At 39.1% G+C, this 72,089-nt stretch overlaps 5 protein-coding genes across 6 annotated transcripts; all 5 read left to right on the forward strand.

Moving 5' to 3' along the window:
- Window positions 1–22,140: 22,140 nt before the first annotated feature.
- LOC110691865 (protein NRT1/ PTR FAMILY 2.7-like) lies at window positions 22,141–26,281 on the forward strand. Of its 2 annotated transcripts, none has more exons than XM_021868834.1 (4): window positions 22,141–22,283; window positions 24,340–24,557; window positions 24,654–25,210; window positions 25,353–26,281. In XM_021868834.1, the coding sequence occupies exons 1-4, from the start codon at window positions 22,172–22,174 to the stop codon at window positions 26,197–26,199; spliced, it is 1,734 nt and encodes a 577-aa protein (XP_021724526.1). In that variant the 5' UTR covers window positions 22,141–22,171; the 3' UTR covers window positions 26,200–26,281. The 2 variants fall into 2 exon arrangements, with proteins under 2 accessions (XP_021724526.1, XP_021724527.1); XM_021868835.1 differs by lacking the exon at window positions 22,141–22,283 and adding an exon at window positions 23,329–23,512.
- A 23,692-nt stretch (window positions 26,282–49,973) lies between these two features.
- On the forward strand, window positions 49,974–51,512 carry LOC110692059 (acetyl-CoA-benzylalcohol acetyltransferase-like). The gene has a single exon (XM_021869048.1). It carries the CDS (start codon window positions 50,050–50,052, stop codon window positions 51,439–51,441), a length of 1,392 nt encoding a protein of 463 aa, XP_021724740.1. The 5' UTR covers window positions 49,974–50,049; the 3' UTR covers window positions 51,442–51,512.
- Window positions 51,513–52,974: 1,462 nt separating this feature from the next.
- Window positions 52,975–54,949, forward strand: LOC110692061 (probable acyl-activating enzyme 6). The gene has a single exon (XM_021869049.1). It carries the CDS (start codon window positions 53,014–53,016, stop codon window positions 54,682–54,684), a length of 1,671 nt encoding a protein of 556 aa, XP_021724741.1. The 5' UTR covers window positions 52,975–53,013; the 3' UTR covers window positions 54,685–54,949.
- Window positions 54,950–55,209: 260 nt separating this feature from the next.
- Window positions 55,210–60,008, forward strand: LOC110692062 (acetyl-CoA-benzylalcohol acetyltransferase-like). The gene is made up of 2 exons (XM_021869050.1): window positions 55,210–56,444; window positions 58,839–60,008. The coding sequence occupies exons 1-2, from the start codon at window positions 55,492–55,494 to the stop codon at window positions 59,314–59,316; spliced, it is 1,431 nt and encodes a 476-aa protein (XP_021724742.1). The 5' UTR covers window positions 55,210–55,491; the 3' UTR covers window positions 59,317–60,008.
- Window positions 60,009–60,720: 712 nt separating this feature from the next.
- LOC110692063 (7-deoxyloganetic acid glucosyltransferase-like) lies at window positions 60,721–63,995 on the forward strand. Its single transcript, XM_021869051.1, has 2 exons — window positions 60,721–61,642; window positions 62,855–63,995. The coding sequence occupies exons 1-2, from the start codon at window positions 61,126–61,128 to the stop codon at window positions 63,802–63,804; spliced, it is 1,467 nt and encodes a 488-aa protein (XP_021724743.1). The 5' UTR covers window positions 60,721–61,125; the 3' UTR covers window positions 63,805–63,995.
- The last annotated feature ends 8,094 nt before the right edge of the window (window positions 63,996–72,089 follow it).

Below are 72,089 nucleotides of genomic sequence, written 5' to 3' on the forward strand. Positions count from 1 at the left end.
AGAACTTTTTTGTATTTTGGCAGTTACTCTTGGTTGACAATTTTGCTGTAATAGTTTGATTAATCTTGCATTGACATCATCTTTGTCATGCATTCGTGTTTATGATACTCAATATATCCACGGCTGAGTAGCTAATTGCTTGGAGTTGAATAGCTTGAACTTTTGTCCAGTGGTAAGCATCCTCTACTAGGTGGACGATGCAATTTTGGGGCAAATATTAGACATTCACACTTGCACAAGGTTTGGACTCAACTTCATATTCGCTACAAATTACATGTCATATACGAATATATAATAAGTAATTTTATGGCCAAAAAGGATGAAAAGGGGGTTAAGCGTGCATCATTCAACTATGACTCGGCCAACATCTTTGATAGTCTAATACTCTGTTAGTATAAATTGAGCATTTGGATAGCCTGAAATGCTTTTTAAATTTTTTAGAATAAAGCTGAATATTGTATAGAATTATTAGTAGAAACGGTTTAAAACTTTAAATTCATCCACCATACCCATCAAAGCATAAACAGGTGAGACCTTACCAGTTGCAAACTCTGCAGTGAAGAGAAAAGGTGGGAGTGACTAAGACTAAGACTAAGACTAACTTATAAGACTAGTATGCAAACTCAACCTATTACCAGTTGGTTGTAGGATTGAAATTGTAGTGACTTTAAATCGGCCAAGTGTGTTTATACTCCCTTCATCTCTAAATGTTCTTCTCATTTTGATTGTACACATTTGCCAATGTAAAACTTTAACCATAAATATTGTTAGTTGCTCATTAGTGAAAATTTGGGGACAGAAGCAGTATTTTATTAGTAGTATTCTCTTCGAATCATTGATAAAGAGGTGACATGTGGTCCAATGGAAGTCATCAAATGTATTGAAGTTTGTGTGAGACTCCACAATTAATCAAAGCGTAAACACAATGAAGTCCAAGGGCTATAACCAGGGATGGCAGTGGATCAGAATTCAAATTTTCACGGATATGGATCTTCAAAATTTGAACCCGACGGATCCGAGTCGGATTCGGGTCCTGCTGGAAAAAACGGATTTGGATTCGGGTCTGATTAAACCCAAATCCAGATCCGTTTACCCGTTTTATAATTTTCTTATTAGAAAAAACTATAATTGTTTGTTTCTTTATTAATAATGTGATGATGTTATAAAAAAAATGTCAATGATTTTGGATGCTCACATGTATACATCATCGTTGTTTTTTTGCTTGTTTATTTGTAACATCGTACTTTTTTCATTGTTTATGTGTTTTTTTTCAAAAGAGAAGTGTTTAAGTTGGTTGCTTTATAATTTTGGATTAGTTGTATAACTTTAATTTAGATTGATCTTAACAAACTCCCGGCGGAAGTTTGAAATGCATTTTTTTACCCGAACATTACATTTATTACAAAAAAACTGATTATGTAGGGCTACACAGGAAATTGGAAAGCCGAGTGGTTCTGACAAGGATTCTATCTCCCAGCTTATAGCGGAGACATTCCCTGAGATCGGTGCAGATAAGCTTCCTGGTGACATCTTCACAAAGAGGGCTACTCTAACACCAATGAATAACGATGCAGATTGTATTAACTCATTCTTAATTGATAAATTCCCAAGTGCTTCTGTTACCTGCAAAAGCTTTGACATTATCCTTGATGATACATGCAATTAATAAGCTCTGTACTGGAGGAATGACTTCGAATGAGTCCTCATGAATTGGTACTTAAAGAAAATTACCCAGCTATACTACTGCGAAATTTGTTGCCTTTGTCTGGACTTTGCAATGGCACACGTCTTATATGTAAGAGGTTCTTTTCAAATGTCATTGAATGTGTTATTGTCGTTGGCCACTTCAAGGGTGAGCATGTCTTTGTACCTCGAATTGATTTGCGACCATCTGCTCGACTAGTTAACCTTTCCAGTTCCAAAGAAGGCAGTTTCCTATCAAGCTAAGCTTTGCAATGACGATTGACAAATCTCAAGGACAAACACTAGATTAGGTTTCAGTTCATCTTCCTCGCCCATGTTTCTCTCAAGGGCAGTTGTATGTTGCACGTTCGCGCGCAAAAAAGGCTAAGCAAAGTTTTAGTTTTCTACACTTTACCTCTAGTACAGTACCCTACCAACTATGTCAAAAACATAGTCTCATATGAAGTCCTGAAACTTGCAGGCATTGGTCAAGACCTCAGGTAGTGTTAAAGGTAATGTATCCCTTGCATCATTTTCGTTTCCTTTTCAGCTCCTCTACAATTATTAATGTTGGAAAGTGTGTTTTCTTTCAGCTATATCGGAGCCTTTTTCGTGCACATCAGATGGTATTTGGTTTTCTTTTTGCATCATGATCCGTAGGTTATGTTACAGGAAATAGGTACATGAATAATAGTTACAGCAGGTACATTACCTCAGTTTAATGTTTTTTGTTTAAGAGTTAGGCAAGGTAGCTTAGCTAAAACACTAGCACAAATATGTTCTTACGTTTCTGTTGTCATGTACCACGCAGGCAGCCCTCCAACTACACGCGCTCATAGAAGACTTCGGTTATACCTTTCTAAATATTTTGTAGCTTTGTAAACCTGTGGTAAACTGTACAATACTACTGCTTTTTTTGTTGACTCTTCTGGGGTGCAGTCGAATAAACTTATACACTATGAGCTTGTTCCTATGCAATACTTGCTTTTACTGGTTCCTTGTGTTTAACCAAGTCTTCAAAAAAATAAGGCTATTTACAGGCTATTTTACAGAAGCTGAGGGTAATCAATGCAACTAACAAGGAAATGAATGATCCCCTGAATAATGTCAAATGCCTATATCAAACTGTTCAAATCGGCGATTGAAGATTCAGCATTTCAGTTGCTAATTAGACCTTGATCTATTGCCCTTTCTGGTGTGAATCATGGATCTGCCTGAGGACAATTAAGTTCATAGGTGCAGGTAGATCTGTCAAATTTTGTGCACTCTCTTAGTTCTATATATATGTGAAAGATGAGGGAAATATTTTCCTTGCCTTCTCATTGAATATCACAGAAAATATGTACACAAGCTAAGCATTATCCTAGGCTACAAACTAGGACTACATACAAGCTAGCTATGCATTATCCTAGGCTACAAACTAGGATAACAACTATACAAAAATACGTATAACCAACTAGGAGGATAATTATGAGAAATTATCTCCTTTGACCAATATATACAACATATATTTAACAATATGCATCATTAAACGAAAGAACACTTGTATTATTGTGAAAAAAGGTCAGAGTTCATTGCACTCTACTTTTTAAATTTTGGTATATATATGTGAAAGGTCTGATCTTATAGTTTACTAAATACTAATGCTATGCTTTGTAGCTTGACATAATACCTACCAAAAATGAAGGCAGACTAAGTGTACTTAGATGAACTGAATGCCATGAAGAAACCGTATGCTGTCAAGGTTATAATTGTTTAAAAAGGGAAGGCCAAAAACATCCAAAACCAAAGGAGTGCGATATCAGACTTTACTTTTCAAATATGAAAAAATATGAAAACATGTCTATATACTCTAATCTGATCTTTTGGTGATAAATTTATGCAATGTGCTTAGATGAAATATTCTGTACATTAAATTTCTTAATAAAAAAGACTAAGCTAAACAAATTTAAAGAACTGTTAATATGCTTTCCAGTTTATCCTGAGTATGTTGGATTGTTCTACAGAAAAGAAAAAAAAAATGCAAAGGTTTGTTGTCGATGTGGAAAGGGAAAGTGGGAAACAAAAGAGGCCTGTTTGGTGTGTGATGCCAAGTTTTGTAGTAACTGTTGGCTATGGGCTCTATGCTTGAGGGGGCGTAAATGTGTTACTTCCATTGGCAAGCCATTGATTGGAAGCGGCCAAAGCTTGGAAAGAATTCAAAGGTACTTCCTCGGTTATTGAGTTTCTTGGAAGTTAAGCAGATAATGTTTGCATATTATTATCGATTCTACAAATTCGCACTTCATAGTTTTTAATATTGATCCTACTTTTTAACACACGTCAACAATTAATAATTTGCTCCTTCCAAAAATTTTGAATTTCTTTTCGTTTAGCTCTGTCATATATTCCCTTCACATTTAGCAATTCGTTGTGTATCTGCACGAGGCATTCCGCCAGATACAAAATCTACTGACCACCAAGCCATTCCTCGCAAAAGTTGGCCCATCAATTTCACTGTCTATGAACAATGTGTTACAGTGGCAATTGAAGACTGTTCAGTTAGAGCCTGATTCAGAAGGACTAGACTTTCAAGTTCCTCTGCATGACTCTCATCCTCAAACAGAAGTACTTGGTCTCCATGCTCAAAACGTATCCAGCTCAAGCACTAAAGGCAATGTAGAGGAAAAAAATGCTCCTGCCCAGATGCAATCCACCGCGCGTTGTCAACAAACACTCCAAGAACAAAGAAGTAGCTGCATTGTACTACGAGGATCCAGAATCACTTGAATTTGCAGGGCTGGAAACTAGACCTCGAAAGAAGCTGCGAACAGCCTTGTTCACTGAAGCCAGCCTTGGCACAGAAAAGGCTCTCACTATTCAAGGAAACAAGGATCAGACTGCTCTTGTTGTTGCACCTAATGCTCCTACTGCTATCACAACTACCTTTCACTGTAGAAGACACAGTCAAGGAAGACTCAAGTTCGGCTCCACTCGATAAGCCTTGAAGGGTTACATCTCGCTTCTAATGTGAATAGCTGCTGCTCTCTTTTTTTGATTCTACATACTACAGCGAGCAGAACTACAACCAGCAGTATATATGTACCGCCTTTTGTCAGCAACAAAGCTATGCTACTTCTACTAATGTAAATTTTAGCCACTGCTGTAACAATAATCTTTTGGGGGTTTAACAGGAACATAGATACCAGTTTATGTTATCAATTTTTTTGGGTACCATTATCGTGTTTGATTGAAAATTGTTGCATAAATCAAGATTTTTTTTTTTGTTTTGGCTTTATTAGTTTGAAAAAAATTCTGAAGATATACTTATGAGAATTTCAATTAGAAAGTGTTATTTATTGAATACCTTTTTTTGTTTGGTAGGCGAAATTCGAACTTTCCACGGAAATTTTGGTTTTATAAACCATCTCACCTCTCCTATCTACTCTCCTATGTAGTTTAGAGTAATTGCTTTTTCACACTCAGAACATGTTAATATCAATATTATCGCGACATTCATTGAGTTTCAACTACACAAAATTGGGGGGCACGATATACACTTGCTTGTGGTCAGAAAAACTCATAAGTGAATAAGTTTGGTATGCAACTCAACCAATAAACACCATTTAGAAAACTTTAGTAGGAAGTTTGTTGATCTTTGAATTATAACAACAGAAACACCATTTAACAAAATTTTTGAATTATAATAAGAAAAACAAAACTAAATAATTACATAGGCAAAGCTAACTGGACTGGTTTTGATCACTGACTCATCTAACATATGGCAAAATGCCATAACGAAGACATTCGTTACTCATCCTACCATGTATCGAACGATTTGATCCCCAGTTGTTTTGAATAACCCAATAAGGCTCACAAATTTGTGTTTGATGCATTAGCTGACATTCTCCCCTTCCCACAATTATAGAAGCGTGCATGCTTCGATGCCACACATCTCCCTCCTCTCGAGTATAATACATCCCCTGTCTACCTAAGATAGGTGCTAGCCTACGAAAACCATATATGGCACCATAAAATGGACCTCTAACACGCATAAGACTACTTAATAGGTTACTCTCACACCTACATTTCTAATATCATTCAGAAAATCTCCTTCAATGGTGGTGTAAGACCAAATTGTCATGTCCCTCGCCAAATAATAATAACGATCATTTGTTCGATGTTTTATAGCATACTCCAATTTAGTAGTGATCGGAGTACACTCTAATAGTCGAAATAAATCTTTACCCGTATCGTGATCATCACTAGATATTTGAGCGAGATGTTTGGCAGACAAAGAATGTCTCACAACCTCATTTGTGTAGTTTCCAAGATTTGAACTTTCAGTCATTTGAGTTTTACTATTACATCCGTAGTTGCAAGAAATCGGCAGTCCGTCCAAAAAAATATATACAAACAACAAAAAAATCGGGGAGGTGTAGAGAGGATTGTACAAAATGTGCTACCAGATATTACATAAATGATTTTAAGGGTACAAATGATATATATATATATATATATATATATATATATATATATATAGTATATTTTTTTAAGAAAATGAATCTTAAAATTAAAATTATTAATAATTAGTTTATTAAAAAATTACACTTACAATATATGTCATATTTAGTGATACAAATCACATGAATCTAATAAGTTTCAATGAAAAATTAAACCACCGCTTACCACTAACCCTCATCATCTCAGCCAGTTTGTTGGTGAGCCTCAACCTTCGAGGATTTAATTTTATGCATACGAATAAATAGATTAGTTTGTTTTTATTTTCTATTATCATAAAACTTTCTTCTTAAGCAAATGAAACCGAAACTTGTGTAACAAAGATATATAAATCACCAAATGCCCAACTTGGTTAATATATAAGAAAATTGTTGTGTGCCTAAAGCCTTCGTAAAAATGTCCGCAAGTTGTTCTGTTGTCTTCACATGAGATGGCCGAATGTTACTGTTTGGGGTAAAACTACCCTATCCACGTGGACCAATCACGTGTTGACACGTGTCAGTATCGGAGAGGTTCTGAGAGAACCAACCCTCTGGTGACACGTGGCACTCTAACCCATGAAAGGGGAACTGATCCCCTCATGCTATTAATAAAGGAAAATCCTCATTTATTGCATAATCATAAATACACAAAAAACCCGAGCAATATTAATTGCAGAATATTCTCTCAAAATCCGAGAAAAAAAAAACTTTACATTTCGTACTTTTATACATCCGGATTCGTTCTAACTTGATTGTCGGAGGCGAAACTCCACCCAACCGGAGTTTTCCGTGGTTTTGCAGGTACAGACGGTCAACGCACATTCTTGGAATGTAACTCTCTTGAGGGACTCCAAAAACCCTGAAACATTTGGCGCCGTCTGTGGGGAGAGTACTTCGGAGATGGCTTCATAGGAGTCTGTACCGCCTGCTGATGAGAGCCGGCCTTTGGCCGGAGTAGAGGTCTATACAGACCAAGAGAGTGGTGATGACTTCGGGTGTCGACACCTATGTGGCCCCAGACGGGTCACTCAGAACAAGATGCACCCAATCCAAGGAAATAAGGGAACAAAGCGAAAACAAAGCTGGTCCAAGCAACCCAACCATCAAGCCGGCTGGGCAACCCCAGGCGACGGAGGGTGCTGCTCTCGTTACTAGAGACGAACTCATGAATTTCATGACGAGTTTCAAAGAGGAAATCAAGGACCTGATACACAAGTCAACTGGCACCAACAAGGGTCAGTCGGCCAAGAACCCTTCTCCCTCCGGGAAGAAGCAGGTGAAGGATCGTGTGCCTACTCCTCACCCTAAGCCAAAGGGGACAAATGGGCCCATGATCGACCTTTCAAAGCTCCGTTTCCCTGAATCAGGGAAAAGGAAGGCCATCCGGCAAGTTCAGCCGGATGGATAAAAAAGGACTTACTTAGATGCCCAGATGTTAATCCAGCAGAAGAGAAGTCAACAATTGTCTGAGTCGGCCTCAACGTCGACTTACCCAGACTGTTTCCCGAATACTTTAATGAAGTATTCGGAAACAAACCAAGAGAGTCAGTCACGCGGCTTGCCCGCACGTACTGGCCCTCAGATCATCCAACCGGCTCCATATGTGCCCCAACATCCATACATGCCGTATGGATCACCCTACATGTAGCCGACCTTCTTTGGGGGTCAGGCGGCACAAAATGTCCAGCCAATGGACTGGCAGCTTCGACTGCTAAATCTTGGGGAACAGCCGTCAGCTTTCTCTAGGGAGATAACCGAGGCGGCTCAGCAGGCCAAGGTTAAGAACATGTTGGTTGGTACCAATGAAGGTACTACCAACTCGGAAGACCACCTAATGGCTTACACCAACCTCATGTACTTACAGGGGTTGGATGACGCCGCCTGGTGTCAATGCTTCCCGGCGACGTTGAAGGGCATAGCCCAACGATGGTTTGACAATCTGCCAGCCGGTTGCATCAATAATTTCAAGACGCTTGCATACTTGTTCGCGTCCAACTTCTCTATGAACATCCCCGCCAAAAAGACAAGTCTTGACTTAGGAGATATTCAGCAGGGAGATAGAGAAGGGCTAAAGTCCTATGTCAGGCGGTTCAATCTGATGAGAATTCAGATTCAAGGGTTGTCTGACGAAGTTGCCTACACAGACTTCTTCAAGGGTCTAAGACGGGTCGACCTTTAAGTTCAACCTTGTCAGAAAGAGGGTTGCTACCCTCCAAGAAGCTTTGATGGAAGCCGAAGCCTACATACAGGCGACAGAGCTCTGTTCCATCAAGCAGTCGTCGGACCCTAAAAAGTCCGACAAAAAAGAGAGCCAGTTAGCTCAACAGGCTAAAAAAGAAGAGAGCAAGAAAAGAAAAGAATTCTGGGTGGCCGACACTTCTGGTCAGTCATCCCAGAAGAAAAAGAAAGAGTTGAAGCCGTAGATCCCCAAGTACGAGTTCAACAAGGACTGCTCCTCTATCCTCATGGAGATTAAAGATTGGTTGGCCATTGAAAAACCGGCTGCAACGAAAAGTCCCATCAACAGCCGGGACAAGAGCAAGTACTGCCATTTCCATGAAGGAGGGCGGTGAGGGGTGGGTCGCATCACCAGCGCGGGGGGAGGGGAAACCAGCGTAGAGGGAAGGGGATTAGCGGTGCAAGGGCAGAGAGGGGTGGGGGCAGTCGGCCGGCGTCAAAGTTTGGGTGGCTGATCGGTTGGACGTAGGTTTGGTTGGGTGGTTTTTTTTTATTTTTTCTTTCTTTCTTTTAATTTTGTTTTAAATTTTTTTTAACCAATGAAATTGCAACACGTGTCATTTAAAAAAAAAACTATTCAATAGGTGACCAATATTTGGGATTGAAGAAAGAAAACACTCCCAAAGTTGGGATTATTATTTACAATTTTTCCTAAATTAAATTATCTTGATTGTTGCATAATTTAATAATAAAATTTTGAATGATTCAATATTGTTTATATAAAAAAAGTACAACATTACATGGTCAAATAAATATAAGTATAAAATATTGCTTACATATTTGCATTGCAAAGTTTTATATGCATCTTTTACGACGTTCTTTTTAGTGTATGTATTTCACTATGTGATCCAACATGTAATATACTTTGTTAAAAATAATATTTATTTTATAATTATATTTGATATGACCTTTCTTTAAGGTGATGATAGTAAATTTTGCTGACAAAATTGTCATTTTTATGTATAAAATTTAAATGTATTTGAAGATTTCATTTAGAAAATTATACTACCAATATATGGAATGATATAATATTTTGGTGATAATTGACATATTTTCTATAATACAAACTAGATTAGTGCTCGTGCGATGCACATAGTAATAATATTTTTATTTATGATATATTATAAAAATGAGGCAACTCATGTGGAATAAATAAATGCAATACATATAAGAAAGATGAAATAATAAGACAAATTTTTTTAAAACTACAATTGAGAAAAAAAAATATATACTCCGTATTATTTTTTATTAGTTGTGTTGAAAATATTTGAAATAGTATACATTATATTACATTAATGGATATATGTTATTTCCAATAAAACCATACAATGTAGATGTCGTCGTATGTATTTTTATAAATTAATTAATTTAGTTCAAAGAAAAAAAATTATACAATGTATTTCCAAAATATAAGCTAAGTAGAATTTTGTCAGATATTGTATTGACAGAAAATTTTGTAATAATAGTTTGACATATGTCCAAAATGATCGATGTGAGCATGACTTGTTTTAGAAATTGTTAATAGATTTTTTTAAGGAAAAAAAAGTTATAAATTAGTAAAATTATTACAAAAGTATTTAACAGATCGAAAACGAACTAAATTATTATTATTTCATAAGATTTCAAATCAACAGCATGAATAGAAATGTTAATTTTTTCCATTGAACCCCACTATTGTACATGTTAATTTTTTCTATTGAACCCTGCTATTGTACAATTATATAATGGTAGTTTAAATGTTTAATATTTTTGGCTCCGTTATTTTATACTCTCCACCATATTTCAACCTTTTAAATTATAACTTATTCTCCCTTAATTAAAAGGTCACAAAATCTTGTGTAACTAGTTTAAGTAAGTAGAACACGAAATAAAAAGGAATACAATTATTATATAGAGATAATATATAATATTAGGAATAATATATTATTAATTATTATAGTTGTATTAATATTCCAAAAATGATTTTAGCTAAAAATGGAGAGGAGAGTTTTAGAGAGAAAAAAGAGCATCAGGAAGTGACACGTGTCATTCCTGGTATCTATTTTAGTATTATGTTATTGATTACATATTCTTCACAGTCTACTTTTAATTACACTTTTGCCCCTGACATAAAAAATGATATAACTATTGATTAGGGGATTTTTATCCACCAATCACCGTCTGACAAGTGGACCAACCAGGTTCCGCCACGTGTCCTTCACGAAGGCCAATAGGAGCCTGCCACGTGTCAATCACAGATACGTCCTCTACGGACCAATTGAGACACGCCACGTGTCCACCCATGCCAAATGGGAAAACCGGCCAACAAGGCCCAATCCTGTCTAGAGGCCCGGTCAGCCCTAGGTTTACCCTAAACCTAGAGAGTGGCACGCTTCTCAAGGCTATAAATACTTAATTAATCCTCATTAATTAGGGAGATCAAGAAATCAAGAGAAGAACAGAAACATTACGGAACACTAATAACCGGCTAATCTCGCTAACGACGCAGATTACCAACATTAAACACTCTCACCTAGAGAGATCTTATTACTTTAATTTCCGTATTAATTACTCCTTAATCAGGTACTAACTTGACCGTTGGAGGCGGAGCTCTCAGGAGTCTCCGTTATTTTGCAGGTACAGGCGTCCGGTTCCAGTCTCGGAATTGTAACTCTCCCGCAGGACATCAGAAAACCCCGAAACATTTGGCGCCGTCTGTGGGGAGAGTACTTCAGAGATGGCATCCAAGTCTGTACCGACTCCTGAAGAGAGGCGTCCCCTAAACGACCCTCAAGTTCAGTCGGACCATGATACCGAAAGTGAATTTGAAGTGGAAACTCATACAGCTCCAGACGGGACCCTAAGGGCCCGACGTACCCGTCATACCGAAAGGAGGGAACGGGAGCATCTTCAAACAGGAAGCGAGCCAGCAGGCGCACCGCGTGCTCGGCAACAGCCGACTGATGGGTCTGCTCCCATCACAAGGAACGAACTCATGACCTTCATGAGGGACTTCAAGGGAGAGATTCAAGAGTTGATCAACAAAAAGCCGCCTGCTTCAGTCAAAGAGCAGTCGGCCAAAAAACCTTCCACTTCACTGAAGAGGAAGCCAGTTCAAGGGCGAGAGGCGACTCCTCATCCTAAATCCAAGAAGCGGGAGCCACTTGCTCTTGATTTCACAAAATTCCGTTATCCTACGGGAAATAGGAAACCGGTTCGTCATATTCAGGCGGACGGGTCAAAGCAAACGTTCACAGATGCTCGGCTACTGCTAGAGCAGAAGAAGAGTGGCCGATTGTCAGAGTCGGCTTCTACTTCAAATTTTCAAGACAGTTTGCGAAATGCCTCGATGAGGCATACTCAGTCGTACCATGAGAGTCAGTCAGGCGGCACCTCCCGTCAGTCCGGCTTTCATAGTGCCCAGGCGGTACCAAACTTACCATTTGTGCCGCAACAACAGTATTTTATGCAGCCACCTCCATTTGGTGGACCTGCAGCAAAAAACGTCCAACCTATGGACTGGCAGCTACGGCTGCTTAGACTTGGTGAACAGCCGTCGGCCTTCTCCAAGGAAATTACTGAAGCCGCTCAGCCGGCCAAAGTAAAAAATGTACTAGTAGGCGCCTATGACGGCACTACTAATCCAGAAGACCATCTGATGGCATTCACCAACCTGATGTACCTTCAAGGGTTGGATGATCCCACTTGGTGCAAGTGTTTCCCAGCGACTCTCAAGGGAATCGCACAGCAATGGTTCGGCAACCTGCCGACTGGTTGTGTAAACAGCTTCAGGACGCTTGCTTACTTATTTGCCTCCAACTTCGCTATGAACATCCCTGCGAAGAAAACGACCCTTGATTTGGGAACAATTCAGCAGGGCGAGAAGGAGGGGCTTCGTTCTTACATCAGGCGGTTCAACCTGATGAGAATACAGATTTAAGGGTTACCGGATGAGGTAGCTTATACTGACTTTTTTAGAGGTCTCAAAGACGGGTCTACCTTCAAATTTGATTTAGTTCGAAAAAGGGTGGCGACTCTTCAAGAGGCCTTGATTGAAGCAGAAGCCTATATACAGGCGACTGATCTGTGTACGATAAAACAGTCGGACGGGAAAAGGTTCGACAAAAGAGAAGGACGACAGAAACAGTCGTCTAACAAAGATGAGAAAAGAAAAGAGGTCTGGGCGGTTGATTCCTCTAAACAGCCGGCCCAGAAAAAGAAAAAAGAATTCAAACCATACTCCCCAAAGTATGTGTTTAACAAGGATAACCAGTTTATCCTAAAAGAAATAAAGGGACGGTTCTCAATTGAGAAGCCGGTCCCCATGAAGGGTTCTGCAAACAACCGGAACCAAGACAAAATCTGTGCTTATCATGATGACGTTGGTCATCACACCAATGACTGCATCAGTCTCATGCGGTACCTAGACCGCTTGGCTGAGCAAGGTGATCTTGATACTTATGTCAAGAAATCTACGGGGAACACTTCCTCAAAAAAGCAGTCGGCCAAAAAGAATCAACAAGCCGACAGTTCCGATACAGATGATGCAGTCGTCTACACCATTGCAGGCGGCTTCTCAGGAGGCGGCCCCACTATTAGGGGCAACAAAGATAATATAAGACGGCTAGATGTAAATTCCGTTCACCAAGAACGGCCATCCAAATATACATTTCCTGAGATTGTCATCACTGAAGAGGATCTAGGAGGGGTAAGGGGGCCGCATGACGACCCTCTCGTTATTGAATGTAAAGTGGCCAACCAGAGAGTTGGCCGAATCCTCATAGATACCGGGAGCTCCTCAGATCTCATCAGCAGCAAATGTCTGTCAAAACTGAAATATCAGACGGACTGCATACATCCGGCCTCCCACCCTTTAATAGGGTTTGGAGGAGGAGTCGTCCACCCACTGGGACGAGTAGATTTACCCATTCGCCTGGGCGAAAAAGGGGAAGGACGACACATGGTAGTCCGGTTCCTTGTAGTAGAGGAACTCTCGGCCTACAACATGATTCTGGGTCGACCAACCCTGAATAATTCCAAGGCTGTTATAATCCCGTCTCTTATGCTGCTTAAGTTTGAGAGGGATAATGGAACAGTCGGCTCCCTAAGGGGAGATCAGAGGATGGCCCGAGAGTGCTATCTCTCGGATGTCAAGCCCACTGTTATGGCCACTGGGTCAAGTGGAGAAAAAACAGACCTTGACAATGTCAAGGAGAGTGCGCCTGTTCAAGAAACAGGCGACAAAAAGAGAAAGGCGTCCCAGACAGAGTCCGCAAGAAAAGCAAGAAAATAGCAATCATTGGCAGAGGAGCGGCCGGATGAGTTCCGCCCTCAGCCGGCTGGTGAGCATGCGGACCTGATCTTAGACGACTCACGTCCTGACCGAACAGTCAAAGTTGGGACGACTGCTCTGAGAAACCTTGGTGACGACTTTCACAACCTATTGAAAGAATACAAGGACATCTTTGCATTTGAAGTCCATGAAATGCCAGGCATTAGTCCTGATCTGGCAGTACATAAACTCGCTGTGGATCCGAAAAAGAAGCCGGTACGGCAAAAGAAGCGGAACCATGGCGAAGAAAGAAGTCAGGCGGCAGCCGCCGAAGTTAAAAAATTACTTGATGCAGGGTTCATTCGGCAATGTTACTTCCCAGACTGGGTTGCAAATGTGGTGCTTGTTAAAAAGCCGAATGGCACCTGGCGAATGTGTGTAGACTACACAGACTTAAACAAGGCGTGCCCCAAAGACAGTTACCCTCTGCCTAAAATTGATAATCTGGTCGACTCAACAGCAGGTCATGCCTTGATGAGTTTTATGGACGCCTATTCTGGTTTCCATCAAATTCCTTTATGGAAGAAAGATCAGGAGAAGACGGCCTTCGTCACTGATCAGGGGTTATACTGTTACACGGTCATGCCGTTTGGTCTTAAGAATGCCCCGGCTACCTTCCAACGAATGATAAACACGGTGTTCTTTGATCAGATTGGGAGAAACGTCGAGGCATATATTGATGATATGATTGTCAAGACTAAACTTCAGAAAGATCATCTGACGGACCTCCGAGAAACTTTCGCCACACTCAGGCGGCACCATGTCATGCTCAATCCCAAGAAATGTGTATTTGGAGTTGAGTCTGGGAAATTTCTCGGATTCCTTATCAATCAGAGAGGAATAGAGGCGAACCCTGAGAAGGTGCAGGTGGTCATTGACATGCAGTCGCCTCGTACCATCCGAGAGGTTCAGAAGTTAACAGGTTGTCTGGCGGCCTTGGGGAGATTTCTAAGCCGATCAGGCGACAAATGCCTATACTTTTTCCAAGCAATTAAGAAAAAGGCAAGGTTTGAATGGGGGCCGGATGCTGAGGCCGCCTTCCAGAAATTAAAAGTTCACTTGCATTCCTTGCCGAGGCTGGTCAGCCCTTTGCCCAAAGAGGTTCTCTACATGTACCTGGCCGTCTCTGATCATGCGTTAAGCGCTGTGCTCCTTGCTGAAAGGGACGGCTGTCAGCTCCCGGTCTACTTTGTCAGTCACGTACTGAAAAATGCCGAGCTGAGGTATCCCCTAGTGGAGAAATTTGGTCTTGCACTCTTCATGGCTGTTAAAAAATTGAAGCCCTACTTTTTGGCACATGCAGTCGTCGTGTATACCGACCAACCAATCAAGCGGCCACTTACCATCATGGAGTCGTCAAGACGAATGATCAAATGGGCCATAGAAATACAGAGCCTCGAAGTTACTTTCGAGCCTAGAAAAGCAGTGAAGGGGCAAGCCTTTGCTGACTTTATTGTAGAGATGACTCGTCCTCCTGACTCTCAAGTTCCAGACCAAGTCTGGAAGGTATATGTGGACGGAAGCTCTACTTCAAATGGTTGTGGAGCAGGCGTCGTATGTCAATCTCCAGAGGGCGACAGGTTCGAGTATGCTCTACGCTTCAGTTTTCAGGCTTCAAACAATGAGGCAGAATATGAAGCTTTACTAGCCGGGATCCGCATGTGCAAGGCGGTAGGGGCCAGAAAAGTAGACGCCTGTTCTGATTCACAATTGATAGTGAGTCAGTACAATGGCGAATACGAAGCAACCCATCCGGCCATGATCAAGTATTTACAGGCGGTCCGACAAGCAGTCGGCTCCCTTGAGGATTTCCATCTGATCCAAGTGCCAAGATCAGAAAACAACCAGGCAGATGCACTGTCAAAATTAGCATCATCCGCCTCCTCCGATACTCCTCGAACTGTTTTTTGGGAAGTAATGGAGAAGAGAAGCATCGAGGAAAACCCTATTGGAATCCTAGACAGAAGCTCAACCTGGATGGATTCAATCAGGGCATATCTGACAAACGGTACACTGCCGGATGATCCTCAACAGGCGGCAGCACTGAAAAAACGAGCCTCCTGTTTTGAAATGATACAGGGAGAACTTCACAAGAGGGGGTACCTTCAACCCTTCTTAAAGTGTGTTACTCCTGAAAAGGGACGAGAGATACTAGATGATCTTCACTCTGGTTACTGTGCTTCTCATATAGGTGGTAGGATGCTTGCTCAAAGGGCAAGGCGGCAGGGCTACTTTTGGCCTACTTTGGAAGCAGATGCAATGGAGATGGTGAAAAAATGTGACAAGTGCCAAAGGTTTGGCAAATTAATTCACCGTCCGGCTACTGACCTCACTACCATTCACAGCCCACTACCGTTTGCTAAGTGGGGCATGGACATTCTGGGTCCATATACGCCTGCTACAGGCGGCAGAAGGTATATACTGGTTGCCGTTGACTACTTCACTAAATGGGTAGAGGCGGAGGCTGTAAAGGGAATCAAGACGAAAGATGTAATTTCATTCATTTGGAAAAACGTCATCACTCGGTTCGGGGTTCCCATGTCTATGGTTTTTGATAATGGTCCCCAATTTGAGACGCTTGTTCTCAAAAGCTGGTTGGGAGACCAAGGAATTGCACACTACTTTGCATCTGTCGGCCGTCCACAAGCAAACGGCCAAGTAGAAGCCTTTAATAAAATCATCTCAGACGGTCTCAAGAAAAAGATTGAACGAGCAGGCGGCCTATGGGCGGATGAACTACCACATGTTCTCTGGGCCATTAGGACGACTGAAAAAGGGGCGACTGGAGAAACTCCATTCCTCCTAACTTATGGTGCGGAAGCTGTTCTTCCAATAGAACACTACGAGCCGACTCTTCGAGTAATGCTGTATGACGAAGAGGCAAACTGGGAAGCCATGCGCCTGGCATTAGACTCACTTCCTGAAAAGAGGGGCAATGCTGTTTTGCGCCATGAGATCTATCGCCTGAGAATGACTAGATCATACAACAAAAAAGTACACAGGCGTCCACTCAAAGTAGGGGACTTTGTACTTAGAAAAATGGAAGCAGTTGGTAGGGCTAATGAGTCTGGCAAACTAACTCCTAACTGGGAAGGACCCTACCGAATCTATGAGGAAGTCAGGGACGGTACCTACCGTCTAGAAACACCAGACGGACAACCGTTGCCTCGAACTTGGAATGTAGATAACCTTAAAAAATATTTCTTCTGAAAGATGTAAAGTAAAGAGCTACTTAATAAAGTTTGCACTTACTATTCAATTTTTGTATTACGAGGGGCATGCCGTCTGTACCTTTACAGTCGGCTACTCTCCATTGAGTATTTTACTCACAATACTTAGCTAAAAAGATTAGGGCCTGGCCGACCCTGTGCCTAACAGGCGGCTACCCTTCTTTTACTTAGCACCTACGTTCACCAAGAACTTACCAAGGCCACCGGCCGAATGATCAGACCAGGCGCCAAGCCACCTGATCAAATCTACAAAACTAATACGACCTGTCCCAACATCATAGCAGGCGTCCGACGGCATCCCTCCGGATGAAATTCGTCGCAGAGAGCAGCTCCCTTTTGGGTGGAACATTGTTCTATAAACTAATTACACGGCACCTATACGACTGTCCCCAAGGGCAACCACGTAGCCGTTTTTGAGACAAGGATAACTCTATCACTAACCAAACCAGTGGTAGCAGTTGACATCTGAGTCAGATGACCGCCTGTATTACTTGGGATAAATGCAGGGGGTACCTATTGAGTTAATAGCCAACAAACATTGGCGAATCAAGGGGTCTAGCCGGCCTACGCCGCCTGGTACCTCTACTACTCAATCTAGATTGTGACGAAGACTAAGTAACTCCTATGTTAACTTAATAGTCACTCAAACTTAGTATGGAGCCTAAAAGGTATGAGTCGTTCGCCTGTTCTTAATAAACAGGGGCTCTCAACCACTACTCTTGCTAGGTTAACAAATTACGAGTTAAAAGCCAACATTGGCAATAAAGGGAAACAACCGGTACCCGCCGCTTGTTATCCTACTTAATTCCTTGGCGACTAGGTAATACTATTTACTTGGTCAGACCGATTGAATAAATAGTTTGAATACCGATTGAATAAATGGCCGACTGATCGTCTATCCTGGAAACAGACAACCAGTCGTCCAGGGGCATAGGCGGCGTACTTACTAATTGTACCTGTCTGCAACGTTCGGCCATACACAACAGTCGGTCTAATGAACAATGGGATATTAGATATGGAATACTTAGACAAGTTTGAATCAAAACAAAAATTTGATTAAAAATAAGCCGGTCATTAAAGACCAGCAAAATATTCAAAACCCCGGCCCCCTGGCCGGGTAAATACAAAGCAAACGGCACGCAGGCCGTGAAAAAAAATACTTAAAGCTTAAGAAGGGGGCAGTTCAGTATTAGCAGCTGCCGCCTGGTCAGCACTCTTCTTGCTGGACTCGGCTTTAGCTGCACCCTCTTTTGATGCCTTACCCCCAAGTGGCACAAGCGCCACAACCGGCTCTTCCTCCTCCTCCAACGTACCTTCCAACGCCTCTTCTTCAGCAGCCGCCAGGATCTCTTGATTATATGTTTCCGAACACTGGCGGTACGTTCTCTCCCATGAGGCAAAGTCGGCATTGGGGAACAGGGGGCCCCAGGTCATGCGCTGGATTTGAGCGGAGTCTTCCACCATCTCCCGGACGATCTCTTTCTTCTCTTGCTCGGCCTTTTCCGAGAGCTCTTGGGTAAGACTCTTCTCTTGGCTCACCAGGCGTTCTTTTACGTTGGCCAAAGATTTCTCCATGGCTTCGTAAGAGTGCATTTTTTGGCGAAGAGGTTTCAGCTCGGCCTTAAGATTTGTGACGGTCGCCTCCAGCTCGTCATTCTTCTTCTGGGCCGCCTTTAACTGAGCCCGAACAGCGGCGGTAGCCTGCGCCTGATAATAAAGAATATCAATGGTCAGTACTTCATTTTGGGCAATTTGAAACATTGCCTTATCACAGTTGGAGGCGGCCATAGCTTTTGCGGCCTTTACCTCTTTGTTTTTCCGATCAATCGGCTTGCGAAGGCTGTTGACTCGGAGCAGGGCCTAAGTACAAAAAAAAAACAGGCGTCAGTTTCCAAACAAAAAAGATAACAGGCGTCCTGGAACTCAAATACTCAAAAATATGCTAAGTATACCTCAGCAAGGACCCCTGAAATCCCATCAAGGTCAAGGGTGCCGGCACCCCTGACCGCCTCCCTTTCAGATGGAGGAACTACTTTGATCATGGACTTGGCTACCTCAACCAAGTCAAGCCCCTGAGGGCCGGCTGCATCAAGCGTAAAAAAAGGCAAGTTAGACCTAGTCAAGAAGGAAGCAAGTGTGAAAGTTTTTACAAGTGATTGTCCATACTTCTAGGCGGCCCCGCCGGGGTTTTAGAAGAAGTGGTCGGCTGCTTCTCAGCCGCCACTGTTTTCCTGGAAGACCCAGGAGAGCTTGCAACAGTCGTCCTCCGGGCCTTGGGGTCCGGCTGTTGCGAGGAGGAAGCTCTTGGAGTGCCAGACTGAAAACAAAAAGAGTTAGTATATGCATAAGACAACTCCTAAAAGAGGAAGAGTTTTCGAAGCCTACCAAGGGTGCCCCCTTGTTGGGGGATTCGGCATAAGATTGTTGCATGAGAGAGGCCCGCAACATGGCCGCCGCAGTCTTGGATGCTGTTATTTTACTCATGGCGTCAGCTGCAAAAAATAAACAGCAAAGTTAGTAAAGATCCCAAGTAAACAAGGCGTGAAAAAAAACAGAGTATTTATCAGGCCGGCTACCTCTAGAGCACCGACTGCTGAGGCCACAGGCGGCCAAAAAGTACTCGTCATAGAGCCACTTGAAGCTCGGGACGCAGTTTAGGGGTACTTGCTCTCGTACCCCTGAAGTAGGGTTCACCCTAGTCTCTACTTTGAAGAATCCTTTGTCTAGGATCTCTCTTTTAGCCTTTGGGGGAACAGGCGGCATGCTGCGGCCGCCTGCGAGAAGAGGCGGATCCCTATTCCACTTGTTAAAACGTTGGTTCAGCTCCGTGTCTGAACCCTCAATGATAAGGAAGGTGTTCCGCCAATCCTTCCATTTGTTCGCTTTACCTCTCGTCATGAGGTAACCCCTATGGCTTGTTAATTGATACCAGCCGGTACCTCCCGACTTAGGGGTCCGGCTGAGATAGTTCATGTGGGCGAAAGCCTCAAAGCTTGGCTCCACCCCGTACATTTCGCACCCGGCCACATAGCCGAGTACGTTTACCCAAGAGTTGGGGGCTAACTGCCATAACCCCAAATCATACCCATCTAAAATCCGCTGAACAGCCGGATGTAATGGGAAGCGCAGTCCAGCTTTGATGGCCGCCACATAGCAGCCAAAGCAGCCGTCATCATAGCTGGTACCAGCCGGCCAGACGACAGTGTCTTCTGGATCCGGCACGAACAGTAAAAATTCCGGGCCCATTCTGTGGTTAGCAATAAAGCTCTCCACTTTGTCTTGCATGGTTGCGATCCGGCCCCGGGGTACCATGCAGTAGTAGGGGGCGTTTTCCTCTCTGTAAGAGGCGGACGGCTCCGCCCAATTGTCCCCCTTCTCAACTGCGTGAGAAAGTCTCGCCTCTTGTAGGCGGCTATGTCTTTCTTCTGAGCCTGGAGAACTGTGGCCAGAAGAGCTGGACTCGGACTCGTCCTCTGACGAGTCCGAAGAGGACGACTCCTCCCCTCTCCCAGAGGGGCCCGCCTCCTCTCCCTTAGAAGGAGCAGGAGGAAAATTAGACATGTCAACGGTAAGATGGGAAGGGACCACCTTGGCCCCTCTCTCAGAACTGTCGGCTTGGCAGCCGCCTCGTTTCAATTCTACATCTGGCGCCTGGTCAGATGTTTCACTAATGAGCACCCTTTGGGAGGAGCCGTCTGAGTTTGATATCATAGCAGTCTTTTTTGTTCTGGCCATCACGTTCTGCATAGACACAGATACAGTCGGACTTTGTATAAAGGGCAAAGATGGGTCCAGAAAAGGGCAGGCGGCACTCCTAGTCCTAGATTCAGCCGTCCCCGGTGACCGGCTGATCACTAACTTAGGTCGTGTCGTGTGCTTCCGTGGTGCCATTTCAAAAAATAAAAAGAAAATTAAGAGTAAGAGAACTGAGTTACCTGAACGAGTGACGGTTGATGAAGTTCTGGAAGTCCGGTGCAGTCGGCTTGTCAGAACAGGCGGTAGGCAGAAAAGGTCCGAAATGTCAGAGCAAGTTCAGGGGTCCGAATGTTCTCGCAAAGTTCTCAAATGTGAAAATGACCGAAGTCAGCACTTCCTTATATAGGCAAAGTGAGAAGGCGAAGGGTCGCTTCCAAATTCAAAATTTGGGCGGGAAAATCTCTCGGCCATTTGCAAGGTGACACCTGTAGCAGGCCGTCGCCTGTCACCGTGCGACACCTGTCACAGGCGACACGTGACCAGTCACGTGCCACCTGTGAGGGGCAAATGATTAGGGGATTTTTATCCACCAATCACCGTCTGACAAGTGGACCAACCAGGTTCCGCCACGTGTCCTTCACGAAGGCCAATAGGAGCCTGCCACGTGTCAATCACAGATACGTCCTCTACGGACCAATTGAGACACGCCACGTGTCCACCCATGCCAAATGGGAAAACCGGCCAACAAGGCCCAATCCTGTCTAGAGGCCCGGTCAGCCCTAGGTTTACCCTAAACCTAGAGAGTGGCACGCTTCTCAAGGCTATAAATACTTAATTAATCCTCATTAATTAGGGAGATCAAGAAATCAAGAGAAGAACAGAAACATTACGGAACACTAATAACCGGCTAATCTCGCTAACGACGCAGATTACCAACATTAAACACTCTCACCTAGAGAGATCTTATTACTTTAATTTCCGTATTAATTACTCCTTAATCAGGTACTAACTTGACCGTTGGAGGCGGAGCTCTCAGGAGTCTCCGTTATTTTACAGGTACAGGCGTCCGGTTCCAGTCTCGGAATTGTAACTCTCCCGCAGGACATCAGAAAACCCCGAAACAACTATTATAACCCTTGATAAACTTTTTTAAGGTTATAAATCTCGGCAGCCTCAATTCCATGGCTTTGGTGACTAAAAATTTAAAACTAATATTTTATGCAATAGTTCTTGACAGGGCACGTGTGATGTGTCACCTAGGCCCCAACTTGAACGAGTCTTTGTTCGAGAGACAGAGGAGTATTTTTTTTTTTAAATTTATTTGTGATTTTTGACAAGAAGATGAATTTGTTTATGGGTATTTTATGCTATCGCAATAAATTATACTGTATAATATAATAGTACAAAAATTTAGTTGTGGGCAACTGGCGATTAAATAAAACGTAAAATAATAATTTTAAGCAAGATGTTGATAAATAATGTACAAGAAGGATTCCAACAGACCATGTTTATTATAATAGTAAACCTGAAAGATGGAGATCTGTGACCCGAAGCAGCATGAAGAAGAAGCATCAAGACTTAGTTTTGACGACGAAACTGTAAACAACAACAAAGGAGGTTGGATAACCTTCCCTTTCATCATTGGTAATATTTCTCTTCCTTAATCTCTTACTTAATTTGTCTTATCAAACAATATGTGTATTACATTTGAATAATCATGCTCAAACTTCAATTAATTTGACTCTATTTTTACGAGTAGATTGGAGAAATACATTCAAACATACTCCTGATCGATATGTATCTCTAAATGTTTTATTCACTAGCATAAAATCTTATAGGTCAATATCCTTATTTTTGGTGTTGTTCACTACGGGTCACAACGGTGTGGTGATTGGTTTGCTAGCCAATTTATTCAAGGACTTTTTGTGAAAAACTACCTAATATATTTCAGATTTTGTGAAAAACTACCTTATTAATAAAATATTGTAATAAACTACCTTATTAAAACACTAGATGTTGCAAGAAACTACCTTATAAATCACTAAATGTTGTAAGAAGCTACTTTTTGTCAGATTATTGCATTAAATAAATGACGTTTAATGACTCTTTTCAATCATGTTAAATCAAGCAAATGGTAGCAACTTACAACATTTAGTTTTATAAGATAGTTTATTACAACAATTTTTTTATAAGGTAGATTTTTTTAAAAAAATTGGAGTATATAACGTAGTTTTTCACAAAAAATCCTTTATTCAATGTAGGGTGACAATCGAGTGAGCCAAGACTTAGCTTTGTCAAGTTTAGAATTTCAAGTATGAATTACCTCAATATATACACGACATGATTTTAAAGTTAAAAGAGTTTTTTCTATGTTACCGCTATGTTTGTCCTACGGTTTTTAAGCTTCTCAGTTTTGAAGCTTAATATTTTATATTTAACTCTTAATTATGTTATATGTTATAAAATTCTAATTCCTTTGTCCCATAATATATATATTGCTCATTTCTTTATTTATGTTCATAACTTATATTTTGACTAAAAATTCTCATTAATATAATTAAAAAATATCGTCATGTAATATATATATATCACTAAATTAATCTATTGTAATTTTATAGCATAAACTATATAAACTTTATTAATATGTAGTTAGAGATATTGATGGTATATTGATGATTAAAAGTACATTTTGGAGATTGTACAAATGAAAATAAACGCTATTATTGTCGTTTTTTTGCTGAGATGTATCCTTCAAAAGTCAACTCTGTTTAGAGATCTATCTTTCATATTTCGAAGATCAAATCCCTACCAGGAGATGAAATCAATGATGAACTTCGGACCTAACTCCTTAACATTTTCCACATAATATCTGTGTAAGCCTTTTTTTTTTTCTTTTTTTTTCCGAATCTGTATAAGTCCAGTTGTCAAGGTCGACCAATTCGTTATATTCCTTTATCTATTTTTGGTCAACATGTAAGTCTTTCCATACTCGCTAATAACAACAAAGTATTAGCAAAATAGCAAATTCCGTTATACTCCATTGTGTTTTGGCGCCATTAATTATACTATTTCCTTTGTCCCTAAATATCTTTCCATTTGGTGAAAAATCACGGGAATTAAGATTTGGAAGGTAAAGGAATGAAAGTATTTTGGGAAAGATAAACACCCAATTATTTGTTAGAAAAGTAGGGAGAGAAAGTTGCTTTGTCATTAAATGTTAGGAGTCAAAGTGGTTGGCACAAATATTATTGCGAAAATGAGGGTAAAGTAGGCAACTCACATAATAAGAACAAATAAATGAGGGTATATTGGTCATAATTTGTAAGTCACATGGATAGGAAAAAGTGAAATGGGAAGAACATTTAGGGGCACAAAAAATGGCAAATGGGAAAAACATTTAGAGACGGAGAGAGTAGTAGTTATATCAATTTGTTTATAATACCCTCACATGGTATAAGCACATATGGAAGTCAACTAGTTTAGTTGGTTAAAGCATCGGGGTTGGTTCTCAAAACCTGAGAATAATTTAAATCCCTTCTAATTCACTGTTTTTGCTAAAAATATGGTGTAGTTGTAGATATGGTCACAATAATCAAATATTTAATCCTATAAACAAATTTAACATAAAAATATTTCATTTATTGTTGTTAATATTTCTGTGAAAACTTACAAAATTATGAAAATTTTGTAATAATCATAGGGACAATGATAGGAATATCATTGGCAGCAAGTGCTTGGAACGCGAATCTTGTTGTATATGCAATAGAACAATACAACATGAAGGAGATCACTGCTGCAAAATTGTACAATATAGTTATTGGTGGTATGACTTTGGTCTCCGTCATTAGTGCAGTTCTTGCAGACTCCTTCTTCGGATCGTTCACCATCTTCATTGTTGCATCTTTTGTTTCTCTGATTGTAAGCATTTGAAACGATCTCGATTTTTTTTTCTTAGATCGTTAGTACTTTGTCATCACGAATGATGTTGGTCTTTTCCTTTTGAATACGATACAGGGTGTTGTCCTGTTTACGATTTCAGCTACAGTTCCGTCCTTAAGGCCTGAATTATGCATCAGAAATAACTTGGTAGAATGCGAGCCCCCATCGACTGTACAACATGGGTTCCTTTATGCCACAATCGCTTTGGCTGTGATTGGAGCGGGAGGCACGAACTTCCTACTCGGAACAATTGGTGCAGACCAATATCCTAACTCACCTAAACATCGTCAAGTTTTCTTTAACTGGTTCCTTGGTGCACATGAAATTGGCGAAGTAATAGGGTACACTGCTGTAGTTTACCTTCAGAGTAACGTTAATTGGGGAATCGGCTTTGGTATTGGCGTTGCTGGAAATGCATTGGCCATACTGCTCTTCTGTTGTGGATCATGCTTTTATCGACGTGTAATGCCACGAGGAGGAAGCCCGTTCACTAGCATAGCTCGCGTTGTTGTGGCATATGTAAGGAAGCTTAAAACAAATGCAACAAAGTCAGAAATCGATGGTAATCCTTACTTTTATGGTACCTCAACATCAAGTATTGTTCATAGAGTTCCTCCAACTAATAGCCTCAGGTAATCTAAATAATTGTGCATTTGTATACTCTTTTCATCGTCCAAAATGTTGTTTTTTAATCAAAATAGTTCGATTTGCTATAACATAAACTTGATATTTACTTACTGGACTCTCTCTATGTTATTGGCATGGTCAATTAAGATTTCTTAATCGAGCTGCCCTAGGAAGAACGGATGATAATGACGTGATAGCAAGCCAAAGATTAAAAAAATCATGGAGCTTATGTACAGTGGAGGAAGTAGAGGACTTTAAGAGGTTTATAAGAGTATTGCCAATATGGTCATCTGGCCTTGTTTCAAGTATCATATTCGGAGTAAATTCAAGTCTAGTTGTGCTTCAAGCTTTAGTAATGGACCGAAGCATGGGAGCTCATTTCAAAATCCCGGCAGGAAGCATGCTCATCTTTATCATCGTCTCAACATGCCTAATGATCTTTATACTTGATCGAATTATGTATCCATTGGTGCAACACATAATTCGTCGAACATTGACACCTTTGGAGTCCATAGGTTTCGGGTATCTTGTTAACGTGTTGAGTGCAGTAGCTTTTGCCCTAGTCGAAATGAAGAGACTAGATTTAGTTAAGACTAAAATTTTGATGGATAAACAAGCACAAGTAGTGGCTCCTATGTCGGTTTTTTGGCTCGTCGTTCCCCTTGGGTTGATGGGTATTGGCTCAGCATTTTATTTTCCAACATTAATGTCATTCTATTATCAAGAACTTCCGATTTCACTCAAGAATACTGCAAATGCCATGATTGCCTTACAATTTTCAGTTGGAAGTTATCTTGGCATCGTTTTTCTTAGTGTTGTTCAACATTCTACTTCATGGTTACCAGATGACATTAACCATGGCAATGCAGATTACCTATATTGGACACTAACAATCTTAGGATTTATAAGCTTTCTATACTATCTTTTATGTGCTAAGTTGTACAAGTATGATTATTCTGATGGTCATATTGAATCCATTTCACGTGATCATTAGTTGACAATTTGACATCATTTACTATTATCAATATAATGTAACTTTTATGACATTTTTGGTACGATGATGACCTTGACCGAGTGAGTCCTTTGCTTATTATACTTCATTCCTTTTCATGTATTGCCATCCATATGTTTTATTTTAAGTTGTAATCATAAAACAAAAATCAATTTGCACTAAATTACTAATAGCTCTAAGAAATGGATTGAAGAAAGACGATTAAAATGATGGAAGGGAAAGGAAATGATATAAAATAGGAGAAGTTAAACACACTTTGAAATTCAAGCTCTGTCCAGAACAGGTTCAAGCAGATTGAAATAGGATTATGGGCAAGAACGAGAACAAGACTCAATGGACGAAGATCTCTCTCCGCCCTCGGGATGTAAATCCCTTTTGTTGGAGGATGTTCAGGTTTGTAGTTCTGGGAGAGGAAATTCGTTCCCTGGGAGTGGAGCTTCACAGCTACCCCCCCTCTGCCATCTAATATTATGATACTCGCATGGTGTGCTAGAGGTATAGCTCAAAAGGGCTTCAAGAAGAACTTGCTGCATCTTGTCCATACCCACAACACTATTCAAGTGAAGTGCAAGATCCATGACCCGACCGCTTAGCCATTATCCCATCACAGTGCAGTAAATCTCTGTTACTCACTGTGAGAAACGAACGTTTTTGTTTCTCACAGTGGCAGTTTCGTAAATAAAATGTACCACCGTGACTAAAGTGATACATATTATTTACGAAACTGTCACTGTGAGAAACAAAAACGTTTCTCACAGTGAGTAATGGGTCTGCGTACCTCCATGTTCAATACTATTGGCTGTCTAGATGGCCTTCCCATTTGACAGTCGCCACACTGCAAAAGCTAGAGGGTTGTCTGGTGGTCTTGCAGTGCTTTGGAACTCCAATGTGGTGGATTTCACCTTTGTCTCTACTGACATGTACTAATCTATTCATGGCATCATGAAGGTAAAATATTCTAATACCTCCTTCTTCTGGTGTTTATGCTAGTATGGAAATAAGAGCTAGGAAGGCTATGTGGTCTGCTTTGCAAATTATTGCTGATTTTATGTTTGTACCTTGAGTTGCAATTGGATGGTGATGTTAATGATGTAGCCTCCCAAGCTGAAAAGCTTGGTGGCAATCCTGTTTCCGCTTCTAGATGTCGTGGTTTCTCTTTATCATTTACAAATTGTGGCCTAATTGATATTGGGGCTTCTGGCCGATTTTAAATTTACTTGGACCAATAAAATAAAGAAGAAACCTATTATAAAAAGGCTAGATAAGGCTCTGGTTAATTCCCAATTGATGTACCTTTGGCTAGAGTCAAATGCTCAAAATCTTCCCAGGGACTCATCTAATCAGTGCCCTATTCTTCTCTCCATTTTTACCCCCTCCTCTTCCTCCTCCTCCTCCTCCTCCTCCTGCGTGCCATGCCTAAGCTCTTCTCCTTTGAACCCTTATGGTACTATATATAAGTTTTCTTTTCATCGCTTTCTTAGCTAGGCTTGGTCTGGTCTAAAGATCTTATTTCATTCTAAGATCTTATATCTTATCTGATTATATTCTAAGATCACTTTCTTACCCCCTCTCTCTCTGTATCTGATTGGGCTAAAGACTTTGTTGGAAACCTCTTCCGTAAGAAAAGAGGCAGCCGGCCAAAATCAGGGGCCTCTAAGCAAGCCTAGAGCTCCAACCTCATAATCTCTTTCTCTGGAACCTTGAGGGATCTCTTTAATAGGAACTCAGTCCTATCCTTAATCAGGAAGAAATTTACTGGAGTACTAGAGCAGTAAATCTCTGTTACTCACTGTGAGAAACATCACAGTGGCAGTTTCGTAAATAAATGTACTACCGTGATTAAAGTGGTACAATTTTATCATCCATTTCGTAAATAAAATGTACCACCGTGACTAAAGTGGTACATTTTATTTATGAAACTGCCACTGTGAGAAACAAAAACGTTTCTCACAGTGAGTAATGGGGGCACCCTAAGAGAGCCAAGGAGCGCTGGCTCCAAAGTGGTGGCGAGAATTCAAAGTTCTTCCATCTATTTGTTATGCATGAGAAGAGCTAGGAACAGAATCCTATCCCTTGATGATGGGGTGGGGAACTCTATCTCGGAGCCTTCCCAACTCCAAACCCATGTCTATCACTACTTCCAGGGCCTTTTCTCTTCCTCTAAAACTGTTACGACCTGGACCAAGCCTAGGGAAGTATTTCTTTAATTAGCTCATTTTCCTTCTCTAGAGGAAGTCATCAGATATGTTGTATTCTAAATTGGGCGTCTCAAGGCTCCAAGATGGGATGGCTTCCATGCTGATATGAAACAACCAACAAAACACAAGAAAAAAAGGGGAAAATCAATTAACAACAATTTCAAAGCAACAACACAAGATAAACCTATCTCAACAATCACCAAGACTTATGAAATAGGGGTTCTTAATCAAAGCCAACACATAGTAAAGCTAGAATTAAGGTGTAACCACAAAGATTACAAAGTAGCAATCACAAAGAAATCAAATAATCACAAAGATTATGGGTAGAGAGATAAAATCTGATTGAATTCAAAATTAAGCAAAAAGCCGTGCTACAAAGGAAAATAATTCTTACAACAACACTTTTTTTTTCTTTTTTTTTAAATTTTTTTTTCTTTTTTCTTTTTTTTTTTTTTTTTGTAAGGAAACAAAGGAAAATAATTCTTACAACAACACTTTTTTTTGGTGTGGCTAGCAACACCGTGCGACAAGCTTACATACACCAAAACACTGACTGGATAAACCTTGACCAAATGTGTAAAAACTAACCGAGTAAACCTGGCTACACCGTGTGGCTAGTTGCATATAAAAATTTGTGTTTTAACAATTGTGTATATCCTTGGAAATGATTTTTCCAAAAGTTATACTTATTTATAACTAACATAGTCGTTTAGTTTGACTTAAAAATTTAATAATGGAAAATGATTTTCCAATTGATTCTCATTTTCCTTTATTTAGTTTGTGAAGGGGTGGAATTGAATCTAATTTTCCCAGCGGTGGAAAATTGCATTCATAATGGTGGAAAATATTTTCCTCTACAAAACAAGGCGAAAAGCCATGTTTTCTTCCCTTCTATTTAATTCCTTTTTACTTTCCTTTCATTTATATCCACATTTTCACTCCTATTTTTAATTTCTCTTTACCTTTTCTTATATAAACCTAACAAAGAAAAACTATCTTACAAATGTGATTTTCATTGAAAATATGTTTTCCGTTAAAACTAATTTTTCATTGAAAATGTTTTACATCAAATCAAACAGGCGTAAAAGAAAAACATTTTCGATTCTTGTGAGCAAGGTTGTCAGGATCGGGACCCCAAGTTGGACGATGAGGGGAATAGGATCGAATCGGTAAAATCGAATCGTAAAATCGTAAAATCCTATGAAATTGATGAAATGGATAATAAAAAAGGTTACTACATAATTAGATACACATTTTTTACGCCATAAAAATGCTAAAATTTATAGTTTAAAAAGTTGGATAGTAATTTTCTTGGCTTAGAAAAAAGTTTGATTGCTTTAGGCTCAGTTTAATAAGTAAAAAGACGGATTGTACAATCCTGACTGATCCTATGCGATTATGACTAATCATACACGATTCTATCATGACCGATCTTGTACAATCCAATAATAATTAAAATGAAAAACAGGATCGTCCGATCCTACCCGATCTTGTATGATCCTACAACAATCCTGCTTGCTCTGCGATTCTGCATCCGATTCAAATTATTTGGCTAAAATTGGATCGTAGGATCGCATAATCCTACGATCCTGGTCACGATTCTAACAACTATGCTTGTGAGAACTATTTTTCACTTTTTGAAAAATTGTTTTCTATCATCCTACAAAACAAATAAAAATGAGAAAGTAATTTTCAAAAAAAATATTTGGGAAATTCTACGCTATAACCTTCTGGTATTGAGTTTTCCAAGCTGTGCTCCCTCCTTTTGAAAGTTACACACCGAACAATTACGTAGTAATAGTGACTTTGTCGTTATCCTAATGTTAACGGCCACCGTTAGTGGGGCCCACTTTACACCTAAATATAGTTCCCCTTTGACTTATTTGGGTCAAACTTTGAAAACTTTTACTATATATAAATTTCCGTTAATTTATAAGAGATTATATGTTCATGTGGGATCTTGTTGGATTCATCACATTGTAAATTTTATTAATATCAAGTTTTTATAATTTTTACGCGTATGAAAATAGAGAAGTAGATGTTTTAAAAAACGTCTTAGAGATCGTGAAAAGTTAAATGAGAACTATATTTAAGGAAGGTGGGAGTATTAATCTTTTTTTCTCGATTTGCGTGCTGAATAAATGCTTTGTTAATGGTTTTTGGGGTACTTTTGGTTCTTAAGGGTCCAAATTGAATTTGGGTTTGGGTAAAAAATACTCCCTCCATGTTTTTAATTGCCCCATACTCTTGGGCATATATTTTTAACCAAAATAAATAAAATATTAGATGAATGGGTATTGTTAGGAATAAAAAATTAGGATAACTAAAAGAGAAATATAAATGTGGACCACAAGGAATAATGTGAAAGAGAGAAAATATTACTATATAATAATAGTAAGGTTAAAAGGAAAAGAGAGAAATAATATATAATGTGATTGGGTTTTCCAGTTTTAATAATAGGGTACCAAAAAAACAAAAAAACGGTCGTTTGGTGCACATACAAAAAAAACAGAGGGAGTAACCATCGTCATCATTTTTGTTTATTACGCTGCACCTTTTTCCCTCCTCAATTGAAATATGCATTCTTCATTAGAGCAGCTTCTAGTTTCTCGTCTCCTTTGAAATAGCTTTTGTAGTAAGATTTATTTATTTATTTATTCATATTCATATTCAAAATCAATTTCACACTCTAGGGTTTAAAACCACATTTTCGTTGATTTAATTGTTAGTGAAGTCAGAGAGTGAGGGATAATTCAAGTGGTTAGAGCTCCCTTTCCGATTGCAGGTGATCATGGGATCAATTCTCATTACTCGCCCTTGTGGCTCTAAACACCAAAAAAAATTGTCAGTGAAGTCAATTTATGTTCCTCTAAAGTTGGACCAATCAATTTGTCATAATGTTTTCATGAATGTTTATGCAATTTTGCTGCTAAAATTACTCTATGTGCAATTTTGTTGTTATTATTAAATGAGAACAATATTATGCAATTTTCGAGTGTAATTTGATTATTCTGTCAAATAAGAAGGGTATGTAATGAGATATCGTATAATACATTTTTGTGAGGATATTTATTAGCAAATATTATCTATTGTATTTTAATTAACTTCCTAAGATTCTAGGATATCTTTTGATTCTAGGGTTAAGAGGATTATTGTAACTATTATATATTTTGCAATTGATCAATGAGAAAGCAAGCCATTCTGTTATATCTTTCACCTAGATTGTTTGTGGTATCAAGAGCAGGATAATTTATTTTTTCCTCATAAACAGTCATGGCCGGCGATGATACACCACCACCGCCACCACCACCTAAAATCGAGCCAAATTCACCCTTTTATCTCGGTCCTCAAGACCGTCCCAGGGATTTTATAACTCTAAATCGTCTCAAAGGAGATAATTATGAAGAATGGGAAGCCGATATTCAAACCGCACTCGAAGTAAGGCGCTAATTTGACTTCTTGGACGGTATCATAACTGAGCCACACCCTCCTTGTACGAAGTTAGATTGGACAACCATTAACGCCATGTTAATCTCATGGCACATGAACACCATTGATGGTGAGCTCAAGTTATCCTTGTCTAAATTCCGAGAGGTGAAACCATTCTGGGATCATCTCAAGAAAAGATTTGCGCAGACGAATTCGAACGGACCTAGAGTTCAGCAGCTTTGCACTTCCTTAGCCAAATGCGAGCAAACGAAATCTATGACTGTGTCCGTATAATATGGTAAATTACATGCCCTATGGTAGGAGTTAGACCATCATCAACCCTTAATTTATTGTAGTTGTTGCTCTAAGTGCACGACAGGTAGGGTGCATGAGGTTCGCCTAGAACAAACCAAGCTTCACGATTTTCTGATGGGCATGTATGCCGGTTATTACTGATAACTTGCTATTTTATGCGGTTTTAGGGCGTATTTGAACCTAGTTTACCTGAACAAATTTGTGTTTTGGTTCACTTTTACCCTATTATTATGCAATTTTTGTGTATCCTATGCTTCACGGGTTGTTAGTGTTTTTGTTGAGATTTTAGGTCCAAAGACGACCAAATGAAGCCCATGGTTACCAAACCGAGGTTAGAAGCAAGGAAATGATGGAAAGAATCCAAGTACAAGAGCATCGTAGAAGAAAACACGAAGAAAAGGGCCCAGAAGACCCTGCACGGCCGTGCAAGATGTTGCACGTCCGTGCAGGAGTGCAGACCTGAACCCATCTTTCTGCCAAGGCCTGCACGGACGTGCCAAATATTGCACGTCCGTGCAGATGATGCAGCACGGACGTGCTTCCGTGATTATGATGCAGCACGGACGTGCTTCCGTGATTATGAGGCAGCACGGACGTGCCAAATATTGCACGTCCGTGCAGATGATGCAGCAAGGACGTGCCAAAGGTGCACGCCCGTGCTGCAGCAGGTCGTCTTAAACTGAGTTTCTGCCTTGGTCTGCACGGACGTGCCAACTTCAGCACGTCCGTGCAGACCTACAGTTTACCCGTTTCTTGTTTTCTCCGTCCTCTTATTTTAGGGGGTAGTATAAATAGCCCCTTTGGACCATTTTAGAGGGGTTCCCAATTTTTTTCCAGATTTTCATACTCCTCTTAGTTTGAAACACAAAAATCCTCAAATTAGCATAGATTTTAGTTCTTGTTTTGAAGTTTTTCAATCCAATCATTGTAGAAGACAAGTTCCACCATTGTTAGTCAATTATTGAAGTTTCTAGTAATTTTTCTTACTCTTTCTTTCTCTCTTCTATCTTTAATTCTTGCTTTTTATTAATTGTTTGGTTGTTCTTTGCATGTTTAATTGTTAGATTCTACTTAATTCTTAGTTTTAATTTGTTCATGAATTCCTTGAAATCTTTAATTGCTTTAACTTCCATGGATTGTGAGTAGTCTAATTTCTAGGGTTTGGGTGAACCCTCAATGTAATCACCAACACTTGTTGCATGTACTAATTTGTTAATTGTGGGGTGTTAATTAATTGAGTTTAAGAGGTTTCATTGTTAATTCTTGTAATTGGCCATTGCTTGAATTATTTATCTAGCTTCCTCAACGAAGGATCGAGAGATGAACTTGAGGAAGCTCCCTTATGCTTGATTGACTTGATTTGCCATGAGAATAGGAATTTCTAGTCAAGGGAATTTGCATGTTATCGTGAGGATGTTTTAACACTTGTTTCTTGCCCATAATCACGAGAGTAGGTTATGGTTTTGATGTCAAGTAATCCCTCTAGCTTGAGAGAGTAGTTGGGTGCATTTGATAACTTCCCCTAATTTATCCCCTAAATCACCATTTCTATGCATGCTACTTGTGGTCCGTGATGAAGTTGAGTGGTGTAACCCATGCCCTAGGCCTTCTTAATATTGTTAATCACCTCTTAGAATTAGTTGATTTGAATTAGAATAGTGTGACGTAATACCAACTTAAAACCCCCGACTTAATCTAGCTTGTTTAAACAATAACATTTGGTGGTTGATTCAACGCCTCTCATGGGTTCGACCCTTTCTTGCCCTTGCTACTAGTTTAGTAGGATCGAGTTAGGTCTTATTTCTTGATAGGTTGACGACGTCCTATCAAGTTTTGGCGCCGTTTCCGGGGAGGCAAAGTCACATTGAATAAGTTATTGTTGAATGAGTCTAGATTTGTGTATATGTATATAATCTTCTTATTTTGTTTTTGTTTAAGCGTGTTTACTTTGTGATAGTCATTGCTAACGTTTTCCTTAGCTTTGTTTGACTGTGCATGACACGGAGGAGTAAGCAATCACCGCTTATCCCCGTAGATCCGGAGTTAAATAGAACTTTGATGAACGTAAGAAGGCTCCTACAAGGCACGCCGGATTTTTCTCTAGCTTATACGGATTCCGAGTCAGAGGATAATCTTGACAACGAGCAAGAGATGGCCAACCCACCGCCTCCTCCACTTCTACAAGACTATGACCACCCCGATGCATTCCAACTTCGGAGTGGCATACTTCTTCCCACCACCAATGCAAACAACTATGAGTTCTCTCCTCAACTCATAAGGATGATCCAAAGTGAACAGTTCGGGGGGAGTGCAAATGAGTGCCCTCTAGCTCATTTAGACAACTTCCTTGAGTTGTGCACTACCATCAAGAAAAACAACCTCACGGAGGAATTCATTTGGATGCATATGTTTCGGTTCTCTCTTAGGGACAAGGCTAAGTGTTGGTTGAGGTCCGTGAAAGAAGGATCCTTAACAACATGGGAAGAGGTTACCAAAGCATTTCTTGGGAAGTTTTGTCCGCCCGAAAAGACCGCGGAATTGAGAAGGAAGATTACAAGCTTCACTCAAGAGGATGATGAAACCTTAGGTGAAGCATGGGAAAGATTCAAGGATCTAAAGAGGAAGTGTCCACACCATGGGTTGCCTTTATGGATGATTATTCAAAGCTTCTACGACGGTGTCACTCCTACCTCAAGGGCCAATCTTGACAACGGAGCCGGTGGTAGTCTTAAAAAGCTACCGGTGGAAGAAGCCGAGAATATGATTGAAGAAGTTGCAAGGCATTACGCCGATAGATATGATAGAAGAGAAAGTCAACCGAAGAAGAAAGGTATGCATGAGTTGAGTGCAATAGATCTCATTGCCTCAAAGTTTGATATGCTAGCTCACAAGCTAGACCAAGCAACCTCCTCAAGCGGTACCTCCTCTTCACAACCACAACCACAAGTCATGTCTTGTGAGACTTGTGGGGGTAATGATCACATGGCTTCATATTGCAATGCTACTAATGAGCAAGTTGCGGCCGTGAACCAAAGAAATGAGCAACCTTTCAATCAAGGTTGGAGGCAACAAAACCAAGGGTGGAGACAACCCAATCAAAACCAACAATCCAACTACAACAACCCTCCTCAAAACATCTACAACCAAAATCAACAAAATCACCAAGCCCCATACCGCCATCCAAACCAACAAAGACAGCAATTCAACCAACAACCTCCTCCACCCCAAAAGACTTCCCTTGAGGCCGCTCTTGAGTCTTTCATAAATCAACAAGGGAAGAGCAATGCAGAAATGAGCTCCAACATCCAACAACTTCAAGCGCACAACAAAATAATTGAGAATCAACTAGCTCAAATTGCACAACAAGTTGGGAGTTCTACCTCCAATGCTAGTGGTCAATTTCCAAGCTCAACGGTTGTGAACCCGAAGGAGCATGTCAAGGCTATCACATTGAGGTCCGGGAGAGGGTATGAAGGTCCGGTAATGAGTGAAGATGTGCCACAAAAGAGAGATGAGGGTGTGGAGGTGAGAAGTGAGAATGATGTTGAAAATGAGGTGGTAGAAGTTGAGAGAAAAGAAAAAGAAAAGAGTGTTGAGGGAGACACAAAGAAAGGAGAGGGAGTTGAAGTTGAAGTGGAGAAACCCCCAATGAGAGTCTACAAGCCACCTATTCCTTTCCCTCATAGGTTGGTAGAGAAAAAATTGAATGAGAAGTTTTCAAAGTTCCTTGAAGTCATGAGAGGGCTCCAAGTGAACATTCCCTTTCTTCATGCTATGTCACAAATGCCTACATATGCGAAATTTTTAAAAGATCTCTTGTCCAACAAAAGTAGGCTTGAAGAGAGTGCAACCATCTCCCTTCCAATGGAGGTGAGCGCAATCATTCAAAACAAGCTTCCCCGAAAGCTTGGTGACCCGGGTAGCTATGCAATTCCGGTGAAGATTGGAGATATGGAAGCCATGGATGCTCTTTGTGAACTTGGGGCAAGTGTAAGCTTGGTGCCCTTCTCAATTGCGAAAAATTTAAAAGTTGGTGAGATGAAGCCAACAAGAATCTCAATACAATTAGCCGATCGTTCGGTTAGATTACCAATGGGAATACTTGAAGATGTACCGGTACAAGTGGGAAGAGTTTTTGTACCTTGTGACTTTGTGGTGATGGAAATGGAGGAGGACAACAAGGTTCCTCTCATTTTGGGAAGGTCGTTCTTGAACACGCCGGGAGTGTTAATTGATATGAAACAAGGCAAGCTAACATTGAATGTGGGAGATGAGAAAATTTCTTTCTCATTCTCGCAAGCCATGAGGAAGCTTATGTATGAGGATATCAATAGAATCGATACTCTTGACCGAGAAGTGGAGGAATTGAAGATGATGAACAATAGCAAAGATACTCTACAAGCGATCCTCACGGAAAGTTTGTACAATGATGATGATGAAGCTAAGGGGTACAAGTTGTTGCTAGACCAACCCCTACATGGCAAGGCAAGGGAGTTTGAAGCACTTAAGGTGGAGGTAAAAGAGGAGAGGTCTACGCCTCCTCCTAAGGTTGAACTTAAACCCCTTCCCCCTTCACTTAAATACGTTTTTCTTGATGATAATGAGACTTATCCCGTTATTGTCAATACCAACCTTGATGACACTTCCCTTGAGAAACTCCTAGTTGTGTTGAGGGAGTATAGGAGTGTCATTGGGTATGCCATTGATGACATTAAGGGGATAAGTCCCACGATATGCATGCACAAGATTTTGCTTGATAATGATCATGACTCCTCAATTGAGCACCAAAGAAGGCTCAACCCCAACATGAAAGAAGTTGTTAAAAAAGAGGTTTTGAAACTTCTTGAAGCGGGCATAATCTACCCTATCTCCGATAGCAAGTGGGTTAGCCCGGTTCAAGTTGTTCCAAAAAAAGGGGGCATGACCATTATCAAGAACGATAAGGGTGAGACCATTTCTACAAGGTCGGTCACCGGGTGGAGAATGTGCATAGACTAACGAAAATTGAACAAATCCACTCGGAAGGACCACTTCCCTCTCCCCTTTATCGATCAAATCTTGGAAAGGTTGGCATCACATAGTCACTATTGCTTCTTGGATGGGTATTCGGGATTCCTCCAAATTCCTATCCTACCCGAGGATCAAGAGAATACTACATTCACATGCCCTTTTGGCACCTTTGCTTATCGAAGGATGCCATTTGGATTATGTAATGCACCTTCTACATTTCAAAGGTGTATGATGTCTATCTTTTCCGACATGCTTGAATCATCAATCGAGGTATTTATGGATGACTTTTCTGTTTGCGGTTCATCTTTTGACACTTGCCTAAGTAATTTGATTAAAGTGTTAAAAAGATGTCAAGAGGTGAACCTTGTGCTTAATTGGGAAAAATGTCATTTCATGGTTGAAGAGGGTATTGTGTTGGGACATGTTGTTTCTAGTAGGGGCATTGAGGTTGGTCGTGCCAAAATTGAGGTTATTGAGCGCCTCCCTCCCCCCACTAATGTGAAGGGTATAAGGAGTTTTCTTGGACACGCGGGTTTTTACCGCCGGTTCATTAAAGATTTTTCCAAAATCGCTAAGCCGCTCACTCAATTGTTGGTAAAGGATGCCCCTTTTGTGTTTTCTAATGATTGTTTGCTAGCCTTTGATAGGTTGAAGGAAGCTTTGATCACGGCTCCCATCATTCAACCACCGAATTGGGAGCTCCCTTTTGAACTCATGTGTGATGCTTCGGACTATGCCGTTGGATCTGTGCTTGGGCAAAGGAAGGATAAAAAGCTCCATGCCATCTATTACACTAGCAAAACTCTTGATGAAGCACAAAGAAACTACACAACGACTGAAAAAGAGCTCCTAGCCATCGTCCATGCTATCGAAAAGTTTAGGTCTTACTTGGTGGGCTCCAAAGTTATAGTCTTCACCGACCATGCGGCTTTGAAGTACTTGCTGTCCAAGAAGGACGCTAAACCAAGGTTGATTAGGTGGGTCTTGCTCTTACAAGACTACGATATAGAAATTCGGGACAAGAAGGGTGCCGAGAATGTAGTAGCCGATCATCTCTAACGGCTACCGATCGTAGAAGGTGAAATTGAAGCTTTGCCAATTGATGATTCATTCCCGGATGATCAATTATTCGCAATCATTCAAGCCCCGGCCCCATGGTTTGCGGATATTGCAAATTACTTGGCTTGCTCCATCCTTCCTCCCGACCTCACCTATCAACAAAAGCGGAAGTTCCTCCATGATGTCCGCCAATACTTTTGGGATGACCCCTTGCTCTTCAAACAAGGTGTTGATGGTCTTTTTAGAAGGTGTGTCCCCGACGATGAAATTCATGAAGTTATCACAATGTGTCACTCCTCACCTTGTGGAGGACATATGAGTGCTAACAAGACATTGGCGAGAATATTGCAATGCGGTTTCTATTGGCCCTCTATGTTCAAGGACGTATGGGGAGTTGTTAAAGCTTGTGACCGGTGTCAAAGGACCGGTAATTTGTCAAGAAAGAATGAAATGCCTTTGAATAACATTTTAGAGCTGGAAATTTTCGATGTGTGGGGAATAGATTTTATGGGACCTTTCCCATCCTCTTTTGGGAACAAATACATTTTGGTGGCCGTCGACTATGTATCAAAGTGGGTTGAAGCGGTTGCATCTCCTACAAATGATGCTAAGGTAGTGGTCAAGTTGTTCAAGAAAGTCATTTTCCCTAGGTTTGGTGTGCCACGTGCCGTAATAAGTGATGGAGGATCGAACTTTGCAAAGCGATCTTTCAAGGCTCTCCTTGAAAAATACGGAGTGAGGCACAAGGTGTCATTGGCTTACCACCCTCAAACAAGTGGTCAAGCTGAAATTTCAAATAGGGAGATTAAGTTGATACTAGAGAAGACGGTGAATAGGTCAAGGAAGGATTGGTCATCAAGGTTGGATGATGCTCTATGGGCCTACCGCACCGCCTTCAAGACTCCTATTGGCACCACCCCTTACAAGCTCGTTTATGGGAAATCATGCCATCTACCGGTGGAACTGGAACATCGTGCGCACTGGGCTATCAAAACCTTGAATTTTGATATCCAATCCGCCGGAGAAAAGAGGATGCTTGACCTCCATGCCTTGGAAGAGTTGAGGTTAGATGCATATGAGAGTGCAAAGATCTACAAGGAGAAGACCAAAGCATGGCACGACAAGCACATCAACAAGAGAGAGTTCAAGGAGGGTGACAAGGTCTTGTTATTTAACTCCCGGTTGAAGTTGTTTCCGGGAAAGCTAAAATCAAGATGGAGTGGCCCTTTCACCATTACAAAGGTATTCCCATATGGCGCCATTGAGATTTCCAACGACAAAGGTGAACCATTCAAAGTTAATGGCCAAAGGTTGAAAGCATACTTCGATGGTTTCGTGCAAGAAGAAACAAAGGTAGTTCATTTAGATGAATTTGATATCCCTCGTGATTGAAAACGTAATATGGTCAAGCTAGTGACAATAAAGAAGCGCTTCCGGGAGGCAACCCGAGTATTTTAGTAATTTTTCTTAAAAAAAAAAAAAAAAAAAAAAAAAAAAAAAAAAAAAGGGAGAGTAAACGTGCCTGCCAATCAGCACGGACGTGCTGAAAATGGCACGTCCGTGTTTAGGAAGGCAGAAAGTTGAGAAGTATTCTGCCAAGTTAAGCACGTCCGTGCAAGATACAGCACGTCCGTGCCAAAAGCAGCACGTCCGTGCCGATAATGGCACGTCCGTGCTTTTACAGGCAGAAACTTAAGCACGTTCTGACTTGAGCTGCACGTCTGTGCCAATGCTGCACGTCCGTGCATACCAAGTATTTAAGGCCGAAACTGCTCGAAAAAAAAAAGAAAAAAAGCCACAATTTTTTTTGTTCTTCCTCTCAAACCCACGGTTCTCCTCCTTCTCTCTAACCCCTCTTACTCCTCCTCTCAACCCTCAAACACTCAAATCTCACCCAAAATTCAACATTTCCCACCATAATCAACACTCCTTTTCAACAAAACGCAAAATACTACTCCTTTCTCCAATCTTCAACCCAAAAATCACCCATTAACCGAAACCCTAAGAAGAAAAAAATCAATTTGGGGGTTTTCTTTTGGATTGAAATTTTAACAATTGGTTGAAGGAAAAGGTTCAAGCAAGGGAAAGGAAGGCTAGGAAGGTTCATTTGCGGGTTTTACACCCACGTTAAGCTCGGTATAATCGTTCCTTCCACTTACTATTTCCATACTTGAAACTTGTTGTTTTGTGCTTATTTTTGCTTGCAATCTTGGTTGAATTGATAGTTGTTGAGTATTTGTGCTTTTATGTAAAGCATTATGGGTTTAATTGAATATTGTGAGGATTAATTGTTTAGGTTTTGTGAGTTTTTGTGATTGTGTGGATTATTCTTTGTGGTGTCCTTTGGTGTGGCTAAGTCTTGGGTTGTTGACCTTAAAATTACTTGGTGAATTGGTTTAGTGTCTTGATCTCTTTGTGTGGCGGGTTTATTCATTCTAAATAAAACAAAATAAAAACAACCATGTCAAGAAGAAACCAATCACGAAACACCTCTTCCCTTAGATTTAGGAACCCATCGCCTCCTCCTCCCGTTGATCCACCGCAAGTGGACACAATGGGAATAGTTTTCGCTGACCAGGCCTTTTCGGCCAATTTCCTTAAAATCAGTAGGAGGCGGGTCAAGCCCACCAAATTCTATGATAGTGAGGTGGCGGACGCCTTAGGGGTAGGAGCTGACATCACAATGTTATTCGAGGGAGCCGACCTAGGTTCTTGGCTAGAGTTACATGCCTTAACCTATAGGAGACTGACCCTAGAATTCCTCTCCTCCCTTTGTGTGCACCGTGACACCACAAGATCCCCCCGTTACATGACCTTCCAGCTCATGAATGCCCAACATAGAATGTCCGTAGCGAGAGTTAACCAAGCTTTCGGGTGGCCTGTTTCTGGAACTATGGGGCCTAAGGATAGGCAACCCCGTAACTATATGGCGGGTGAATTTTGGAGAAGAATCACAGGGCTGTTTGGGTATAACCCTAGAACTGATAAGGCCACAGCCATTATTCACCCTGCCTTTAGGATCGCCCAGCGTACCATAGCGAACACAGCTTTTGCTAGGGGAGACAGTTCAGGGGTCGTGTCTACTCGAGAGCTTTACTTTCTATGGCATCTGAGTGAGGGTAGTACGAGTTTAAATGTGGGGTCTTGGTTTATGGACCACCTAGAAGATGTTGCCACAGGATCAGGCAACATCACCATAGGTGGTATGATTACTATAATTGCTGCTGCTCTTAACCTTGATTTTGCAGAAGAGCAGGTTGTTCCAGGTCCAACACAGTTGGATATGCAGTCGCTGAGAGCCATGAAATGGCTCACGGATGTAGAGGGGAACCACCCCTATTTGTGGTTGGTGAGTAGGCGCCCCTATGCCTACTTACCCGACCCCGAGGCCACCGCCATCTACAACCAGGCGAACTGGATCTTTGAGAGGGACTTCCCTTGGGCTCCCGGTCAAGAGGGAGAGGAACAAGGGCAAGAGCAGCAAGAGCAACAACAACAACATCAACAACAACAGCATCAACAACAACAACATCATCAACAACAACAATTTCAGCAACAACCAGAATTTCACCAGCAGTACGAGTTCCAACAAGGGTACCAAGAGGGGTACCAAGGTCAGGGCATGGGTGAAGGCAACCCATTCCTCACCTTCGAGCAGCAGATGGCTAATATGAATGCGAACTTCGCCCGCATGACTTCCGAGTTTGAGACCATGAGGAAGTCAAATGAAGACTTGAGGACTTCTTTCGACGGAATAAGGTCAATCTTTGAGGGTCTTCGAACGGAATTGGGCGACTTCCGCAATGTATATCAGCATCTCTACCCCGGGGGTTCGAGCTCCCAAGGGGGCCCGAACCAATGAGTTAGTATCTCCTTCCCCTTCTCTTTGTGCTTATATTGTTTCAACATTGGGGACAATGTTTATGATAGCTTGGGGGGGAGTATTTTCTCATTTACCATTGGTTCATGCTGTGTTCTCGTACGTATATGTTGATTTGCATGCCCCTATTCCCATTTCCCTAACATCCAAACCCTTTGAATCCAAATTGCTTCCTTTGAAATCCAAATCCCTTACATTGTGAATACTTCTCCTATCCCTTATTTAGATGTATAGTTATTTTATGCCTAGTTTAACCTGGTTTCTAAAAAAAAAGAAAAAAGAGAGAAAAAAATGAAAAAAAAAATGATGAAAAAGTGCCCAAGGATGAAACTCATATGACGATTCGTGTGTGATTTACTTGCTTCGCTTTTGAATGACAAGTTACTCTTAGAAAAGTGTATGCAAGGGTTGGAGTCATATAGGAGTTTATTAAACTTGATTGCCTTGGTTTGAACATGAAATGAAAGTCGATGAATGTTCATTTGCACATTAAGTTCATGAAATTGTCTAAGCACACTTGAAGTAGGTTATGTTTAGTTGATTTGCGGTCCCTTGTGCCCTTGGTGTGCCTTCCACTCTTCCCAAAATAAAGCTTTGCTTGAGATTTATTAGGTTTATGTTTATTAAATAAATTGGTAAAATAAACCACAATTTCTAAAAAAAAAAAAAAAAAATGCCGCTCAACAGTCAAAAAAGGCGGAGCAAATAAATAAAGTCTCAAATTCAAGGGCTTTATCTTATGAAAAAAAATTTTACATTTCCCTTTTGAGGTCAATTTGTGGATGCCTCCCACACCCTTTATCTTTAGTTTCCTCTTGTAAAAATCTCATAGTAGAGTGTAGTGGAGGGAGTTTGTTTGTGCATCTTGGGAGGTGGACTTGTATTTCACTATTTTATAACCGAAAATAAAAATGTGCTATGACTTAGGAATGAGCAAATGTGCTTTAATGAACTAGTAAAAAGCCTAAGGAAGTGTTCCATTGCAATCTTGTTCAGCATCCTTCTTGGTCTCTAACTCATGTGTACATTATTATGATGTTGATTTTTGAATGTTGTTCACTTGTCTTGCTTTTGAATCACATCCCGATGAGTTGACTTGGGCTATAAAAAAAAAAAAATCGTGTGTTGTGTTTGTGGGAGTTGTGGGTGATTCTCTTTGGAAACCCTCACGAGAGATGGACTCGTCCTACTAGGCGACTTGTAGGTTTAAACGGCTTCTCACTTTTGCTAAAAGTGATCGTTCGGTTTATTGTGTATGCCTACCCTTTCTTGGTTTAACTTTTGCTTCAACCTTCTATAACAAGTTAGTTCCCTCTATTTGTTTTGTCATGACTAGTTTGCTCGAGGACGAGCAAAAGCTTAGCTTGGGGGGATTTGATAACTTGCTATTTTATGCGGTTTTAGGGCGTATTTGAACCTAGTTTACCTGAACAAATTTGTGTTTTGGTTCACTTTTACCCTATTATTATGCAATTTTTGTGTATCCTATGCTTCACGGGTTGTTAGTGTTTTTGTTGAGATTTTAGGTCCAAAGATGACCAAATGAAGCCCATGGTTACCAAACCGAGGTTAGAAGCAAGGAAATGATGGAAAGAATCCAAGTACAAGAGCATCGTAGAAGAAAACACGAAGAAAAGGGCCCAGAAGACCCTGCACGGCCGTGCAAGATGTTGCACGTCCGTGCAGGAGTGCAGACCTGAACCCATCTTTCTGCCAAGGCCTGCACGGACGTGCCAAATATTGCACGTCCGTGCAGATGATGCAGCACGGACGTGCTTCCGTGATTATGAGGCAGCACGGACGTGCCAAATATTGCACGTCCGTGCAGATGATGCAGCACGGACGTGCCAAAGGTGCACGCCCGTGCTGCAGCAGGTCGTCTTAAACTGAGTTTCTGCCTTGGTCTGCACGGACGTGCCAACTTCAGCACGTCCGTGCAGACCTACAGTTTACCCGTTTCTTGTTTTCTCCGTCCTCTTATTTTAGGGGGTAGTATAAATAGCCCCTTTGGACCATTTTAGAGGGGTTCCCAATTTTTTTCCAGATTTTCATACTCCTCTTAGTTTGAAACACAAAAATCCTCAAATTAGCATAGATTTTAGTTCTTGTTTTGAAGTTTTTCAATCCAATCATTGTAGAAGACAAGTTCCACCATTGTTAGTCAATTATTGAAGTTTCTAGTAATTTTTCTTACTCTTTCTTTCTCTCTTCTATCTTTAATTCTTGCTTTTTATTAATTGTTTGGTTGTTCTTTGCATGTTTAATTGTTAGATTCTACTTAATTCTTAGTTTTAATTTGTTCATGAATTCCTTGAAATCTTTAATTGCTTTAACTTCCATGGATTGTGAGTAGTCTAATTTCTAGGGTTTGGGTGAACCCTCAATGTAATCACCAACACTTGTTGCATGTACTAATTTGTTAATTGTGGGGTGTTAATTAGTTGAGTTTAAGAGGTTTCATTGTTAATTCTTGTAATTGGCCATTGCTTGAATTATTTATCTAGCTTCCTCAACGAAGGATCGAGAGATGAACTTGAGGAAGCTCCCTTATGCTTGATTGACTTGATTTGCCATGAGAATAGGAATTTCTAGTCAAGGGAATTTGCATGTTATCGTGAGGATGTTTTAACACTTGTTTCTTGCCCATAATCACGAGAGTAGGTTATGGTTTTGATGTCAAGTAATCCCTCTAGCTTGAGAGAGTAGTTGGGTGCATTTGATAACTTCCCCTAATTTATCCCCTAAATCACCATTTCTATGCATGCTACTTGTGGTCCGTGATGAAGTTGAGTGGTGTAACCCATGCCCTAGGCCTTCTTAATATTGTTAATCACCTCTTAGAATTAGTTGATTTGAATTAGAATAGTGTGACGTAATACCAACTTAAAACCCCCGACTTAATCTAGCTTGTTTAAACAATAACATTTGGTGGTTGATTCAACGCCTCTCATGGGTTCGACCCTTTCTTGCCCTTGCTACTAGTTTAGTAGGATCGAGTTAGGTCTTATTTCTTGATAGGTTGACGACGTCCTATCAAGTTTTGGCGCCGTTTCCGGGGAGGCAAAGTCACATTGAATAAGTTATTGTTGAATGAGTCTAGATTTGTGTATATGTATATAATCTTCTTATTTTGTTTTTGTTTAAGCGTGTTTACTTTGTGATAGTCATTGCTAACGTTTTCCTTAGCTTTGTTTGACTGTGCATGACACGGAGGAGTAAGCAATCACCGCTTATCCCCGTAGATCCGGAGTTAAATAGAACTTTGATGAACGTAAGAAGGCTCCTACAAGGCACGCCGGATTTTTCTCTAGCTTATACGGATTCCGAGTCAGAGGATAATCTTGACAACGAGCAAGAGATGGCCAACCCACCGCCTCCTCCACTTCTACAAGACTATGACCACACCAATGCATTCCAAGGGTTAGGGTTCAGTGGTGGTTGTGGTGGGTTAGGGGGTGGCTAATGGGGTTACGGTGGTGGGATGGGTTGGGGTTACGGTGGTACGTTCTGGTGAGTGGGGGTGGTGGGTTAAGGGGTGGCGGTGGGGTGGGTTGGGTTGGGGTGGTGAGCTGGGGTGTGGGCAGTGATGGATCCGGGTGGGGTAAGAGTTAGGGGTGGGGCTGTTTTTTTTTTTTTTTTTTTGTAACTTTTCCAACGAAATTTCCGTTGGAAATCTCTCCAACTCCGACAAAAATTACGTCGGAAACTAGCCTTCCGACAAAAATTCCATCGGAAGAGGTCGAATTTCCTACAAAGGGTGTTGTGACAGACTGATTCCGACGGCATTCCGTCGGAAGACCATTTTCCGACGGAATTTCTGATGTTTCCGACTGAATTCCGTCGATGACATTTGGTGAACGTAAAAAATTTGATGGCATTGGTTGAATTTTCAAAGAGCTTAATGACATTTGGTGAAATCGCTCCGTACTTTTTATTTAGTTTAAAAATTAAATATCTATGTATAGAAGAATATTGTGGGATGATTCTCAATGTATATTTTCAAAATATATATATTAATGGTCAAGGTAATATGTTTAAAGTAAATATATGGACGAAGCCGCATTTGTCACTTGATAAACAATTTTTATTTTTTTGTTTTTACAACAGTCCAAAAAGGAGGCTAGCTCCCAATTGACTCAAGACTACAAGTAAAACAAGGAGAGGGTTTAGCTCTCTTATCCATAATAACACAAGAACTATAACATGGAATGGGGGTACAACATTCATGACTTATTATGGGATACAAATATAGGGATTGACAGGTTTCGTCTATACGTTAGCCATAAGATGATTAGAGTTTGTTCCTTTTCGCTTCTTGGACCTGCAAAACAATACCTAGAATAATGATTATCTTTCTTTTTCTTCTTCCTTGACATGTATGACCTACCATGCTTCCTCGTCGTGGCAGAAAACTTAAAGGTAGTGGGTGTAGGGATGAACTACACCTGGTTGGGTTCAAAAGTCATGAGATCATCTTCATTGGATCCAACAAATTCCACTTCAACAAGGTCAGTGATAGGATAGTTTCTCGCTGGATCTTCACTCCCATTCTCAATGCCTGAACCTTCATTGTTGTTATCAGGTAATTCTAAACATATAGACTCATCTAACTTCTTAACAGCAGTAGTGTAGGGTTTTTCAGACCCCACAACATGGTTGACCACTTTTGGACCAGGAGGGGGCATGACCTTTTTCTTTTTGGACTTCTTGTCGCGTCTCCTCCTACTTGAACTCATCTTCTTAATAGGCATGGAAAAGGACGGATTTGGGCCTTTGGAATCCATATCCTTGTAAATTTTAGAATGCCTATCTTGAGTAGTCTTTAATTTCCTTCATTCTTACAGTCATCCATGAACCAGCATATTGGTTGAAGAAATTCAAAATCCTCCCTTGCTTGAGATTCAAATAGGTCAAGGAGGAGATCTTCAGGTACTTGTTTCTTTTCATTCTATTAGTGAAGCAATGGATTTTTCCAGGTTCCATGACTTGTCTTGATTTTTGATCACTTAAGGTAGGGCTGGCAAAAACTGACCCGACCCGAAAACACGACCCGAACCCGACCTGAAAATATCGGGTTAGGGTTGAGGTTTTTGACACGAAAACTTAAATGGGTTGACACGAACCCGACCTGATATTTAAATGGGTTAGGTTAAGGTTGAGAAATTCAACCCGAAAGTAACCCGAATTGACCCGAAAAAAATTAAAACATGTTTTGTTTTTGGGCCAGATCCATATTGTACTCCGTATGAGATATATATGTACTACCTAAAGAATAAAACCCTAATATTTATTTCCCTACCCACCAGCCACCGTCACATGTTTTCTTACCTCCACTTTCTCTCTCATAATTTTTTCTCTCTTCTCTCTCATAATTTCTTCTCTCCTTCCTTTAAATGAGTTTTTCACTAATATTCTAACCCAGATCTTCATCAAATGAAAATATGACTTTCATTTTTCTACTACTTCGTTTTTTTTTGTGTGTGTTATTAAATAGTTTATTTTTGTTGTTGTTCTTTAGTTCGAAAATCTCTATTGTTTGAAAATAAGAATTTAGTCATTAGTTTAAATAATATTTCGTGTATGTTTGTTTTTCTGTAATTGTTTTTCAATTTATTTAATGATTGTGTCGAAGTTTTCTTTCATTCTTTTTTTTTCTTTTTTGTTTCTCTGATTTTTCTTATTTTTGTTTTGCACGACATGCAAGGTTGAGCTTTTGCTGTTTCATGGTTTACCGACTCATGAATTTGACGCTTCATATGGATCATTATTTTGTTTTATTTTGGAAATGTAACTTCAATTCTCGTATAAAGGTGTACTGTGTGGATTCCAATTTCATACTAAGTATTAAATTATAAAAAAATAATTAAAGGATGAATGTATGTGTTGCCAGATCTGAATAAAAATCCAAATTACTGGCTTAATTTTTTCATTAAAAAAAATCAGGTTGAAATCAGGTTGACCTGAACCCGAATAAATCAGGTTAGGGTTAGGATTTCTGACCCGAAAAGTTAAATGGGTCAGGTTTAGGTCAGGGGTTTTTTGACCCGAAACCGAAATGACTCGAACCCGAAATGACCCAACCCGACCTGATTGCCACCCCTAACTTAAGGGGCAGGTTGAACCAACTTCTTCATTTTCCAAAGGAGCATACTCATTGTGGGTAAGCATGGAGCTCTCTACCTCCATCTCACTATCAAGACATGTAGGGGACAGACTAGTAACATCACTCCCCCGGTCATTGCTTCGAGAAGTTGGGCCTTGCACTAGGCTAACAGTCGACTCACTAATTTTCCCCTTTTTGTTGTAGTTACACTGAGTAATGGAAGAAGTTTCAGTACTACTCTTACCAACGATCTTGCTTGCCGCACAACTTAGGTCCTTCACTTTCTCCACTTCACAGAGGATCTCCTGATTATTAGGCTCTGACCTGGCTGCCTTGCCAAGGTCCTCAAAGCCTCTTTCAGTTGATTAAGCTTGATTTCTGCTAAAACCCTTCTATAAAGAGATTTAGCATTGCTACTATCAAACTTGATGGTTAAGGAGAAAAATTCCTTAGTTTGTTCAAAATCATGAACCTTTAAGGCATAAGTAAGCTGCGAGATTCAATTCCAAAGCAATAGCAAGACTCCATAGCAAATCACACTCATCCTCATTCCTTGGTAAACCAAAGCACAAAAATTTCAACCCTCTATTATACTTAGCCCTAGCACAAATAAACTCACCACGTTTATAGTACAAATTACCCTCGTCCTTCAAACTCATGACTTGATTAAATATTTTTCGAGGGCAGTTATTTGTAGCAAAGTTCACAATACTTTCATCATAGTCGTCATTCAAATGAGTAACCATAAGGGCGTTAAGTAGAGGTCGACAATCCATATATATACCAAAGACAAGACTTTAATAAAAACCACAAAAGGAGGCAAAAACACTGAAGTAGGAGGAAAATATCTATCTTTAAGTTTTTTTTTTCTTGATTAAAAGAAAACTAGGAAAGTTGTAGAACAAGAAAGAGGAAAACCACCACTAGCGAGAAGGGCTAGAAAGGGACAACCGCCATCTACCTTAGTGGTAGGCGGCAGGAGGATGCGGAGGCAAGTAGGACAACCGTTGCCCGAAACACCCTTACTAGCGAGGTGCTTTCTCGAGATATATTACAGCGAAGGTTGCTTCGTCAAATAGCGAAAACGCTCCTCGCGATCTGGTTGTGCCGGGCAGAAAATAGATCGCTGGCGATCGAGAAGGGGAGCCGCATTCAGCGATCGCGACGACCCGTTTGAGAAAGCAAGGAGGAGGCTGCTGGTTTTATAAAACCAAGGCCTCGCTACTGGTATTTTTGGGGGGGTTTTGAAACTCGCGCGTCAGGCGCGTTCGGAAATATTGTTAATTACTTAAGCTATAAAGCCTTTAAAGATAAGTCACAACGTAATAAAATGGAAAAATGGTAAATAAATGAAAAAAAAAAATCAATCAACAAGACATATTTGTAATTGTTCAAAAATTGTGTGGGATCTATTATTAATATAAAGTTATTGATTTATTTATACTTATCGATCGCGATGCACTATCATAACTCATAAGACATCATCTTCTGTCAACGTGATAAATGATAAATGATCATGTGTTATGAACGTATTGATCACCATGCATTTCTCATATGACATCATCTTCTATTTAATAAAATAAATGACTTGAATTTGTCTTACAACTTGCTATCTTTACTATGAAACTTTAATCTATTGTTCCTAATCTAAAAATAATACTATAGTTTTATACAATTAAATTTGTTTTGAATCATTCAAAAGAATTACGCAATTATAAAGTGCAAGTGTGCAACTCATTAGACAATGTAATCTTCGCCTTGGATTTATAGTTGATCTCCAAGCAATTTTACCAAGCAGAATTCGTTTATAAATTCTTAGTAGCTATTGAATATTTGTAATGGCTTTAATAACCACATTAAACACTAAATTCATCTCCGAACACATTGTCAAACCTTCGTCTCCAACACCTAACCATCTTCGATCTCTACGAGCCTCGTTGTTTGATCATATAAACGTACCTATCCTAATGCCCCTTATCTTCTTCTTTTACTCTCAAAAACATACTACCAAGATTGGTGCTAATGATGTCTTGGATCGACTCAAAAAAACCCTTCCCTATGCATTATCCGTTTTCTATCCACTAGCAGGGCGTGTTCTGGATGCTAATTCCATAAGCTGTAACGACGAGGGTGTGCCCTATGTGCAAGCTGAGGTGGATAAGCCATTGATAGATGTAGCTTACAAGGCCGAGATCTCTCAGCTTGATAAATTGTTACCCCCTTATGGCCAAGAAGGGTTTACGGCCTTGTTGTTAGCCATCCAAGTCAATGTTTTTACTTGTGGCGGTCTTGCCATTGGGGTGAAGATGAGTCATGCCATTTCCGATGCCTTTTCTTTTGTGATGTTTGTCAAAACATGGGCATCTATGGTCGCCAATGGTAATAACCAATATCATCACAATCTTTGTGGCCGCCCTTGTTTCGATATATGGAAACTTTTTCCACCTTCGACACCAAAATTTAACAATTTTGATGATTGTGATGCCAACCAAAATGCTGATTTTATCAAGGATAGACCGGTTTCAAAGTGGTTCATCTTTAGCGAAGAAAAGTTACATGTACTTAGATCCAAACTATTTCCCGAAACTAATACAAGTACCAGTCCTAATAGGGCTAGAGTTCCTTCCCTCCCTATGGTATTATCAGCCTTCGTTTGGAGTAGGATCAAGTTATCTTGTTACAATAGTGTCAATAGTATACCTTATGAAGTTTATCATGCGGTTAATCTTCGCCCTCGAGTGAGTCCACCTGATGATCAATCATATTACTTTGGTAACATGGTTGTAAATGCTATAATAAAGTTGTGTACGACGATCAATGATAAAAACATATCAAATTGTCAACGCCACTTCTTAAACCAAATGAACGAGTCCATCGGAAAAGTAAACAATGATGAGTTCATAAGAGAAATGCAAGAGGGTAAAGAGGACTTGAAGTTTATAACACAGCACTTCGAAAGGGAGAGCAAAGGAGATATCGTTGCACTCGGGTTCAGCAATTTACGGAGCTTGCGGGTCTATGAAGCTGATTTTGGTTGGGGGAAGCCAATTTGGGTTACATCGGCAACACTAATGTTCAAGAATTTGGTCATATTCATTCCTGCTGGTCCATCGTCCAATAATATTGTAGCTTATATCAACTTGAATAGCGAAGATATGGCTAAACTCGAAAATGATAAAGAATTTACTGTGCTCGTGTCCAAGGCACCTCATGCTACCAGCAAGCTCTAAGAATCTAAGAACTCGATTTTATATTTTTCATAAGACGGGTTAAAGTTATCTTAAATGTATTTAAAGTTACTCTTTGTACTGCAAAAGTTATTATTTTTCTAGTAATAAATTTTATCTTATAAAAAACTTATAATGTATTAGATTAATCATATTAGTCTTTATAATATGTAATCAAGAATTTATAAAAAAAATTACACATTAAAATAAACTGCAAACCAACATCAAATCAAAAGTTACTCTTTAAAGGTTAAAGTTACCATAAAAATAGTTAACGTTTCCTCAAACTGATAGTCTTACAATAAGATTAACATTCACCCGCCTTACACAAGAATTATTTTTTGACATGTTGTCTAGTTATTTTTTTGGATTTAACGTATTATCAAAATTGATTTGTAGTATCGCAGTTGTAAGCGAGATAATTTCAGCTATATTTATTTTTGCTACTTGAAGTTAATGTCAACTATCTTTCAAATTAATAAAAAAAAAAATAAAGCCTTCTTTTTAAAAAAAAAAAAAAATTTAAAAAGCCAGCTATAAACAAGTACTGTATCTTGTTTCTTGGAAGATTTAAAATTTTAAACGACTACCATATAGTTTTTTTTATCAATGCTAATATTACTTAAGGCATATATCAAACATCAAAACTGAAAAAGATAGGTTGTCCTTAATCACCAAAAAAAGTTGTAAAATATGTACTGTACAATATTTTGCTTACTTTCCAATATCCAAATAAATTAGGGGTCGTTTGGTTAGATCATTTGGAATGAGATGAAATGGAGTTAGAATCCATTCCGTCTAGTTTTTTGTTTGGTTGAGGTTTTTTGTAATAGAATCTGATACCCAAAGAGTTATAATTCCTCCCATACCCATGGAATCTCATACTCACCTCTCCCCCTAAGATTCTCAATCCATTCTATTAATGAATGATAGAATCCATTCTAACAATAAAACCAAACAACTTTGAATTAGTATGAGTTTTGGAATCCATTTGCATACGAATCCATTCCAACTTGATGAACCAAACATCCCCTTAAATATAATGAAATAGTAGATGTAATTTTTTTATTTGTCAATATTTTAATAATTGTTGAATTTGATTTGATGTGTAGTTTTATAATATCAACTTTTAAAAAAAATTATATAAAAGAAATATGTAAATAAGGATATTAACTATTAAAGACGTGTTAAAAACTGTTTAAAATTAAATAGACATTTCAATATGGAACGGAGTAGGATTGATTGGGTGTACTATTGATACCGATTGATTCAGATTACCCGTATTGATTAGAGAATAAATTTATATTTGGTTGCGTATTCTAAGCACAACTAATTCATCCAGCTGCCTACACCGAAAATAACTAAACGTGGGCAGAGTTACTCCCTTACAGTGCAATTCTGTAACTTATTAGAATATTAGCAACTTGAATAATTAAAAAGTACGACTTACTTGACTAATTAAAAAAATATTAGTTCGTTTTAAGCATTTAATAACATCTATATAAACATGTCTTATAATTATACCATTCCATAGAAATAAAATACTAGCTTTTTCTTAGCTATAATCATAGAAACATGGATGAGTTAAAGCCCTCAGTAACAAATTCAACTCCTCTGACACCTCTATCTTTCTTGGAAAGATCAGCTCTTGTTTATGGTGATTGTCCCTCAATCATCTACAACAACACCACCTACACTTGGTCTCAAACTAACCAAAGATGTCTTCAAGCAGCCTCTTCCATCTCCGTCCTCGGAATCGGAAGAAAACACGTCGTATCGGTAGTGGCACCGAATGTACCCGCTGCCTATGAGCTGCACTTCGCAGTCCCTATGGCAGGAGCCATACTTAATAATATCAATACTCGACTCAATCCCGCCACGATCTCGGTGATCCTTCATCACAGTGAATCAAAACTAGTCTTTGTCTATCACAAACTAAGCTCTTTAGTTCTTGAAGCACTGTCCCTCCTTCCACCCAACCACCCCTGCCCTCGCCTCATCCTCATCTCGGACGAGGACAATAATACACCAACCCCACGTGAATTTTGTGCCTTATATGAGGAGTTAATTGCGAGGGGAGATGCTACGTTCAAGTGGATTTCACCCTTGAGCGAATGGGACCCGATTGTACTGAACTATACATCGGGGACAACATCTTCGCCCAAGGGTGTAGTCCATTGTCATCGAGGGTCTTATATCTCGGCCCTCGACTCGTTGATGGATTGGTGTGTACCAAAGCAACCAGTCTACCTATGGACCTTACCGATGTTTCATTCGAATGGATGGTCCTTCACTTGGGGGATGGCGGCTGTAGGCGCAACTAATATCTGCTTGGAACGATTCGATGGTGCTAAAATTTTTGATCTCATAAACCAACATAATGTGACTCACATGTGTGCTGCTCCCGTGGTGTTAAACATGCTTATTAATTGTTCAAGGCGAACCGTTACACAAACCCTCCGGAACCCAGTGCACATTCTAACTGCTGGGTCTCCTCCACCGGCCTCGGTAATCTTTGAAGCTGAATCACTTGGGTTTGTTGTTGCACATGGTTATGGATTGACCGAAACCATTGGAGTAGCTGTTTCTTGTGCGTGGAAGCTCAAATGGAGTGAACTTCCAGCTATTGAGAGAGCGAAATTGAGAGCTCGACAAGGGGTTCGTACCCTTGGGATGGCAGCTTTAGACATAATTGATCCATCCACCAACAAACCAGTGAATCGAGACGGAGAAACTGTTGGGGAAGTTGTTATGCGAGGGAGTTCAATTATGCTTGGCTACCTCAAAAACTCTCAAGGGACTTTGAAGTGCATGGGAGAGGACGGGTGGTTTAGGACCGGCGATCTTGGTGTGATCCACCCCGATGGGTACATCGAGATCAAGGATCGATCCAAGGATATAATTATAAGTGGAGGTGAGAATATAAGTAGTGTTGAGATCGAGTCAGTGCTATATACTTTTCCGGGGGTTCATGAAGCTGCAGTAGTGGCGCAACCACATGAGTTTTGGGGGGAGACCGTTTGTACTTTTATATGCTTAAAAGCCGAAAACGGTCAGGTGGAGGCGAGTGAGAAGGAGATTATTGACTATTGTCGGGCAAGATTGCCTCATTACATGGTACCTAAACGGGTTGTTTTTATTAATGAGCTCCCCACCACATCAACAGGAAAAATTCAAAAGTTTGTGTTAAGAGAAATGGCCAAAGCAATGGTAATGAGTGCAACACAAAAACCAAGCCGTTTATAAGTTAGTAACCTACATTCTTAAGGTTAAGTTGAAGACCTTGTATTGCAAAAGATCGAGTGAAATCTTTGGCAATGCATCTATGTTTAATTAAAGGTTCAAATATTTAATTATTAATTCCTATATTCTAGTTGCACTAGGAATAAACGTACGTTAGTGACTACTTGATAATTATTTTATTTATTTATTTATTTTTAATATGTAGTTGTGATTTTAAAGCGTAGTGGGTCCATGCTTGTAATCTACCATTGTTTAATGAAATATCATTTTATCCATTAATAATTTAATTTCTTTACTTCCGTCACATCTTTAATCTTGACACTAAGATTAAGCAAATCTCATCGTATAGCAGCGTAAATGACAAGTTGCATACATTTACAAATAATATACGTAGTACCAAGTATTATGTATAGTACTCCTAGTACAATTGGTTCTTAATTACAATTATAATCATATGCAAGTTATTAAGTTTTGGTACTTAGCTTTAAACATCAGCTTAAAAATGTCAATGAGGTCATCGTTGATTACTTCAATTTTACAGCGCATTAATTTTACAGATGTTTAATTTAATATAAACATGGCTTAATTATTACAATTAGCTTACTGTTTATTAATTAAAAGACATAAATTTCTTTGTTTAATTATAATGTCAATTTCTGAAATTCAAGTGGTATTCGTTGCTTTGGTTCTACTTCTACTATATTTCTATATAGTTATTATCTTAAAGATGCTTTGGCCATACACTTAAAAAAAAAAAAAAAAAAAAAAAAAAAAAAAAAAAAAAACCCTTTATTTGTGTTAGTTCTTTGGATGGCAATGAAGACTATGAACATCAAACTTGTCTCTCATGAAATAATCAAACCATCATGCCCAACTCCTAATCATCTTCGTTTATTACAAGCCTCGTTGTTTGATCACGTAAACTCGCCAACCCTTATGCCTCTTATCTTCTTCTTTAACTCCCAAAAAGCTAGTACCAAAATTAGTACTAATGAAGTCTTATATCGCCTCAAAGGATCCCTACCCAACACACTATCCATGTTCTACCCACTTGCGGGGAGGATGCAAGATGCTAACTACTTCATTTGCAACGACGAGGGTGTGCCCTATGTACATTCTACGGTGGACTTACTAATGGATGATGTTGTTCATATGGCCGAGGTATGTGAACTTGACAAATTGTTACCATCCTATGGCCAAGAAGGCTTCTCCAACTTGTTGTTGGCCATCCAAGTCAATGTTTTTGCATGTGGTGGGATTGCCATTGGGGTGAAGATGAACCATGTTGTATCGGATGCCTTTTCATTAACGATGTTTGTCAAAACATGGGCATCTATTGCTAACAACAATGGTAACTATCATCATGCACTTCTTGGTTGCCCTAATTTTGAGATATGTAAACTATTTCCACCATCAAAACCAAGGAAAGTAAATGGCATAGACGTATTTGCCAACCAAGATACTAGGCTGATAAAGGATAGGCCTATGACCAAATGGTTTATGTTTCACAAAGGTAAGCTAAATGCCCTTAAGTCAACATTATCGAGTTCCTCCACTAACTTGGTATTATCAGCTTTCATTTGGAGTAGAATCAAGGTAGCTTGTCATAAAAGCGCAAATGATATCCCTTATCAAGTGTTCCATTCAGTTAATTTACGCCGTAAATTAGCTCCACCTAATGATGAACAATCTTACTATTTTGGTAACATCTTTGTTAATGCCGTAGTCAAGTTATCTATGATACAAGTGCTCAATGATGATAAATACTTGAATGAGTCATTAAGGCGCGATTTCTTGGAGAAAATGAAGGAGTCCATTGCAAGAATTACAAACACTGATAGCTTTTTTGCAAAATTTGCGAGATGGTACAGAAGACCTGAGATTTGTCACGGAGCACTATGAAAAAGAATGTAAAGGGGAAATAGTTGCACTTGGTTTCAGCAATCTAAAGAGTTTACAAGTGTATGAAGTTAATTTCGGTTGGGGAAAGCCAGTTTGGGTCACGTCTGCCACCCTTATGTACAAGAATACAGTTATTTTTATCCCAGTTGGTCCATCGAATAATGACATGGTAGCTTATATCAACTTGACAGCGGAGGATATGGCTAAACTCGAAAGTGATATAGTTTTCACTTCATTCTTATCTAAGGAGCCTTATCATGTTAGCAGCAAGTTGTAAAAAAATTTAGTTTTGACATGCAAAACAATGTAGTTTTTTGCAACTCTTATGGTCTGTAATGATACTGATGATTTGGAAGGCATAGCCTTCGAAACTGTTGTATTTGTACAGTTTTGGATATTTTTGTTTAATATGTACAATTTTTTTCTTATGGGAAAATGTACATATCTTGCTTTTCATCCATTTCTATGGATTATTATTTTGATCGAATAATTTATTATATTTTATGGTTATTTTTCGTTTATGTCCGAAAATTTATTGAAATGAACATTATTTCTGACAGTATTAAATCCTAATCAAATTGCTTACACTCTTGGTTGTTAATGGCCTCCGACGTTACAGATTTATTATGACCATTTCTTAAATAATTTACTCCATATATCTTTGAGTTCATACTCTCATAATCATTTGCTAATGTTTTCAAAATATAAGCAATACTTTCTTTCGTCTTGATGAATTATGTACCCTTAATCGCATGTCACTCTATTATTTCAACTATTTTTGATATTTTAGCAAGAACAACCTAACAATCCAAATTTAGCTTCTTGTGAAACTTATTAGGAGTGTTAATCAATCTTCGTTGGTCTAATTATTTGATTAATTTTAATCCGAGTATTGACATCGTGCGTGCCACTCATATGCATATGGATGCATCCAATCACATACATATTAATAAAGACTCGGATGAAAACTCGTGACTAAGATTGCGTATTTGGTTTGAAGTAAGCCACTAACTTGGAAGCTTCATTCACGTATAAGTGACAGTGTGACACAACCATTGCAAGCAAAAATTTAAAGCTAGATTAATTTTCTTCTAGTTCTAGTAAATAGTAACATGGAGGCGCTTAAATTAGACACTATTTGATGATTACAACTCGAATTACTTACCTGAGAATCAATATAAATTGATTCTTAATTACTCTTAGTACTTATTTAAGAGAGTTATGAGCTAATTTAAAATGATTCTTAATTACTCTTAGTACTGTTTAAGAGAGTTATGACTTATGAGCTAATTTAAATTGATTGCGTATTCGAAGCCACTAATTTCGGCTGCTACCTATTGCCTCTATTGTTGGGGCAAAGTAAATGAAAATTAGAGAAATGAACACTAGAACCCCTTACGTTTTTTTAAAAACCTACACTTGCTATGCTCGTCCGTTTTATTTATTTTATATTATTTTTAAAAAGCTAAATTTCCTCTTTTGAAAATACCTTACAATTGGTCCCCACTCACTCTTACTTTATCATTTCTCGCTCCTCCAATGATCTATACCAATGGTCCCCACCTCTTTCTCACACTAGTTTATTTTTCAATAAAATAATAACTCTACTATTTTTCTACTTATCTACACCACTAACATCTTATTTTATTAAACCCCTAAAATACCGTGCAAGCTCAATTCTAGCTTTAAAAAAAATAGAGGGAATACTTTTATTTAGGGGAGAAATTGGGGATCTCAATTTATATTTTGAAAATATATATTAATGGTCAAGGTAATGTGTGTTGAAAGTAAATATGGACGAAGCCCCTATTTGTCACTTTGATAAACAAAATTTAATCACCAAATGGAAAAACGGATAAATAAATGAACAAAAAAATTCAATCAACATGACATTTTTGTAATTGTTTACAATTTTTAGATCCATTTTTCATAAAAAGTTGTTGATTTATTTACACTTATCGATCACGATGCACTTATCCACTCATAAGACATCATCTTCTGTCAACGTGATAAATGATCAAGTGTTATGAACGTGTCAACTTGATAAATGATCATGTGTTATGAACGTATAGATCACGATGCACTTATCGTAAGACATCATCTTCTATTTAATAAAATAAATGACTTGAATTTGTCTTACAACTTGCTAGCTTTATTATGAAGCTTTAATCTATTGTTCCTAATCAAAAAATATTACTATAGTTTTATACGATTAAGTTTGTTTTGAATCACGCAATCATAAAGTTGTGTACGACGATCAATGATAATAACATATCAAATTGTCAACGCGACTTCTTAAACCAAATGAACGAGTCCATAGGAAAAGTAATAAACAATGATAAGTTCATAAGAGAGATGCAAGATGGCAAAGAGGACTTGAAGTTTATAACACAGCACTTCGAAAGGGTGAGCAAAGGAGACATCGTTGCACTCGGGTTCAGCAATTTACGGAGCTTGCGGGTCTATGAAGCTGATTTTGGTTGGGGGATGCCAATTTGGGTTACATCGGCAACACTAATGTTCAAGAATTTGGTCATATTAATCCCTGCTGGTCCATCGTCCAATAATATTGTAGCTTATATCAACTTAAGTAGCGAGGATATGGCAAAACTCGAAAATGATAAAGAATTTATCGCGGTCGTGTCTAAGGCACCTCATGCTACCACCGAGCTCTATCAGTCTACCAACGCGATTTCATTTTTTTTTATGGTCATTTTTTCACATGCTGTCTAGTTAATTACTTAATTAAGCTATCAAAAATTAATTTATTGTATTATAGTTGTAAGCGAGATAATTTCAACTACGATTGTTTTTGCAACCTCATGTAAATGTCAACTATCTTTCAAATTAATAAAAATATAAAGCCTTTCTGTTTATATATTGAAAAAGCCAGCTAAAAACAAGTATCTTCGATGATTTAAAAAGCAATGTGTAATGCTTACATTATTGGTTAAGGCATACATCAAACAGCAAAACTGAAAAAAAAAAAGGCCGTCCCTAATCATCATATAAGATTAATTATAAGTTTGTAAAGAAACACAATCTATTACTGTACAATATTTGCTTACTTTCTAATATCCACAAAAAAAAAACAAAAAAAAAGGTATAAATAATTCAAAGTATATATAATAAATTCAATCTATTGTTGAATTTGATCTGATATGTGCTGTTTTGCTTACTCTCTAATATCCAAAACAAAGTATATATAATAAAATAGTGGATGTTATTATTTTATTTGTTAATATTTTAATAATTGTTGAATTTGATTTAATGTGTAGTTTTATAATACAACACACTATGGTGCCACTTGTAAAAAAATAAAAAATAAAAAATAAAAAAATTAACCAATGTTATTTCTGTTTGGCTGGTCACATCATGTGGTCAGGGTTACTTATTCAAGGGTTACTCATTCAGTTATGGGTTGCTTATTCAGGGGTTACTCAGTCAGTCATGGGTTACTTATTTAGGGGTTACTCAATCGGTCAAGGGTTACTTATAGGAGTTACTCAGTCGATCAGGGGTTACTTATAAGGAGGTCAGTCACGTATAAATATTTGTGAAATAAGAATATTGGTATCAAGAATACGTGTTGAAGACCGTTTAAAGAAAATCAAATAGATATTGTATTATGAAACGAAGGAGTATTGCAACTTGGGTGTACTATTGATACCTATTTGTTCAGGGTAAAAATACCCCTGACACGGGGTCCAACCCTATAGAGACACGTGTCCAAATAACAGGGCGACACGTGTCCCAATAGGAAGATGACACGTGACAAACAAGAGAGCACCTGAATGAGAAAAAGGCCTCCTTACATCGGGAAGCCCAAATCTTGAGAAAGGCGCTAAACTGCGCCCCCAAAGGACGCTTGTCCTTACCTGATTGCGGCGCCAATCAGAGCACACCATTCTAGGTCACCAAATCCTAGATGGCACACACTCCCACCCCTATAAATACCCCAATCATTTATGAAAATTTTAGGTGAGGACGGGGATGGAAAGACCAACATCCGCCCCACCCCGTCCCATTGACATCCCTAATACGGAGTATGTCTCTAAACATCGATATAAGCATGAGACGAAGAAGAATCCACTATTCCAGTTATAAATGCTGGGGCTATTCAAAATTAATTTATCTGCAACTAAAAAGTTGGACCAAGTTTGATCGAGTAAGACCGTGATGAACGGTTTGATCTCACAGTCAAAAAAATAGTATTTTTTTTTTTCTTCAGAATTTTGTTGGATTCATTTCAATGTAAATTTTTTTAATATTTACTATTTGTTTATTATTTTTCACTTACAAAATAAAGACATTTATAGTATAATTTAAGATGTGCTTTTAAAGCGATGAAAATTCAAATAACACAATTGAAAAGGGATCGAAGGAGTAATGGTCTATATTCAAGTTTATGTATGTAGTCACATATATATAAGGCTTATGAGTTATGACCCCATAAGCTATTGATTGAATAATTTCCCACCCAACTAACTAAACCTATAAAAAAAAACTAAAGAAAAAAATATATTGTTGTTTGAGATCAAAATGGAGCAAATTTTACCAAAAATTCCTCACGTATTGATTTTCCCTTTGCCAATCCAAGGTGCAGTTAACTCTATGCTAAAACTAGCCGAGCTCATCCTCCTTGCTTCTAATGGCCAAATCCACATCACCTTCCTCACCACGGAGCACGTCCACCACCGTCTCAAGCTCCACGCCAAGGCAGCCACCCGCTTCAACGCCTATCCCGGGTTCTCTCTTCAGAGCTTCACGGATGGCCTACCGGAAGATCATCCTCGTGGAGGCGACAAATTTATGGAAATGTTGGATGCTGTAGAAGCTGTAAGCTGCCCACTTATAAGGGAGGTGCTAGTAAGAGATTCAAAGTTTGTAGAAAAACCTATAACATGTATGATACCAGATGGTTTATTCGACTTTGCTTTGGATGTTGGTAAAGAGGCTGGAATTCCTGTTATTTACTTTGATACAATTAGTCCTTCTTGCCTTTGGGTCTATCTTTGCCTTCCTAAGTTAATTGAAGCTGGTGAAGTTCCATTTCAAGGTAACATTTATATCCCTAGTTTAAGAGCGATTATTGTATATAGATGCATAATACAACCCTTAAGGTTGCATCTAAACATTAAACATTTATTAAACGTGTTTGCTAAAATAAGTTTAGAAATTTATGACAATATAATCCGGCAATCGTTGTGTTCAATGCTTAAAAGTTTTACTCTTTCCTATCTGAATTGCTATTTGACAACAAAATTATTACTCAGACTGACATTGTTAACAATCATCTTACCCTTATTTTTAATTGTTATTACTTCCTCATCCCTACTCGCCTTCAAACCACAAAATTCAGACCACCACACATCACTTAGACTGCCACCATGAGTAATAACCCAGCCGCCGCCGCCGCCATACCGCCACCACACCACCACCACCCTCCTTTATTTTCTGAATTGCTATATGTCATCAAATAGTAACTCCCCTTTCCTATTTAACCCAAATTATCACCTATGTCTAAATATACACTCTCTACAATCCTTTGAGTTTTACAACATTTTACCTTTTATTAAATAGTACTCGTATTTTACAACATATTTCTTATTATGTAGGATTTTACAAATTTTGGATTTTAATAGGTAGTTTGTAATTTAAAAAAAAAAATCCTACTATTATATAGCTCTTTGAGATTGAAGAGCATGTGGTAAGCCTTTTTTAAATTGATGTTTCTATACACACTGTTAACACAACTCACATAAGCACATCCGCACATGCATCCCCCAAACACAAGACTACCTCGGTAATTAAATTTTTGTAATTCTATTTAATAGAAGAAAGATGGTTTCAATTAATTTAAAGGCAAATGTTAATGACCATCTCATGGGTGTTATAAGAGAACTAAAAGTGGAAATATTAAATTAAAATTAGCATTAATTACTCCGATCGACGCATAATTTTATCATACATTCCTAACTTAATATTATTTTAAGTAATATATTAACTACTTATCTAACACCCGGGGGCCGCACTAGTTAGCAATATCCTACTTACCCAACTAAGAGAGTTGGGTAGCCATTACAACTCTAGAATCTATTTTTACTTTGATTGATTTTTAGTTTATATTATCTTACAAAATGTTAAATTTACTAATATTTTCCAAAACTATATATTTATGACAACAGCTTATTCTATGAACTCTCTTTGGCACATAGATTTAGTCAATGTTTGTAATAGATTAAAGCTCAATGTGATTTTCTTGTTGTAGAAAATGATGATTTTGAAGCACTAGTTAATGTCCCTGGCATGGAAGGTCTCTTGAGGCGACGTGATCTTCCTGATTTTTGTCGAGCCAACAATCATACTAGTAACGTTATGATCCAACGCATTTCGAAACAAGCGAAGCAATTTAGCAAGGCTTCGGGCTTTATACTCAACACATTTGAAGAACTAGAAGTACCATTGCTTTCCAACATTCGCTCTCATTTTCCAAGTGTGTATGCTATTGGTCCCGTACATCTACACTTGAAGGAAAGAATATCGCAAAACACAACACTATCTTATAACTTAAATAGTTTGTGGCATGAGGATAGAAGATGCTTAGAGTGGCTCGATCAACAACCTCTAAAAAGTGTCGTCTTTTGCAGTTTTGGAACTCAAGTGTGTACAACCAAGGAAAATCTCATGGAGTTTTGGATAGGTTTGGTAAATAGTGGGATTCGATTTTTATGGGTTAAACGACCACAATCTGTTATAGGGATGGACGACAATGTTCTCAATTGGGACGAACAAATACCTAGTGGTTTGCTAAAGAGTGTGAAGCAAAATGGGTATGTGATAGATTGGGTTCCACAAGAAGAAATTTTAGGTCATTCTTCTATTGGAGGTTTCTTAACTCATAGTGGATGGAACTCGACAATGGAAAGTATTGTGGCAGGAGTGCCTATGATATGTTGGCCTCGTTACGTAGATCAATTAGTTATTAGCAGGCATGTGAGCCATGTTTGGAAGGTTGGATTAGACATGAAGGATGTATGTGATAACATTATAATAGAGAATATGGTAAGGGAAATCATGGATAAAAGGAAAAATGAGTTCCTACAAAAATCATATGCATTAGCCAATTTAGCTACACAATCGGTAAAGAAAAATGGATCTTCCTATTGTTCTTTGGATAAATTAGTTGATGACATAATGTCTTTTAGATTAGCAATGTGAGTAGAAAAGATAAATGTCTTGCTTCTTGACTTTGGTTTTCTAGTAAATAATGGCATTTTACTCTAAGCAATATGCAATTCTTATTTTTCTCTGTCTAAGTTTGACAATATTTGGGTAAGAAGTTGGTTGCAAAGCATATTCGTATGATTTTTTTTTTTTTTTTTTTTTTTTTTTTTTTTGAGGAAACAAGGATCAAATTAAAGCATATTAAAGAAGTTTACATCAAGTTGTTGGTTGCCCGTAGGCCCTCCCAAAATGACATCCTGTGAAATAGTTTGATGTCCAAAAGAAGCAAAGTCACTGCCTAAAGCATTTATACAAACTGGTGGAGGAGTGTCTAAATTACAAATTTGATACATTACATTTAAATCTCCTCTAGCATGCTTTGCAAGGATGTCTGCCACCTTGTTTTGTCCTCGTCCCTCATGGATGATTCTTCCATCAGTTAGTTGCTCCATAGAAGCCTACAATTGATAGTTGAAGGTGACTGTAAGATAGCATTATGGGATTGGTTAATTTCCTCAACTGCCTCTTTGTTATCAGATTGGATGATGCATTTTGCCCATCCTTTGTTGTTAACCCACTCGAGAGCAAGATGAATTGCTTTCACTTCTCCTTCCTTTGAAGATGGTGTGTAACCTCTCCAGAGAAATCCAGCTATCCATTGGCCACTATGGTCCCTACACACTCCTGCACACCAGCTTCTTTGGTGGTGTGAAGGAAAGAGGCATCTACATTAATTTTAAGAAAGAAAGAGGTGGGGGAGCCCAAACAGAGGGGACAAGCTTTAGTATCTGAGAGTTTTTTGAGGTGGATAAAAACCATTCAGAAGCAACCCAAATGCATTGGGTCTTTGACTTTTGAGAGGGTATGTTTTAGTTTTTGAAGATCCAATTGTTTCTTCTGAGCCAAATAGCCCAAAGAGCAAAGCAAAAGATGGTATGCCAAGGCACACCATTTTGAGCAAGAGTTTTGTAGTTCAGGTTTCTGATCAGCCAAGACTAGAACACTTGGTTTTGACCAAGTATAAGATGGTTAGGCACATTTAAAAGGAGCCAAATTTCTTGAGCCCTAAGGTAGAAGACAAAGAGATCAAGGTTTGTTTCAGGAATGTTCGGGCAAAATGGGCAAGCATTATTAGAGTGGCTAGGTTTCTGTAAAATAGATTCGATTTGGTGGGAAGTCTATCATAAGCACTTTGCCATAGGAAAGCTTTTATCTTCGGGAAGGTATTAGCTCCCCAAATGGCAGGCCACAACTGATCATCAAAGGAGTGAGTAGAGGGGAGGCTGCATCTTTAAGAGATGAGCCATAGAGAAGCCTTTTTCATATTCAATTTACCTTTCTTAGTCCAGCTAGTGTAATTATAAGCTACATTCTGATTCAGACTTACTGACTGAATCCTATTAAATAGATGGTCATCCAATTTGAAGGGTATCAAACCTTCAATGGCTGACTTATCTTGGAATGGCAGCTGATTCAAAGAAAGCTTTGTAGCATTGACAAGGATAGGGCCAATTAGCAGAGATCTGATTGTGTCAGACTTAAGCCAGTTGTCTGACCAGAAGTTTAATTATATGGTTCCCCATCCCTGCTTCCCATTGAAGGCTATGTTTGAACAATTCCCACCCATGACCCAACCCCTTCTAAATATAAGAACCTTTGTTGAAAGGTACCGGGTTGAATTTATTCTGAATATATTTATCAAAAAGCAGGGAACCTGCCAATTTACCTTGGTATCCACCATCCAGCAAACTCTTGCAAGGGAGACTTTGTTCGGCTCTTCATGGCTCAAAAACCCCAGTCCCCCTTTTTCTTTTTATTGACACACACTTTCCCATGAAATCCAACAAGTTTTTCTTTTGTTCATATTTCCACCCCAAAGGAAATTTGAGCAAATAGAGTCTAATTTTTAGGTGACAGATTTGGGATTTTTGAAACAAGTCATGGTGTATCTTGGCATAGCTAAAAGGTTTGATTGGATCATGATAATTCTAGCTGCCCGAGACATGGTATTTGCTTTCCAAGAAGCCATTTTCCTTCCCACTTTATCAATGACTGAGTTAATTTGCCTTTTGGAAGGTTTTCTGTCAGAGAGAGGGAATCCTAGAATAGTACCAAGGTTTCCAGATTTTCTAACATTCAACACTTGTTCAAAATTATCAGCAATCTGTTGGGAGGTATTAGGGGAAAAGAAAATAAAGCTTTTATCTTCATTAATCCTTTGGCCAGAGAGAGCAGCAGAAAGTTTGAAGAGTGTTTGAGAGAGAGTTGAGAGTTTTTTTGTCTGCCACTCCAAATAGTAGAACATCATCTGCAAATGACAGATGTGAAATGTCTGTCTTACCACATCTAAATCTGAAAGGCTTCCATCTTTTTCCCTCACATTCCTCATGGATTAATCTAGAAAGATACTCAAGGCATATGATGAATAGGGTAGGGAGACAGAGGGTATCCCTGTCTTAGTCCTCTAGAAGGAAGGAAATAAGGAGTTAGTTTCCCATTTAGTAGAATTTGGGTGGAATTATTAGTGACACAGGACATGATAAGAGAAGTGGAATGGTGGTTGAAGTGCATCATCTTAAGGCAGTGTTCAATGAAAGACCACTTAAGCTTATCATAAGCTTTCTCAAGGTCTAATTTAAGAGCAAATACACCATTTCTGCCTCTTTTTTTCCTCATGGAGTGTAAGACCTTAAAGGCAACAATGTAATTCAATTTAGTACCCTACCCTTAATGAAGCTATTTTTGGTTTGAGGAGATGAGAGAGGGGAGGTGAGGTCTAATCCTATTGACAAGGATTTTGGTGACCACTTTGTAAGGGGTATTAACAAGGTTAATAGGTCTACAGCTGGTGATCTGGGATGGGTTTTTGGAATGAGGCTAACAATGGTTTTTTTTTAGAGAGGGGGGATCAGTTTGTATAAGAAAATGTCAGTGATAAAGGACAAGAGGTCAACTCTAATGATTTCCCAGTTATTCTGAAACAAGATGGCATGGAAACCATCTACTCCTAGGGCTTTAAGGGGACCAATAAAGAATAAAGCTTGTTTTGTCGCATCCAAGGATGGTATGTTAGAGCATTCAAAGAAGGTGGAAGCTTGACTAATAAGAGGAGGGGGAAGTGTGGGGTTTTGAGAAGTGAAAAGATCTTTGAAGTGGTTGCACACATGGGTTTGTAGGAGAATTGGATCATCAATCCATTCTCCCACCTAGTTTTTTAGGCTGAGAATTTTATTTGATTTACCCCTGACAGTCCCACCGGATCCACCACCTCAAACGAGTTAAAGGAGAGGGTTTGAATAATTTTTTTACAGCTGGATTTTGTAACTTTTGTCTCAGTTAGGATGATTATTTCTGGGTAGTGATCCTTGATCAAGTGACGGATGTTTGCTTTGAAGCCATCTCTTGCTATTCCTCTTGTATTCCACAAGAGTATCGACATTCTTGGCTTCATGTTTGGCAGAAAGCAGAGCTCTGTACGCGTCTCGTAGGACGCGTCGTTGTCCAGTTCGACGTAGCGTTCCAGGTAGTTGGAGTAAATCGACAGAGTGTTCTTCTTTATCATGATCCCTGCCATTTCCAAGTGTCCTCCCTTCTGTTTCCCCCAAGCCGCGGTGAGGTGGAGTTGTTGCGCATGGGATACCAGGTGCATCTATTTGACATTTTTTGTACCGCCTACTGGTGATTGTAGCATCAGCCAGTCGCTTGTAATCGACACTGCTTTTCTTTCTTTTGGAAGAACGACAACTGGGTCCATTGCGAGAGTTCCCATGGAAAGTACATCAGAGTGTACTCCTTTTGCAAGCGTTGAATCCACCGTTTCAGGAGAATGGCTAGTACCTCGTTGATGAGGCTTACATCCGCCAGAGATGGGATGTGAGCGGGTATCAGGCGGAATGGTTCCTTCGGGTACTCCATGTGCAGATTCGTCAGGATCGCCAGAACATTTTCCGGGTTGAGCAACAGTGTCCGAACTTCGGCCGGAGACAGAGGACTTCATTCCCCACACAGTCCCTGTGCATAGAATGAAGTTAGGTTGAACATGGAGTCTGGATAGGTCATGTGAAGGTGATGATGTTTCGGTCTTGAACTAAAGTCACGTGAATTGTTGTTGGTTGTCGTATCGGTGGTCGGAGGAAGCCCCAGGACCTCTGCCCGTCATCCAGGTCCTCGGTCATTAGCTTGGAGAGTTTTTGGATGAGCAACAGGCAATGCATTTTGTTTTTGGTTGAGAAGGAAAGAGATATGAGCGGGTAGGTATGGCTGTGGTGAAGACTGAAAGTTTAGAAAGGCTTTAAGGGGGAAGTTTTGAGAAAGAAAAGCCATTAAAACTGGGTTAGGGGTAAGGTGATTTGAAAATCGAAACGACTAGAGGGGTTTAGGCGGCGTGTTTCAGAAGACGAAGAGTTGGGGAAGGGAGAAGTCAGAAGTTGAAAAGAAGTATTGGGTAGGGGTGATGATGGAAATTGGGAGTGGTGGTGAATAGGGGGTTGCCACGTGGTTACATTGGTAACTTGCGAAAATCCTTCCGGAATATTTTCAACCGTCATATTTTGAAGCGGGAGAAATTGATTTGTTGGGCTGTGATTTTTTTTTTTTGTGGGCCCAAATTCGCATTCGAATTTTCGCGGGTCTTAAATCCGTTGGGTAAAGACCCCCTGTTTTCCACTAAACTTCTTTCCAAGATTGCTTCACCAAAGGTAGGTGCGGCGCTTGAGAGGCTGGGTTCCCTGTGGAATTCGGCGGTGATGGATGAGATTGCGGCGGTAATTCCGTGGAATTGACGTCCTTGTAAATGATTCTCTGTTTCAATTTGCCAATCCAAATAAACTCCTTCCTTGGTTTGGAGGTATCCACGAGAACGAGCATTCTTGAAAATCTTAAGTTTCCTTGGTCACGAGACTTTATCAAAGCTTATAAGAGAGTTCCGATTGTACTCCCAATTTTCTTTAGGAAAGATTCATGGAGGAACTCTGTTGGTAATTCTAGCAAATCAATCCAGGTTGGGGAAGTGGAGCACTGCTCTTCCGATGGTTTGAAACCCGGTTTCCATTTCTAAGTGAAGATGTAAGTGTCGTTGATAAACCAGGGGCCTTGGCTTACTATTTTTGCAGCATCGGCTGCTTCGTTGAACATTGAAATGAAGTAACCCTTCCAAGTAGGGAATGAATTCATTTTCCCAACTAGTTTCCATATTTTTTCCAGACCTTGTGTGAAATAATCCGTTGAGAACGTTTTTCCACAAGCTTTTGATATGATGGCATCAATCCATGGTGAGCAAAGGGAGGAGTATTCATCATCTAAAACAGGTAGAAAGAATTCAGTATTCTCGTCAAAACAGGGGGGTGGAGAGGTTGCTGCTGGGGTTTTGAAAAGTGGAGTGGAAGAAGAGCTAGAAGGGGATTGTAGAGCTTCTTTGAAGGAGAAAAAAGGGCGAGAAGTGGTGCTTTTTTCCGATGGCAAGTTCTGGTTGTTTTGGCCGGTTGAGGTGGAGGGATTGGCTTTTTTGGCAAGTGGTTTGGTGGTGGAAGAAGAAGGGGTGTGTTTATCGAGTGGGTCCGGTGGGGACTCTCTCTCTCTCTAGGTTTCTCTCTCATCTCTCTTTTGATAGCATTGTATAATGTCAAGTGATTTGCATATTCGTATGATTGACTATATTATTTACAAAGCTCATTAACCATTGCGTAGAGGCCTATTGCTCTACTCTACCCATTTTCCTCTTAAGATATCTTTTTATTCGGTCGTATGACATATAGTTATGAACAAGTGTTTTAGGACACTACACTTCCCCATGTTACCTAAATTTACAAGTATCTTTTTGTTAGGGCAATCCAAAGACAATTGCAAAGTGATGTTTTAGGGCACCCCTCACTAAGGATTGATATGATTTTAATTTACCAACTTTTCTATTAGGGTATCTTTTTGTTTGAGCAACCAGAAAACAGTTGCAAAGTGATATTTTAAGACACCACTTCCCCTAATTTTCCTCTTTAAGTATTTTTTTAGTTCGGGCAGCAGTACATAATGCTGCCTGCACCCCCATCTCCTTTTTAATGACATTATCTTATTGTTTTTTAGTTTTGAATCACCAATAAAACTAAATGTTCCTTTTTGCATTTGTAAATGTTAAATTTTGTATCATCTAATGTTTAATCCTATTAATCAACGTGCAATATTCAAATTTTATGTTTATAATTATAATATTTATGTTTTTAGACTGTTAATTTTTTGTTAATTAGTCTTATTATTTAGTTAATTTATAAAGGACTTTGTTTGAAAAAGTATCTTTTAATAGAATAAAAGTAATTCAGTTTAAAAATAATATCATTATGAATTATTACATATTCATTGTTTTAAAAAATGGAACATTTTTAACTTCTCAAATGAATATATGCTTAATTATTTAAAATAAAAGTACATCAATTATCCTCCCTATTACCAAAAAAAAATGTTGCCTATTTTTTCAAATACATATCTATAGAAAAACCACCAATAGTTGCTTTATAGCTAATGTACCTCATTTTAATATTTAATAGCATGTATACTAAAGCATACTTCCTCTATTATTATTATTATTTTTAATATATAACGAGATGTATGTTGTACTGTACTGACGCGTTTAATCAAATAGGTTGAAAACTTCAACCCAACTTGTTATCATTGCATTGGGTTCAAGTAGATTTGAGTAATTTGACGCCTTGACGGGTTGAGTCTTTTGCCACTCTATTTCCCTTACATACTCATCCAAATTCCCAAGGAAATTTTGTTAATTACTATTCAAAAAAGGCACTTTGTTAATTATTACCCTAAAAATAAAAGTTATTAATTACTACCCTTAAAATATAAATTATTGTTGATTACTACCTTTAATGATTATTAAGTTATATGAATAGTGCCACTAGACATTTTTCGAGATGTAACTTATCACTCGAAATGTAATTTATGCTATTTAAAATGACTGGAGGTAATAATCATACAAATTGAACACTTTTAAGGGCGCAATAATTAACAACTTTATTTTTTAAGAAGTAATAATTAACAAAATACTCTTTTTCAGGTAGTACTCCTTTTGTCCCAAAATAACTGACATATTCAAATTTTGCGTACATGTCGAGACACTAGTTTGACCTTATTTTTACATAAATATAATGTTATTATGTTAATAAAAAAATAAAAATAAATAAATAAATAAAAACTATAGTTCAAGTTAACATATAAATAGTGAAAAAAAAAAGTCAAATGTCATACTTTTCCATTTTTTTTAGTTGCACCACTTTCCTAAAAGTGAAGTTTTTAAATTAGTTGCATCACCTTCCTTTTAAACTAATAAATACTCTCTAACTCTCTCCTACCACATAGGCTCCATTGATTTTTTTCTCTCTACCTCTATCTACTCCAAAAATTGTCTGTGAGTACGTATATAAAAGCCAAAGTAATGCTACTAAAAAGAGGCCTGATGGACCACTACTAGGTAGGGACACTCATACCCAATACCTGGGGGTATATTTGTCATTCGACATATTTTGTGATAGTAACTTCATTAATAGTTACCACATAAGGTTGGCTGTAAAAAAGTTTCTCTCATACTTTTGGAAAAGATTTATTTGTAGCCCACCACCACTGTCATCATTGCCCCTTTCCTTCCATTAACACCACCACCAAAACCAAAGACTGTAATTTAGCCATATCAGAGAAAGAAAATCATCATTACTATCATCTTCATCTTGATCAATTGCAGGATGGTTAGGATATTGCACCGCCTTTACCACCACACCACTATCGAATGTGCAATAATAACGTGTACAAATCAATAATCTAATATATATATATATAAAGTAGGCATTTTTAGAGAGTATTCGGTGCGCCACGTAAGCAAAGATATGTTTTCGACCAATTAAAAATTAGATTTCTATTTTATTTTGGAATTAAAAAATTCGTTTGCTACCTAAACAAAAGTGACGAATGATATTTAAGAATTTTGCCACGTAATTTCTATTTTATTTTGGAATTAAAAAATTCGTTTGCCACGTAAGAAATATCATTATTTCGACCAATAAGAATAAAGGTTTGTATTTATTTTTGAAATAAAAATATACTTTTTCCAACTAATAAGAAAATAAGAAGAAAGATTTGATATATCTTTTTATCTTTTTTATTTTTATCTTTTTTATTTTATCATGAAATGAAAGGTATAAGATATTTTGTACAAAGATGAATTAATTCATAGTATTTTCAAATACGTCCTAAAAAAAATGTCTTCTCTTCGTTGCCCCCCCTCCTTG

Source organism: Chenopodium quinoa, unplaced genomic scaffold, assembly GCF_001683475.1.
Source record: "Chenopodium quinoa cultivar QQ74 unplaced genomic scaffold, ASM168347v1, whole genome shotgun sequence".
Classification (NCBI taxonomy): domain Eukaryota; kingdom Viridiplantae; phylum Streptophyta; class Magnoliopsida; order Caryophyllales; family Amaranthaceae; genus Chenopodium; species Chenopodium quinoa.

Coding starts and splice junctions, on each gene's coding strand:
- LOC110691865 (XM_021868834.1), top strand. CDS start 22,172: ATGGAGATCTGTGACCCGAAGCAGCATGAAGAAGAAGCATCAAGACTT. Junction 22,284..24,339: donor AACCTTCCCTTTCATCATTG/GTAATATTTCTC, acceptor TAATAATCATAG/GGACAATGATAGGAATATCA. Junction 24,558..24,653: donor CATCTTTTGTTTCTCTGATT/GTAAGCATTTGA, acceptor AATACGATACAG/GGTGTTGTCCTGTTTACGAT.
- LOC110692059 (XM_021869048.1), top strand. CDS start 50,050: ATGGCTTTAATAACCACATTAAACACTAAATTCATCTCCGAACACATT.
- LOC110692061 (XM_021869049.1), top strand. CDS start 53,014: ATGGATGAGTTAAAGCCCTCAGTAACAAATTCAACTCCTCTGACACCT.
- LOC110692062 (XM_021869050.1), top strand. CDS start 55,492: ATGGCAATGAAGACTATGAACATCAAACTTGTCTCTCATGAAATAATC. Junction 56,445..58,838: donor CAAGTGCTCAATGATGATAA/ATACTTGAATGA, acceptor GTTGTGTACGAC/GATCAATGATAATAACATAT.
- LOC110692063 (XM_021869051.1), top strand. CDS start 61,126: ATGGAGCAAATTTTACCAAAAATTCCTCACGTATTGATTTTCCCTTTG. Junction 61,643..62,854: donor TGGTGAAGTTCCATTTCAAG/GTAACATTTATA, acceptor TTCTTGTTGTAG/AAAATGATGATTTTGAAGCA.